This window comes from Gossypium raimondii, chromosome 7 (assembly GCF_025698545.1).
Source record: "Gossypium raimondii isolate GPD5lz chromosome 7, ASM2569854v1, whole genome shotgun sequence".
In the NCBI taxonomy this organism is placed as follows: Eukaryota; Viridiplantae; Streptophyta; class Magnoliopsida; order Malvales; family Malvaceae; genus Gossypium; species Gossypium raimondii.
Window position 1 is genome coordinate 36,435,425 of NC_068571.1, and position 72,089 is coordinate 36,507,513.

At 34.1% G+C, this 72,089-nt stretch overlaps 5 protein-coding genes across 13 annotated transcripts in view; 1 reads left to right on the forward strand and 4 right to left on the reverse strand.

Annotated features, from left to right (window-relative positions):
• Window positions 1-7,176: 7,176 nt before the first annotated feature.
• Window positions 7,177-14,738, forward strand: LOC105793708 (CBL-interacting serine/threonine-protein kinase 3). Its single transcript, XM_012622555.2, has 15 exons — window positions 7,177-7,481; window positions 8,179-8,380; window positions 8,551-8,613; window positions 9,067-9,138; window positions 9,228-9,335; window positions 9,455-9,535; window positions 10,538-10,591; window positions 10,685-10,810; window positions 10,894-10,983; window positions 12,149-12,271; window positions 12,371-12,481; window positions 13,271-13,384; window positions 13,471-13,527; window positions 13,601-13,675; window positions 14,315-14,738. The coding sequence occupies exons 2-15, from the start codon at window positions 8,210-8,212 to the stop codon at window positions 14,387-14,389; spliced, it is 1,320 nt and encodes a 439-aa protein (XP_012478009.1). The 5' UTR covers window positions 7,177-7,481; window positions 8,179-8,209; the 3' UTR covers window positions 14,390-14,738.
• Window positions 14,739-15,924: 1,186 nt separating this feature from the next.
• On the reverse strand, window positions 15,925-21,258 carry LOC105793668 (vacuolar protein sorting-associated protein 26B). Of its 5 annotated transcripts, none has more exons than XM_012622524.2 (14): window positions 20,975-21,256; window positions 20,785-20,835; window positions 20,609-20,683; window positions 20,054-20,128; window positions 19,849-19,921; window positions 19,488-19,532; window positions 19,154-19,265; window positions 18,723-18,789; window positions 18,193-18,237; window positions 17,969-18,082; window positions 17,696-17,751; window positions 17,410-17,585; window positions 16,954-17,001; window positions 15,925-16,415 (listed from the first exon to the last, which is right to left on the reverse strand). In XM_012622524.2, the coding sequence occupies exons 2-14, from the start codon at window positions 20,785-20,787 to the stop codon at window positions 16,237-16,239; spliced, it is 1,068 nt and encodes a 355-aa protein (XP_012477978.1). In that variant the 5' UTR covers window positions 20,788-20,835; window positions 20,975-21,256; the 3' UTR covers window positions 15,925-16,236. The 5 variants fall into 5 exon arrangements, with proteins under 5 accessions (XP_012477978.1, XP_012477987.1, XP_012477981.1 ...); XM_012622546.2 differs by having other exon boundaries at window positions 16,265-16,415; window positions 16,924-17,001; window positions 20,975-21,258; XM_012622533.2 differs by lacking the exon at window positions 17,969-18,082 and having other exon boundaries at window positions 20,975-21,248.
• A 13,482-nt stretch (window positions 21,259-34,740) lies between these two features.
• LOC105793648 (serine/threonine-protein kinase GRIK1) lies at window positions 34,741-38,943 on the reverse strand. The gene is made up of 11 exons (XM_012622513.2): window positions 38,638-38,943; window positions 38,396-38,470; window positions 38,267-38,311; window positions 37,975-38,049; window positions 37,131-37,218; window positions 36,899-37,023; window positions 36,316-36,411; window positions 35,619-35,685; window positions 35,402-35,517; window positions 35,226-35,304; window positions 34,741-35,119 (listed from the first exon to the last, which is right to left on the reverse strand). The coding sequence occupies exons 1-11, from the start codon at window positions 38,941-38,943 to the stop codon at window positions 34,959-34,961; spliced, it is 1,233 nt and encodes a 410-aa protein (XP_012477967.1). The 3' UTR covers window positions 34,741-34,958.
• Window positions 38,944-41,173: 2,230 nt separating this feature from the next.
• LOC128042544 (uncharacterized mitochondrial protein AtMg00810-like) lies at window positions 41,174-41,614 on the reverse strand. The gene has a single exon (XM_052633919.1). It carries the CDS (start codon window positions 41,612-41,614, stop codon window positions 41,174-41,176), a length of 441 nt encoding a protein of 146 aa, XP_052489879.1.
• Window positions 41,615-69,416: 27,802 nt separating this feature from the next.
• Window positions 69,417-72,089, reverse strand: part of LOC105793620 (probable LRR receptor-like serine/threonine-protein kinase At1g56140) — a 14,434-nt gene continuing 11,761 nt past the window's right edge. For all 5 annotated transcript variants that reach the window (XM_012622490.2, XM_052633178.1, XM_052633177.1 and 2 more), the window contains 8 exons: window positions 71,944-72,089; window positions 71,610-71,805; window positions 71,346-71,507; window positions 71,014-71,132; window positions 70,705-70,915; window positions 70,392-70,623; window positions 70,108-70,258; window positions 69,417-69,998 (listed from right to left, as the gene is read on the reverse strand). The exon at window positions 71,944-72,089 is cut by the window's right edge and continues 234 nt beyond it. In XM_012622490.2, the coding sequence (XP_012477944.2) occupies window positions 69,600-69,998; window positions 70,108-70,258; window positions 70,392-70,623; window positions 70,705-70,915; window positions 71,014-71,132; window positions 71,346-71,507; window positions 71,610-71,805; window positions 71,944-72,089 (1,616 nt within the window). In that variant the 3' untranslated portion in view covers window positions 69,417-69,599. The remainder of the gene's footprint in view (window positions 69,999-70,107; window positions 70,259-70,391; window positions 70,624-70,704; window positions 70,916-71,013; window positions 71,133-71,345; window positions 71,508-71,609; window positions 71,806-71,943) is intronic.

The window sequence follows — 72,089 nt, forward strand, 5'->3', positions numbered from 1 at the left end:
ATCAAATGCCCAGAAGAAGGGATGACGTACTACCTACGACATCAACCGGTGAGGGGACATCGTATGCTGCAGATGATTGTGGGTTAGAAGATGAGTCCGATGTGGATCCACCTCGAGAGCCCGGGCCGGATGGTGCAGAGGTGGGATTAGTTTCTGAACCGGAGCCTATTCCAACAGAAGGTGAAGATGGTGATAGGAGTGCAGATGATGAAGAAAATCCACGATTCAGAGCATACTCACCTCCAGCCCACATGCATAATGTCAATCTGTCCGCAGATGATGCGTTAGAGTTTCCAGATCTACCACACCAGTTGCGCGATCGTACAAGTCCGGGGGTAGATCTCGGTGAACTTGAAATTGGTAATCAGTTTACCAATAAGGATAGTTTTATTTGTGCTTTGAAACAGTATAACATCAAAAACGGCGTTAATTACCACGTCGTTAAATCAAAATCTGATAAGTTTGAGGTGAAGTGTGCGGTGCAAGACGGCACATGTTAATGGAAAATCGTCGCCTCGTTAAGGAAGAGGACAGGGTTGTGGGAGATCAAAAAGTACAAAGGTCCATATACATGTGTTGCAGGTTCAGTATTGAATGTGTCTAAATAATATTTTTATTTTCTAATGTTGCATTATTTAATGTACTCCCTCCCTCTGTAGGTGTTTCAGAAGATCATCCGAAATTCAACTATGTTGGCTAGCTTGATACTGCCCACGATAAAAGCAGATCCTAGGACTTCAGTGCTGGTGATAATTGCCAATATCCGTAGCCAAATGGGGTACACGCCCTCTTACCGTAAGGCTTGGATAGCTAAGCAAAAGGCATTGAAGAAGATGCATAGTGGGTGGGACGCCTCATATAATGAAATATGGCAATGGTGTCAGGTGCTAGAGAGATACGTCCCAAGTGCCATCACAGCCCTTGAAACGGAACATGCGTACTACAACGGCCGATTGCTACGTGGATGCCAAGTGTTCAAACGCCTATTTTGGACCTTTAAACAATGCCAAGACGCATTTCCATACTCCAAGCTGTTGGTACAAATTGACGGTACATTCATGTTCGGTAGGTACAGTCATCAGCTATTGCTTGTAGTGGCACAGGACGGCGGTGGGAGAATTCTTCCAATTACATTTGCAATAACACCGGGGGAGTCGTCTGATGACTGGGATTCCTTTCTCTCTAGGTTAAGGAGGCATGTGTGCCCCCAACCTGATATCTGCGTTATTTCAGATCGGGGCGTCGGTATACTAGCTGCATTTGATCAAGAGGGAAGCCTGTGGCAGCGTGCACATCATAGATATTGCCTGAGACACGTTGCTTCGAACTACTACAGGCAATATCCATCTAAGATCGAACGACGACAAGTGACCAACATGGGTATTTACTATATAACTGTATTATTTCGTTTGTCATTTTGAATTAGTTTTATTGGTAGAAGTGGTATAAAATATTCGCTATGTTCTTATATTGGTAGGGTATGAAATGAATAAAGATCGTTTTCACGAGATGTTGGCAATCTTACGATCCCAAAACGAAGAAGGGGCGGACTACCTTTGCAACATACGTTTCGAACAGTGGGCACAAGCATACGACGGAGGCCTACGATATGGCCATATGACGTCGAACCTGGCAGAATGCATAAATTTTGTTCTTAAAGGAACGCGCCATCTACCGATAACAGCGGTTGTGCGAGAGACATATTTCCGTTTGGCGGCGCTATTTCCAAAGCGAGCGGCAACTTATGTAGGCCAGATGCAGGATGGGTATGTATGGTGCAGTATGGTAGTTCAAGAAATTAACAAGGCGAACGCGAGGGCAAACACCATGCACGCAGTGTGTCACGATCGAGACAATTTATGGTTTCGCGTGACGGAGTTTGACAGACCGCACCAAGGTGTTGTTGGCGGGCAATATCGTGTACACTTACGAAACAGAACTTGTGACTGTGGGAAGTTCGACGCACTTCGTTATCCATGCGCTCATGTTATTGCAGCCTGTCAGAAACTCCGTCTGGATCCGCTGAGTTATGTGGACGAAGTGTACAAATTAGAAAACATGTACCACATATGGAGACACGCTTTCCCACCGGTCCCAGATGAACGTAAGTGGTCGCCCGTATCTCTTGCTCCTTTTAAGTCGCACGGATAGAGAATTGCGTGCATAAGTCGAAGGGTCGACCTTGCTCCACTAGAATACGGAACAATATGGATATCCGAGAAACATCCAGTCAACAGAAGTTGTGCGGATGGTGTAGGAACCCAGGCCATACAAGTCGATCATGCCCTAATCGCAATAGTTGAATGTAATAAGTGATGCAATTACATTTTATTCAATTATTAATTGATAATTGTATTAATTGTTAGTTAAATTATCAAATTACGAAATATTTCTTAAATGTTAGTACAAGTCAAAACATTTTACGAAATCCAACATTATGTAAAACTGTGTAAAATTATTATGCCCAAAAACTTTTGTTAATGGTTAGTCAAATTATCAATTTATGTAAAATTATTAAGCCGGAAATAGTGTGGTACAAATTAGTAAGATTATCAATTTTTGTTAGGGTTTTAATTAAATTAGGTTATGGTTAGGGTTGTTAATTAAATTAGGTTAGGGTTTAGGGTTTTTAATTTAATTAAATTAGCCGGGGGTTTTTAATTTAATTAGGTTAGGGTTAGGGTTTTTAATTAAATTAGGTTAGGGTTTAGGGTTGTTAATTAAATTAGGTTAGGGTTAGGGTTGTTAATTAAATTAGGTTAGGGTTTAGGGTTTTTAATTTAATTAAATTAGCCGGGGGTTTTTAATTTAATTAGGTTAGGGTTAGGGTTTTTAATTAAATTAGGTTAGAGTTTAGGGTTTTTAATTAAATTAGGTTAGAGTTTAGGGTTGTTAATTAAATTAGGTTAGGGTTTAGGGTTTTTAATTTAATTAAATTAGCCGGGGGTTTTTAATTTAATTAGGTTAGGGTTTTTAATTAAATTAGGTTAGGGTTTTTAATTAAATCAAATAATATCAAAATAACTTGGAAAAATTTCTATGTGTATTACATCGTCATAAACTTCTATTTCATTACATCAAAAGATAAATTTTAATACGGTAATCAATGTCTATGACCGGGGGATTCGGTTTCACATGGCGGCCGTCGACGGTTACGCTCTGGATTCCTCCTTCCTCTAGCTTCCGGCGGCGGTTGTTCTTCCTCTGGTGGTGATTGTTGTTCTTCCGGTTCGGCATCTGGTTGTCGGACTTGGGACGATGATCCACATTCAAAGAATAGTGTATGTGGAGGTGTTTGCATCATGAACGGCGACGGAGTTTGAAAGTCATGCGTTGCTGGCGATTGGTAAAAAGGAGAGCTCCCCGACGGCCCCCCCTTGCGACCCCTCCTGCGCCGTTGGCCTAGTAATCGGTGGTCCGCTCGGCATTACAGGAAATTGAGCTGATCCGGGCATTTGGCTCCAACCTGCCATAGGATTCGAAAAAGGATACATGTACGGGTTAGGGTACATATAAGGGCTAGGAAACATACCTGGCATCATAGGGAAAGGCGATTGCGTGGGTATCATTTGTTGAATTGTTGCGTCAGGTGACTGCGTCGGTGCTCTCGTTGGGGACGGTGATTGCATGGCCGCTGATGATGAACCGGGTGAATGTCTGGGCCTCGTTGAGGGACTGCCCTCGTAATCTTGTCCCCTTGGATTTAGGAGGCGCCTTTCCTTCCAAACACGTATTTGCATTTGCCTCTCCTCCGGCGTAAGTAAATATGGCTTCCCATGGACCCTAAACCATGGCATGTATTCTGGAACACACGCTAACTCAGGAACGATGATTTGTTCCCGAGTAGGTAGATATTCATTCCGATTTTCCCACATTTCTATGTACTCTGACCAGTATCTAGTCCAATCCGTACCTAATAGCTGAAGGTCGATTTTGTGGTGCTCGTCAAACACCTCAGGGTCCGCAGGGATCGGTTGTCTACATCCAAACTGTCGTAGGACTCTGTCTGTCTGGTGGGGCTCCACGGTTGCATAGTTGATCAACACCACTTTCACGTGCCAAGCGTTCGGATTTTGTAAAAACTCTTCCGGGATTACTGCCCGGACTGCCGGATCCTCGTATGGTGTCCATTGAAACTACATGAACATGATATAAATATTACATATATACATAATACTAAATACTAAATATTAATCCACTAGCGAATGTATGGAAATATCTATTTGCAATAATACTTATACGCTTCTTAATCGTTGCTCCAATAGAAGCCGTATATCTTCAAGTTCGAGACGGTAATCCACGATAACTTGCGGATGGTTCCACCTAATTAAATAAATTTTAGCATAATTTTATTCTTACAAAATCTACATAACAATTTCAAAATGTAATATAAAATTTACCTCATTACGAGTGGGAATGTATATGGGTGGTTCACTCGAGGACATAGAAATGGAAAGCGAAACCGTGCCCATGATTGCAGTAGTGATAGGCAACCTTCGATTTTTGCTCTCCTCGGTTTGGTCGCCCCACATCTCCCGATATAATGTTGCCAAGACGGCGGACCCCAACTAAATTCATTGGTGCTCTAAAATCAACGAGTTTTAGCGACCACCTTAGATGTACTGCGGCTCCGTGACGTGTCGACCATCGATAGCCTCCAATTATTTGAAGAATGTATGATCGGGCATATCAATTCTTTCAATTTCGGTTGAATTTGCATTGATTGGGGAAGGTGGCACGTAATCACCCATCTCCACCTTACCTCCATCCATTTTATCTCGAGCAATACCAAAAGCTCGTAGCACACCGCCTCCCAATTGCTAGATTAGGCGGACCCGTGTTGGGTGCCCGCCCACCAGCAATCCCAAATGCAGATGGACATCTTCTAGAGTGATAGTGCACTCTCCACATGGAAGATGAAATGTGTGCGTCTCGGGTCTCCACCTCTCGATGAGCCTTGATCGGTTCGGCCCAACTTGCATCCCGTCCTACTGTACGCCACGTGCCAAAATCCCGCTTCCCGCAGGTAGTTCTCTACTAACGGTGATGGAGGACCATGCATATTCCGAATATTGCATTCCAATACCCGATCTTCAGACTTTTATAACAAAAAATAAATTAATATTTATCTAAAAATACATAAATAAAAATATCTTAAATAAAATTTAAAATTTAAATTTAATACTTACCATTTTCATTTGCTCCACCGATATGTGATTCCTATCAAGACGAATCAATGATTCGGCCATTGTTGAAAATATTAAAATTTTAAAATTATTTTAAAAATAAAAATATTTAAAATTTTCTTAAAAAATGAAATTGAATGGAAAAGAAATTTAATATGGAGTTGAGAGATTTTTGAAGGAAATTGTGAGAATTTTGGAAGGAAATTGAGAGAATTTTGAAGGAATTTGAGAGAATTTTTAGTGAAATTGAGATGGGATTTGTTTGTGAAAAAATAAGGGTGGGGGTTTTATAGTAAAAAATCGACCGTTGGGGGGCAGCGGTCAAAATTTGACCGTTAGAGGCCTTTGTTCACGCTGTGTGAGTCGGTAGCGTCCACGTCGTATTGACACATCACGTACCCTGACATCGCGCTTATGTGGCCGCGATTTCGGGGAAAATGGCCCATTCCGGTAAATAATTAAAAAACCGGCCTATTTCGGAAAATTAAAAAAAAAAGGTTTTTTTTAGTGTTTTGCCCTTAAAAATACAACTTTATGCTTAAAATTTTAATTATTATGTTTTATTAAAATTTTTGTAAATTTGAAAAAAAAAATCACGATTACAATGACCATAATAACTTCCGTTATACCTACAATTGCGATGAACACGATATAATTGAAAACATGATCGTGAACTTAATTTAAATATCTGAACACAACTTTCTAACTTTTCATCTACTCCAACTACATAAAACATTACACAAACACAAATTATTACTATTTTTGTAATATTTTGTATGATTGTGTGATTACACATAATACAGTTTATTATAGCATTCATAATGTTTAATTTAATTATGCAAAACAATATTATAACATTCGAAATGTTGTGTGTAATAACTTTAAAATTTTCCCCAAAACCTTTGCCGTATCAACAATTTCAATCTTTTAGGTTGAAGTTGGGAGTTCACCAAGTTCCTCTCCCCAGCATGAGGGGGAATGATAAAAGCTGATTTGAAATTTTTTTTTTTTTTGAAATTTAGCAGCAAAAAGTTAGACTTCCTAATTGACAAAATATGAACCCCTGGATTATGATTCATTGTTTACTAGATAAGCTGAAATCCTTTGCCCATTTACAGTTTTTACATAAAAACATTAAAACAAATATTGATGATGTATCAAATATGGGGCCCTTGGGACATAAATGCAATGCAAGTGAAGAATGGGTTGTTGGGCAATGCATGGACCATAATTATTCTCCTTTCTCTAACGTTCATTTATGTTTTTTGCAATTCTCATTCAACACCCACACCCACACTCACATTCTCCGTATTTTATTTTTCCGTTTTGAATTTGACAATTATTCTCGTATTAAAGTTTAAGTTAGATTCTAAACTTGATAATTATTTTCAAATTGGAATTTAAACTTTTTTTTGTCCAAGTTAAGCCTTAGACATAACAATTATTCTCATATGGGACTTGAACTTTTTCTTAATTTAAGTTACGCCCTGAATTTGACAATTATTCCACACTAGGGCTTAAATTTTTTTTTGTCTAAGTTAGTCCTTAATATTTCCTTGAATACTCTAAAGTTCAGACCCCAATATGTAAATAATTGTCAAGTTCAAATCATAATATGAGAATAATTGTCAAATTTAAGGATTAACTTGGATAATAAAATTTCAAACTTTAATATGAGAACAATTACCTAGTTCAAACTCCAATATAAAAATAATTATCAAATTCACAACCTAATTTAGGCAAAAAAATCAAGCTAAATATGAAAATAATTACCAAATTTATACCTTAAATAATAAATTAACTCTTCCCCTTATTTTAAATGAATATTATTATTAACCCAATTTGCCAGTTTTAAAAGTGAATGAAAAATCATTTTGTCTCCTTGCAGCAGCAGCTCACATGATGATAATGATGATGTGATCATCAAAGTCTTTTAATTCGACTTTTTCATCATAATTCCTTCCTACTTCATTTTCTTTTCTTTCTTATCCAATCATCTAATAAGCATATTCCTTATTCTTTTCTCTCTTTCTCAGTTTTTTTGGTAATCATTCTTTTCTCTCTTTCGATAGTTCTTTGAATTATACATTTTCTTATATAATTCTGTTTCCTTATTTAATCAATACGAGTTAATGGTGTACGACAAAGTTATAATATTTGTTTGAAGCTTGTACTTTTACTCAAGTTTTAAACATTAAATTTTTTACTGTTGGTGGTGATATTTCTCGACTCTTTAAGCCTCTACTCAGCATTAGTGAAATCAAATCAAGCTCCAAATTTAATTTGTTATTCTGGGTAATTCTTGAATTCCCTGAATCAGCTAAGTTTATGGACTTGGATTATTTTCCTTGATTTTGTCTCTACTGTGGGTCATTAGTTTAAAACTTCAGTTCTCAGTTAATGATATTTTGAGGTCCATATATATTTTTTATTTTAATCCCAGCAGAAATTTGTGGTTTTAAGCAGCTGGAGAAGATTCTCTTGGGCAATATTTTATATAGTAATTCATTTGTTTATTCCAATTAACTAATCATTAGTATTACTATACATATCATTGGTAGAAATGACTGATTTAGTTTTAGCTGAATTGCCTTGATTCCTGCTGCTATGAAATCCATCATTTGAAGAGAAAAAAAATAAAAGCCTCTGCAATTTTTCAGGTTGATAGCAAATCAATTGAGTTCTCTAAGTTGGTATAGTGTATTTGACTGTTTTACTTACTTGGGATGCACCCTTTTTCTGGTTCTTCATCATATGTTTGTTTTGACGTTTGAGGATGTTAAATCATAGTTCAATGGCGAATATTTTTCATCTTCCCTCCATGTTTTCTTGCTCCTAAATTGACTTTCCTCAAAGAGTCTGATTGAACTGATGAGCACATACATAATGTTAAAGTATGTTCTTCTGCTACAGGTTTTGGTGTTTCTATGTCATTCTTTTGTGTTTGATGGTTTTCTATGTTAAATGAACAATTTTTTGATACTTGTCTTAGTAGCAGAAGAAGATTATATAGTTAAAGAGGAATGAGTCAACCTAAAATCAAGCGTCGTGTGGGTAAATATGAGGTGGGAAGGACAATTGGGGAGGGGACATTTGCTAAAGTGAAGTTTGCAAGAAATTCTGAGACAGGGGAAGCTGTGGCACTTAAGATCCTTGATAAAGAGAAGGTTCTCAAGCACAAGATGGCTGAACAGGTTTCTCTTCACCCTTTATTTTCCTCTCTATTTAGTAATTCTCAAACCTCATTCATGCTTCTATTTTCATAGTTTATCAAAGCTATTGTAGTGACATTTTATGAAAGGACTTCCTTAAGTTCAGATATTGTATCGGATTCCTTAGATTTTTTTTCTGCTTGTATTTGCAGATCAAGCGGGAAATAGCAACAATGAAGTTGATACAGCATCCAAATGTTGTTCGTTTATACGAGGTTTCTCTTCCTTTCTGTGTGTTCTCATTTGGGTTGGGAGGGCGATATGGGGGGATTTGATGTATGTACCACGTACTCGCATCCATTTCTCCTTGTTTTATTAGAGCATGTGGATAATTCATACTGTAAAAATCTATAGTTGGCATCTGAAAGATATATTTTTGTTCGTAGTTCGTACCTTGCATATGTATGTCTGTGAACTGTGTGCTCAAGTATGCACCCTCTCTACATATGCTTGATATATGGTAAAGAAGAAAAAGACAAACTATTTCTGATAACCAATCCTGTGCAAAACTTTTTTCTCTCTGTTTACATGGTTTTATCTTGCCTTCTGCTCTTTATACTTTAAAACAGCTTTTGAGTGATGCCTCATGATGTCACTTATTTAAGAAAACCAGACAAGCAACATGCTTTAAATTATTTTTCAGATTGTTTTGAATGTTTCCTGTTCAGGTGATGGGAAGCAAGACAAAGATATTTATTGTTTTGGAGTTTGTTACCGGGGGAGAGCTCTTTGACAAAATTGTGAGTTGGTGATTTCTTGGAACTATAGCTAACTATTAGCTTATGAAAACTTCTTTCCATTCACATGAATTTGCATTTTAATTCTGAAGGTAAACAATGGACGGATGAGAGAAGATGAGGCACGGAGATACTTCCAGCAGCTCATTAATGCTGTTGATTATTGCCATAGCAGGGGTGTATACCATAGAGACCTGAAGGTATACTAATTTGGCGCCCTTTAGGACAAAAATGTTTATAGTTGCTATTTGTGTCCAGCATGTATGTTATGTTGTAAGGAAATGAAGCTCATTTATACTTCCCTTGATCTTTTTTGCAGCCAGAAAATTTGCTCTTAGATGCTTACGGTAACCTCAAAGTTTCTGACTTTGGATTGAGTGCACTATCTAAGCAAGTCAGGGTAATTATGATATCCTCTTTTTTCCCTTCTACATGGTGGGCAATTACAAAACTCTGACACCTAAAAGCTCAAGCTTTCTTGAGTCTTCAACCTTTTCCTTTGACCTACAAAGTCATCCAAATTTGTTCTATCCCAAGCTTATAGATGGTGAAGGCCTTACAAAGTAAAATTGTTGTAGGGTGGAAAGGCAACTTAATATTGGTGATAATGAATAAGAGTGCAAGCATCATTTTGAACATGTCTCTAAACAAAAAGAAAGAACCAATTAAAGATGAAGGATTATGAAATTATTCGTGTCTTGTTTAGTGTCAAGCTTGAAAAGTTCGAGATAAAAGCTACTTTCTCCATCAATCGATTGGAAGTAATAACATAACTTTAGGGCCTTCAGAGTTATTGAAAGGATAAGTTCCATATGAGCATGTTAAATTATCACATAACATAATGATATAAGTTTAAACGTCTTTGGAGAAAGAAAAAGATCAATTTGTTTCTGTATCAATCACCTTCTTTTCTGCTATAGAAAATGGTGATTTTTAGACATCACCATATAAAGTTACTTGCCACCTTTCAGTATCTGAATATTAAAAGAAGCTCTCTAATTTAGAAAGTCTATATCAAGAAAAAAAAGAGTGAATCAGGTACTATTAGTGAGATAATTTTGTTAAGGTCGAAATATTAGTGCATGTGACAGATCAATCTCCCTTCAGAACCGTATTTAATTGTAAACCAGCAATGTTGATTTAAAAGTAATGAACTGAACTAATTGGAGCTTGGTGACCTTAAAGCTTGTGATTAAGAAAATGGATTCTAACATGCTTAGTTTAGAACTATATATATTCTGTTGTCCATGTTATTTATCTACTTCTTGTTTAAGTCTTGTTTGAGCTCCCGAATCTTGATGTAACTGATTCAGTAAATGTGTAAGACTTGTTCCTTCTCGATTTGGCTTTGATGACCTTTAGGACATTGCAAAGTATTTCTAATCTGACGTTGAACTTGTAGGATGATGGTCTCCTTCACACTACCTGTGGAACACCAAATTACGTTGCTCCTGAGGTGTGACTAATTATTTAATCACACTAATTTTCTTCCAGTATTCGCAGCCCCTTAGAAACCCAATTATTAACAATCTTTTGTCTTCCTATATAGGTCCTTAATGATAGAGGTTATGACGGGGCAACTGCGGACCTCTGGTCGTGTGGCGTGATACTCTTTGTGTTGCTTGCAGGTTACTTGCCTTTTGATGATTCTAATATTATGAATCTCTATAAAAAGGTTAGCATTTCCTAAGTTGCATGTCACAGTTATCCATTGTTTCCCATTGCCTGTTTTTCACTCTTGTTTTCCAAAATCTGCAGATTTCAGCAGCTGAATTCACTTGCCCCCCTTGGCTATCTTTTAGTGCGATGAAATTGATAACTCGAATCTTGGATCCGAACCCAATTACCGTAAGTTGTTATACTTAACCCTCTAACATCAATGTGTTTCTGACTTCAATACTAAATTCTATGTGCACTGAGTAGGAAGAGGGTAAAAAGATTCCTATACTTTGTATTATGAAGATCTCATTTTTGCCCTTTTTGTGGCAAGAAATAAAAGATTGTTTATTACTATGCTAAGTAAAAGCTTCTAAAACTAAATGAAAATGAAGCTCTATTAATGAAAAAAATCAATAAAAAAGTCATTCTTGCTAAACTAACATTTACCTATGTCTATGTGCAATAATTCTGTGAAGTAATACATGTTATCCCAAAACATGATTCCATGGTGCTGTAACTGTAACTCTGTGAAGTTTGTAATCTGTGTTTTTACTCTATTGTGTTTTGCCCTTCCATCTGCAATGTAGTTTTAACTCATTTTTATAGTTAGCAGACCCAAGAGTGGGAGATGGAATCTGAGAAAACTGCAAAATAGATATTAAGAATGTATAATTGTATTTGCTCCATCACTTTTTCCTCTTCCCCACTATGAAAGATATATAATTTGGCAGTCTGAAACTCTAAATATAATTCCTTAGAACATATTACTTACACCAGATGTAAGGTTTTCATATTCCACACTATGCCTCAGTTCCTGACAAATTCACCTATGAGTTTGGCTTTATATTTGTATATGATCATGAATTCCAAATTTGAAGTTGATTGCCTCTAACTATATTATCATTTATAAAAAATTCAACTACAGATATATAATAATACACTAGTTTTTTTAATTAAATCTGCAAACAAATAACAAAGGCATTCCTCACCAGGTAATGGGTTAAGTTGCAAGGTTCATATTATGCTGTTACTTTTTATGGATACAGAGAAGATTAAAAATGTTAGGACTTTTAGTAGTCTTGATCGAGAAAAAACATTTTCTCAAAGATCAAACACTTATCTGTAGCTCTGCATCTGGATACTGTAAGTTCATTTTGCCAAGGGCAGACCCATGCTTCAACTACATATACTATTAAATCTTTGGCTAGCATGGACCTGCACGCATGTAGCATGCATATTTATGTTGGCCTTTATTGCTAGGAAATGATAACCTTACGCAAACTTTTGTCTTTCTTTTCTGTAATTATTGACTTGCATGATATTAATGTGTACATATCTCTTTCTTGCATTTCAGCGCATTACCATTCCCGAAATTTTGCAAGATGAATGGTTTAAGAAAGATTACAAACCTCCCATGTTTGAGGAGAAAGACGATACGAACTTAGATGATGTAGAAGCTGTATTTAGGGATTCTGAAGTAAGTGGATGAAACATAAGCATACAAATGCTGTTATATTTTAATGCTTCTTAACAAATTTTTTTTCTTAATAAGTCTGGCATTGTTGGTTTGTAACAGGAGCACCATGTTACGGAAAAGCGAGAAGAACAACCAACGCCTATGAATGCATTCGAGTTAATTTCTATGTCAAACGGGTTAAACCTCGGGAACCTGTTTGATGCGGAACAGGTTTGCTTTTGATGTGTTTTTAGAAGTTTAAAAGGTTGGGTTATGGAAGTATCAATTTCTTTTAATATTGAATCTAACGGTCTTCCGGATTTTGGAGCATGAGCTGAAACTGGAGTAGCTGTCACCTATGTTACTCGGACTTAAATGTGATTGTTAGATATTGTTATGGTTCGATATGGGTTTTCAACTTTTTTCCAAATTTTTTTTATGTACTTGGAGGGTCCTTAAAAGGGTCATATTCCTATACACCCATGTCTGAATATATGGTAGACACAGGTGTTTCAAGCAAAATTGAAAAGTCAGTGCAGCATAGGTTGTAACAAAATCTTTTCATTGATTTAAAAGACATACAGACTTTGCTTGGTAGAGTCAAAAGAAAATTGGATAGATGAAAAATTGAAGGGGTAGAAAACTAGAAAGATGGAAAACTTAATTTTTCTTTCCATAAGTGTGTTTGGTAGGAGAGATGGAAAAATGGTAATTTTCTTTCCATCCATAACTTGGTAAAGTTGAAAAATGGAAAGAAAGAAAATAAAACATTTGAAAGGATTGGTTTTTATGCATTAGGGTGAAAAATGTTCATCCCTCTTATTTTCTTTCCTCTCACTTTTCTTCCCAACCAAGCAAACTCAAAATTTACTTTCCTTCCATTTTTCCACTCCCTTCTCCCATCCTTCCACTTTTCTACCCAACCAAGCACACCCATAGTGCCTCTTTGCTTGAGAAAGATAACTACTAAGATATATATTTCATATTAAAACCAACTATTAGTTGTTCCATTTTCTGCAGGGATTTAAGAGAGAAACAAGGTTTACATCTACACGTCCTGCTAATGAGATTATCCACAAGATTGAGGAAGCCGCAAAGCCTCTCGGGTTTGATGTGCACAAGAAGAACTACAAGGTGAGTGTATCCTGAGCATGATATAAAGGTAATTATTGGAATCTATATATTTATCAAATTTACTTATTTCTTGTTATCTTATGCAGATGAGACTTGAGAATATGAAAGCTGGGAGGAAAGGGAACCTTAACGTGGCCACGGAGGTAATTTATGGCTACATTTTATTTATTTCTCATCTTACATTTTGTGCTTATCTAATTTTTCTATGTGAATTAGATATTTCAAGTGGCACCTTCTTTGCATATGGTCGAGGTGCGAAAAGCTAAGGGTGATACACTGGAATTCCACAAGGTACCACTTAATTCCTTAATTAAAATCTCATTATGTATTCTAAATATATTGTGTTTTTCCAATTTGCACAAACTACCGATGAGAGTTATGTAATAGTGCATCACCCATTATAGAAGTAGATGTCATTTCCCCCCCAATGATTAATTGCTTGTAGCCTATGAAATTGGAGTGGTCTTCTTTGCCAGCAAACGAAGTTTGGCGCCAAATTACTAGTATTTCTTGCATGATTTTTGGATTTGAAGTTGTTTACTCCATAATCTGATTTCAATTATAGATGTTAATTATGCATATCGAAATCGATTCTGCAATTCCTCAGTTATCTCCAAGACTTTATATTGGTTAGAGCATGCTTGAGAATCAGTAGCATCTTGCATGTCAATAATATCACCACGAAAGTTGTTTTTCATATCAAAACTCTTAAAAATCTGATACGGGTAAGGATGTCTGTTCTTAGCTAGAATCTATGGTACTTTGACTTAGATGTAATGGTCGGGTACGGCATGCTCGGTTTTTGCTATGTTTAGTCATGTATTTGGAGGATCCTGGGAGGACCATATCCTCATACTCTGATACAACAAATATGGAAATTATAAAAGATTATGGTGGCCATTAAAAGTTCGTTTTGTTTTTGGTCTGCAGTTCTATAAAAACCTTTCAAGCTCTCTCGATGATGTAGTTTGGAAAACTGAGGAGGACATGAAAGAGGTGAAGTAAAGGAATGTCGGGTGGCAGCCCATATTTTGGAGGGTAATGCCTCTGATCTTTTGCCCATGGAGTGGTTAAATGTTGTTCCATTTCTCCCTATTGTTCATTCTTTTGGCTTCCCATGTCGTTTTCTTAATTTTCTTATCTTTATAGCCTGTAAGATTAAACAGCCATGGTTCTTCCAATTTGTTTTCCAGTGTTATTAGTGTTGGGAAATATGGATGATTTCCATGGAAAGAAGTGGTTTTTAAACTGTAATGATATTTGAAACATGGATGATTTCCATGGACCGGGTGCTTCTTCTATATATACACATTTATATATGAATTAGTAGTTCTTTTTTCTTCTTTGGAAAGAATATGAGCAAATTTATTGAACTTGTATTTCTGTAAGCATATTCTGCGTTATATCCTATCCCATCTTAGGAATTGTTAGTTGTATTATGTCATGGTGATCTATCTGTTCAACCCTTTTGGTACTTTTCTATGGAGTAAAAAGAAAATTTGAAGGGTAGAAAAATTATTTATTTTTTCATCCACTTGATAGAATTTAAAATGAGAAGAAAAAAGGTTTCTTTTTAAAAAAATACATAATTTTGAACTAACATACTCTAATTTTCATTTTATCTCGAATTGTCATTTCAATTTAGAAGAATTGATTTTTATACACCGAGCACACTCATTTTTGTCCCTCTTTTTCACCCCCTCCTTTATTCTTACACTTTTCCATCCAACCAAACGCATCTTTAAAATATTCACGTTTCAAATTCTGAAGGGGTGAAATATTTTATACTTGATGTAACTCTAGAGGTGCTCATGGGCCGGGCTGGGCTCAAAAAAAATTTCAGCCTGGCCTGGCCCGAAATATGGGCCTGAGATTTTGTCCAGGCCCGGCCCGGGAAAAAATTCTTAAGCCCGAGCTCGACCCGGAAAAAAATTTCTAAGCCCGAGCTCGGCTTGACCCGGCCCATTTTTTAATAAAACACTAAAAATTTATTTTAAAAATAAAAAAAATTTTAAAAAAATTTTAAAAAAATTTTAAAATTAAAAAAATAAAAATATATTTATTATATTCGGGCCGGACCGGGTCAAAAAAGTGGTACCCGAGGCTCGGCCCGTTTTCTAAACGAGCCTCTTTTTTTTGCCCAAGCCCATATTTCGGGCCTATATTTTTACCCAAACCCTCCCATATTTCGGGCGGACCGTCGGGCCAAATTATAATTCTAATCAAAATCAAAATCACTTCTATGTAACTCTAATTCTAATCATTTCTAGATTTAGATAATAGATTTCCCACTTGTACTAGTAGGCTTATAGATGATTTTGATTTTGGTTCAAATGTTATTGAGTTTGGAATCCATTATTCGATTTCTTTTACTGTTTCATTTATGTATTTAATTCTTATTTGTCCTCTTAGAAAAGGCTTAATGCTCAAATTTGGTTGCCCAACTATATTTATTTTTTTATTTTGGTATTTAATTTTTTTATTTTGCTTTAATTTGGTACTTAAATTATCATCAGTTACTCAAATTGTCCATTAACCTTAAAAATCAAGGCTATCAACTTTTTTTTAAAAAAATATTATGTATATTACACTGATTAAAAAAGTAAAAAATATATAAATAATTCAAAAAAGTTTAAAAATAAAAAATTTAGACTTCTAATAGAGGGAGAGACCTCAATATGCAAAGCTAAATTTCTGAGCAACTGAATAAGGAAGTCATAGGCAACGATGGAACCTGGATTCCTAATCATTTGTCATTCCATAGGTTTTTTGATGAATAAATGAACTCCAAAGTATCAGCTGGCCGACATATTGGACATCCAGAAAGGAACTCATCCAGCTTGGGAGCAAAACTATGAAGTTTCAAGAAGCCGGTACATGGTGATTTCTTGCTGTTTGAAGTACCGGCGATCTTCTTCGTCCACTAGAACAAGATTCAAATAGTATTTCACACTGAATTTATTGTTGATGTTCTGATATGTCGGTGTCAGTTCATATGGACTTAAAAAGAGTCTGATAGGAATGGATTCGCCTGTAAGAAGCATTGGTAATAGCTTGAGTTAGACATTTTCCTCAATATGCTCCATAACTCTATTAAGAAAACAAAATTATGTTACTCAGACTCAAATGTGAATGCATGTTCAATTTGTTTTAAGTACTTTTATATATTTAGAGAATCATTGGAAGATCTACACGAATATTTCAAGAAAAATAAGGAGTCAGAGCAACATAGATAATAAGCATCCAATCAAGCCAAGTACAGCATATTATGTTATTTCATAAATAATAAAGAACAGCAAAATTAATAGTGATATTTCGAACGCCAAGGTGCATAAGTAGAATAATTCCAGATAGAACTCATAATTAGGCAGAACCTTTTCTTTTCTCTCATTTCAAATACACATCAGAATGTTCATTTCAGTCTTTAACATTTTCATGGTAGTTTTGCAGCACCAGGCATCAGTATATTTGTTAATATCAATACCTTGAACGTTAATCTAAAATGATAATATTGCAACAGCAGTAGCAGTCTTGCCTACCAACTTATTAGACGAGTAGTCAATAATTACCACTATCACCATGAGCCGGACCAGGATTACAAGAATCTTTAAACCACCCTAGCAATGAAATATTATTTTTATATCAATATTTATGTATTTTTAAAAATTAAATTTAAATAAAAACAATTTTTATCAAAATGAAAAGTAATCCAAGAGAGCCAGGATTACAAGAATCTTTGTCTAGGCCCGACCAAATTCAGGCCAAGCTCACAAGGCTAGACAGGTAATCCGCTAGCTGACAGGTCTTTAAACCACCCTAGCATGGAGATGGTTTTAGAAAGTAAATTGTTACAACCAATCGATCATTGAGGCAAACAAACAGAAGGCACTCTTTAAAAGTATGGTTTTATAAGTGTTCTGTGTGGCACGGAATATCTCAGGTGTTTGCATAGAATTCTAAAATTGTGACATTAAAAATATAAAAGGTGAAATTATGGTGAGAAATAGAGAAGTTTCCAAGGGTACCTCTTACAGGAGCACCATCCATCAACTCAAATTTTGCAAGGGTCTCTGTCTCAACATATGTATTAGGCCCTGATCCAGTGGACTCTCGACGCCTGATCTCAAGGTCCATATTTTTTAACTTAATTCTAACAAGAAGAAAATAAATTTTGCCGATAATGACATCCTTCAAATGATGCCTGGTTTAGAAATCCAATATAAACACATCAGTATCCTTCCAACATGGTGTGAAATAAGTTGAACGGATTTCATGCTGACTCCTGTAAGAAATGCTCTTTAACTGACTTACTTGCTTTTACTGTACTCAAATTCAATATGTAGACAATCCTCAATCCCGACTTCCATCTAGATGAACCATAAAAACAAACAAATCATGTCACTATGAAATTCCAAAACATCAAAATTGATATGAAGTAGCTACATAAATCATATCAACCATCAATACCAAGTTAAAGGTAAAAGTTCTAAATTTGTTCCCAAACTTTCACAAAAACGAAAGTTGGGGAATACCAGGAAGACAGAAATGGGAGAAAAGCATAATATAATTTGTAAAGGAACTAACTGGATCATCTGCTTGAGAAGGACTGTATAAGAATGACCCAAGTTCCGCTTGAGACACGTGTTCAAAAAGAGAATACATGTAATTGTATTGGAGCACTAAGAGAAGCAAAAGCCACTTTTGATATCAAGCATGCGAATGTTTCAAAGGAAAGAAATCTTTTAATATACATCTCATCAGTTAGATGAAACAAATAAGCAACAGAACATATAATGAAATTTCCATACCTTGATACTGTTATTGATTGATGGAGGGGGAGTATAGTTGCGAACCTGATGCAGAGAATTTTCACAAATAAATAAATAAATAATGGAAGCACTTGTATGATAGTATGAAGTGTACAAAGTGTAAATCACAATGAAGCACCATCTGTCAAGACATATTACTTCTAACAGAACATAATGGTAATTGCATTTCCATAAACATGGTAAGATACCTTCCCATCAGCCTGTTTACTATTTGAAAACTGTATGTATAGCTCATCTATAACAGCCTATCAAACCAATACAATCAGTTTCCTTGTTCTATCCGTAGATATAGAATGCTAGGCACTGAAAGTTCATAAACTTCTAGGGCAGTTGAATTAAAAAAGTAAACCACATCACTCTCACATAATCTGAGTCAAATCTGATGTTAATACTCAAAATTTAAAAGGAGGCGGACAGACAATGCTGTTATGAAAATAATGTAATGCCAATTATATTTTCAACTAAAAAAGCATAATTGATCCATATAGTGCTTATACAAAACACATTACCACAAATTCTTGGTACTCCACAATGTTGCCGACATAGTTTCTACTGATTGTCACTTTCAGTATATACCTACAAGTTTGCAATTAGATAGATCAGTTTCATTCATATCCTAATTTAATGAATCCTTCATCCCCGTATCATTGTGCATATCCTGTCACTGAATGGAGATAATCTTTCAACTAAATCAGTATCGTGATTTATGAGCAATGAATTGAATCAACAAAGAACTAAGCACTATTGGAACCACAAACAACCATCAACAGAAGCTAAAACAACTGAATGTATAATTCCGTGCTTCACACTCCAGCATGATAGGGGTAATAAAACAAGCACAGTAACATTTAAAAGAGGGTATTGCTCACAAAGAGAATAATTTCTTGATGCATAAAAAAATTATAATAAACATCAACTAAGAAAAGAAATTATAGCCTACCTAAGCCTAACATTGACTCCATTATAAGACTCATATGGCATCTCCACCGTAGAAAATTCAAATGGATATGTTTTTCTTTCGTACAATTCACCAGGAATATCTAGTTCGCGCACTGCAGAGAAAAGAGTGAAAATTAGGGGAAACTTAGAGGCAACTTACCACAATAATCGACTTCCATGCAATGTGACCCCAAACCAGACAAGGAAGAGGGAGAGAGGGAAGAAGGGGAAAAGGATCACATGGAAAATGAATATAAAACTTTTAAGGATGCATAAGACTGCTGATTACATTGAAGACTTTTTAAGCCTTTTCTTTAATGGTCAAATACACTCACCAAGGGAGGTAAAATCATAGAAGTTGCCTCTATCAAAATATAATTCTGCAAATAAGAAAAAAAAGAATGTCATGGACCAAGTATAGTGACATCATACTACATTCGTAGATCATCCTTTCCAACATTACTGACAAGCTCTAGCAAATCAAAAGCCAACAGAACAATTTAAAGTTAAGAACAGACTCAACCATGACAAAGAGAATAACTTAGCTACAAGCAGGTATAGATTGAATCAGGCTAAATTGCATGCAACTTTTAAAGATTAAAAAAGTCATGTAATAATAGCTAGATACATATACTTAGTGAATAGTCAAATGCAGACCTAAGATGAAAATGAAAGACAAGAGGAAATAGAGCAAACCTATTTGACCAAGGAGCTCAATTTTTACTCCATTATGTTCGACCTTCTTCCTATGTACTGGTTCTATAACAACCTGAGGTATCAGTATTAAGAAGTCAAATAGCTCATACAGTTTTTGCATGCAAATAATATAAAAGGGAAAAAAAGGTTTGGATAGAATAAGCAGATAATCATAACTAACAAAATGGCAACGTTAAAACACTACCTCTCCTACAATACTTTCTTGGCTCTGGAAGAGAGCAACCATAACTGTTTTCCCATTTTCCTTCTTTAGTGGAACCTAAATAGTAATATTGATGTGAGAAGAGTATACTTGATTATAAAATGCCAAACAAACAGCAATAGATAAAAGTAAAACATCTCAGACAAAACTCAAGATCCCAATTGTTGACCAAAGTTCACTGCAACCGCATTAGGAAAAAGAAAAACATGATGGAAGAGACCTAAATGAGCCCAAAAGCAACAAAAAACATACTATATATTTAAAATTTTTGCATGCTAAACAAACAATAAAACAAATTTATAACCAACAATTACTCAAATTTCAACTTCATAAATTAGCTGCTTCGAATAGTATAAATCGAAACCATAGCTGACTAAAATGACAAGTCGAGCAGAACAAAGCATTGATTCTAATTTAATTGTTGAACACAAAAGTATAATCATACGATTCACTTAGTACCTAAATGCATATTAACCTAAAATGTTCAGAGTTTTCCATTACATAGCCAAAAAGTAGCAATTAGAAGCAATATATAACCTGCTTACGGCTTCTTCCATCTGCAAATGAAATGAAAATATTACACGGCGGCTTGAAAGCTCCAACTAGGTAATTCTGCAAGAAAAATATATATATAAACAAGTTCTTCATAAATAAAGATTCTTCAGAGAAAGTAAAGGTGAAGACAAAGAAGCAATTTCCTGGGAAATTAATACCATGATGCTTTGGTGAAATCCCAAATCAAGACTTTGTGGAGCATGAAGAACCTAAAAGAAGTGACGAAGCTAATGTTAGAAACTAGTAGGAAAATGGAGTAAAATCAAATTGAAATGTTCTTACTTTTGCTGGGAAAGCGTTAGTAAGGGAATCAGATCAAAGAAGCAACGAGGAAAGAGGAAAAGTTACCTTTGATTAGCGTTCTGAGAGGAAGAGTTGACTGTTGAGTTGAGAGCAGATTAGCGGGTAATAAAATTCAACCAGCCAGTCTCCTTCAGATCTTGGTTTATTTCACCATTAAAAGCTTGAGAGAACTAAAAAATGGGGGAGATCTAAGTGTCTACCATAAATTTGATACTTTATTGATATACAGACGAGGGAAAAGTTTCTTTTTTTCTTTTTTGGAAGACAAATTCAACTCTCGGTGTCGAGTTTGTATTTATTTAGCTGTTGGTTCAGCCCATCCAATTTAATATACCGGAACTCGACTTCACTTTGGGTTTATAAATTCTCATTTTTTCATCTTTTCTTCCCGCTCAAAATTTTCTTAAATTCTCAATATCTTCAACATAATTTACACTTCCTAAAAACATAATTTATGGTAGAGACTATAGGATAAATTCGTATGGTAGAATACAAACATTTGCATAAAAAAATGTTATAAAATCGGAGCGACAAGACAAACCTTCTGTTGTATTGATGGAATTGTTATTGTCATAACAAGAGAAACTATTAGCTAAGTTGCTTGGGCTCGAGTAGAGACAATTTTAATCAACTTATAGCTTGAGTTGCTTCCTCAGGAATCGAAAATGCAACAAACCTCGATCTTTTACTTATTCTACTAAGGTCTCACATTACCCATTACATTCATACACTTTAGCCAAATGATTACGGGAACCGATCGAACTTAACCATTGTAGAAAGTACGATAAACAATCTTGCACGACATTATGGTGCCATATTGAGAATAACTCCTTAAGCTTTCCATCGGATATGCTATCATCCAATTTCTTAACATACAAATTTGCTTTTGGATTTTCCATCGAATCCCCTCATCACCACAATACTAGTTATCATATAGAAATCGCCAAGATTATTCTTCAAACCTTCGCCACTCATCGATGCTAAGAGATTCTTTACGTAGACATTGTTGAATTTCGTCTTCCTAAGAAAAAAGTCTCTTTCCTGTTTGCAAATAAAAGGGTTGATTTAGACTTGCTTATCGTTTAATGGCATACTGTCGTCAAATTTTTATCACCTTCATAAATATATTCCAGTCTCTGATTTTTCGAACACTAGGGTCACGATCCGAATACATAATTTGGATAGGCTTTCCATCAAGAAAAGTGAAATTCAAATGCTCCAACGCCTTTATAGTTGCAAGTAACCAAAACAAGAGATCATTTAGAATTTGTAAGCTTTAATAATTCATGCATTTCACTCTCACAATGCATGGTAAAAGTATCATGGATCTCATGTACTAATAGTTGGATTGCATTTTGTCCTCTCTGTTAAAGAATTTGGCAAATTAGGTATGTATGTTAGATCAAAAAATAAATCGATCCTTCTATTAAAAATTCTATCCATTTTTACTATTTGGTTGCTCCATTAGCCACATCAACACTTAACAATAGAAATGAATGAAATTTTTAACAAAATGACCAATTTATTTTTTGATATAATTTAGAGGGACTAAATTGTCCATTTTTTAATAGAGACAGTAAAATGCAGTTCAACTCCTAATATAGGTGTCACGGTTCGCCCATGAACAAAGTTACCTAAAGCATTAAATCAAATTTGAAACAATGCGAGTACAAGAAAACCAAGTCAAAATGTTATCGAAATGCCTTGGAAGACTATAGAAGTCCAAAGAAAGAACCGAATCCTTGTAGAACTGAGTAGAATATTTCGCAAGCTTTAGAAATCTCTACTCTTGTATAGAATAGAGTAGTTGGGAAAGTCCTAGAGAATAAATCTAGGTCCTCCACTGAGATTATGAATTGTTATTAACTAAACCAATATAACTTTCTTCATTTTATTGTAAATGCCAATATTTAGATATTTAAAAATATAGAAAAAAATCTAATTGATAATTGTTCAAAAGATTCGAAGCTTGGTGTTTTCGTTAGAAAACCTGTATAATTTGAGAAACCTATACCAATTTTTTTTTGTAAGGATATGTTCTTAGATGAGGATGGGCCATACAACAACGATTTTAATAATCTATTTACTTAAATGAAAACTTTTGAAAATTTTAACAACCATTTTGTAACTTTTTGAAATTTAGATGGCAAGGGTTTCTCTTACCTCAACCAGTGGTCGAGAGGTTCGATCCTTGTCTTGGTTATGGAATAGCTTTAAAACTCGTGGTCAGTGTGTACCCCTCTTAACGAGCTTGCAAAACGCGAATGATTTGTGGATTCGCTCTAGTGGATACCTTAAGAAACAAAAAACAAAAAGATATTAAAAAATATCTAATTATTGAATTTTTTTTAAAATATTCAAAGTTTGGTGGTTTCATTAGAAAATCCATATAACTTGAAAAACCCTATACCAATATTTTTAAGGATATGCTCTTAAAAATTGCACTCATTAGAAATTGTGGTATAAATCAAAATATCTAAGGATGTGTTATTAGTAATATTGGTTTTTTTTTTTTGTGTTAGAAATCTTGGTAAAAGCTTGTAAATCCAAATTTTGGTGTACAAAACTTTCTAATGAATATTAATATTTCCTTAGTAATTGCGGTATATGTCAAAATATCTAAGGTTCACTTATCTGTCAACCTGATAGATCTAAACCGGGCTAGATTGAATCGATTCTAAGTAGAATACTTTTTCGGTCTTATCTACTTACACTACTTTCTAGACTCGTCAATTTTAAGGTTTAAGCACATTCAACTTAATCCAATTAATTGGTTTCTAACCTTAAGTTCAGACTAACCACATCCACTTTGATAACCATTTAATTGCAAGCCATTATAGATGCACTTAACCTAACCCAATTATCAAACATCAAAACAATGTGAAATAATAAAGAGAATGGTAAGAAATTCTCAAAAATTCTAGTGCATCCACAACTTATGATTGATTGAACGACCATGTTAATCTACAAAATATGTTGATTATTGCTTTGGAATAAAGCACAGACAAAAATAAAGTACAAGAGGAATATTGAAGGAAAATTGCAAATAGATTAAACTGAAAGTTGAAAAATAACAAAACAATGTTAAAGAAAATTTGAAATCTTACTAAACTATAAATTTAAAACCCTAAAAGAGCTCGGTTTAATGTAATATTTATAGTCTAATTTTATATTGACCAATTTAGTTCGACCAACTCTAAAATTACAAGCTAATATCAATTTTACGGATGGAAACACCCTTTTAAAATTTTGTTTCGTCAAGCTTCAATGTCATGACTTTGCAAGCATTTTGCTCGATCTTTTGAGACTTGTTGAATGTCGCGACTTTGCTGCTGTTTGGGATCAACTTCCATCTTCAGGCTACTGGCTTGAATGTTGTGATTTTGTTATGTTTGGGATCAACTTCCATCTTCAAGCTATTGGCTTGAATGTTGTGACTTTGGTGAGTGGATGTCGCGACTTTGTAGGCTAATGTTGCGACTTTGATCGTCCAATGTTGCGACTTTGGGTCCAATAAGCTTGCCTTGTGGTTGTTGGTTGAAAATTTATCTAAGTGTTGAAGCAGCTTCCAATGTCACAGCTTTCTTGCTGAATGTTGCGACATTCAATCCAGGCCATTAACTTCTTAGCTTTGATTGTTTCCTGCACACTTGATTAACTTGTTAGGTTTACTCTAGGCCCAAATTGGCTTAACAAATCATAAAACATAGCAAGAAGCTCCTTTTATTCAATTTCAACTAAAAACTAAATACTTCTTAAAAGTAACTAAAATAACACAAAAGTACTTGAATACAACATTCTTTAAGTAGTGAAAAAAAACTTAATTTTCCATAATGAATTATGGAAGATTAGTTGCTTGTATGCTTCAAGGTATGCCTTTTGCTTTAAGTTTTCACTATTTTTGAATTGTTTAGATAAGGGAACTTTTGTGCAGACGGAGGGTGCAAATCCATATTTACTTATCTATGACACATGTTGGAGTTTTTGTAAGAGTAGAGAAAGAAAAACATAAAGAAAAACATAACACAAGACAAGGTAGCAAGATACAAGAAAAAAATTTACTTGCTCAGAAATGTGCAGCAAGGGAGCTTATGGCTGATAGCTCATTTTTGCTCACTCATTCAATAAGAAAACAATACATTTATTGTAATACCCCGAAAATTTTTACAGTAAGATATTATTTTTGATATAGTAAGGAAATAAAGTGACAAAAAGGAGAATTTTGAGTTATGACAACATTGGGAAGTATATTATGACATATTACTTCAAGAAATGATTAAATTGTAAAAGTGAGAAAAATTTTGTTACCCAATAGTAAATACTCAAAATTTGAGGGGTTAAAATGTAAATATGAAAAAGTTGAAGGATCAATAGTGTAAATATTTTAAGGGTGGAATAATCTAGAACCTAAGGAAAATGGATGAATTGGGACCAAATTGAATAGATGAAGAATTATGAGGGACCAAATTGTAATTTTACCAAATTAAGTGATGACTCAAGGATGGAATTTTAGAAGATCTAAAGGGAAAAATGGTCAAATAAGAAGATAGAGAAATATAGAAAATAATGATGATGTTAGAGATATTTTAGATTAAATAAATAAATATTAGTTTATTATATTTTGATTTGATTTTTTTTCTTAATGATATTTTATTATTTTATTTAGTGTGTATATATATGTGGAAAGAAACATGGAAGCCATCATCCCACCATTTTTCCATGCATCAACGCGAGAAGAAGAGAGAAAGAAAGAAAGTTTTGCTTTCTTTACAATTTGGTCCTCACACAAAAAATTCACCATTTTCACTTAGAATTCAAAGAAATTTCCATAGCCACCAAGAGAGAAAATTGATAAGGAGACTATGGGAGCTAGAATATCAAGTTGGATTCAAGAAATAGAGGCTGGAGGAGAGAGAAAATCAAGTTAAAGATTGAAATCAATAGAGCAAGGTAAGAACATCATGATTTCAATATATTTTTGAGTTTGATATTATTGAAAAAGTATGAAATTGATGTTAACGTAGGGTTTTATTATATAAGGTTCTATGTTCTTGATATGTTAGTGATGAAAAATAAGAGAAAGTGATGGGAAATACTATAGAGAAAGGGAATAAGGGTGTTATAAATTTAGTAATCAACATTTTGCACTAAAACAGTTTTGGATGAAACAGTAGGTTAACTTTGAAAAATCATCATAAATCATGAAAATTGAATTAGAGGATGAAAAAATATGAAATTAAATCTTATTGAGTCTAGTTTCTCATAAAAGAAACGATGTAATCAATGGAATTTTAAATTATGAGATATAATAAATTTTGTGAGACAGGTCGAGAATGAATTTGGTTCCCTATTCGACTTTGGAAAGTCATTAAAAATTGTAAAAAAAATTATTATGAGTTATAATTTATATTATTATAATCCTTAATAAGTAATTTTAAAAAGGAACAAACGAGAACATCATCCGAATCATGTACAAGGAGATAATTAATTTTTAGTGAAGAAGGGTCAAAACTGCCAGACAGCAGAACAGGGATGACTTTAAAGTATAAAATGTACTTATTGGATAAAAAAATTATTAAAATTTATGGTAATAATATATGTGAGTCTAGTTTCAGAGAAAATTTATAGATCTCAATTCGGAGTTCTGTAGCTTAAGATATAATTAATTTAGTGACTATAACTCAAGTGAACAGCTTGTTATGAGTAAACAAGTAAATAATGGTAATATATATATCAAGGATGTGGACTGGAGTGGAGGAGGAGGAAAAATAATATATGTGAATATTCAGCTAATACGAGTTTATTTTAAAATAGATAATTTACATGTTTTAGGTTCAGGACTAAATTGAATAAAAGTAAAATTTTAAGGGTAATTTTGTAAAATGTAAAAAATGACCAAATTGCATGAAATGAATTGTTTTATCATTTAAATTAATAAATTGAATGAAATATTAATTTAGATCAAGATTTGGGTGGAAATTCGAGAAAAATGGAAAATTACCAAAATGTCCCTAATTTTGATATTTCTGCAATTTAGCCCGATAAGTTCGTGTAACTTGAATTATATTCTTAGATGCTTGAAATGTATGTTATTGATGAAACTTTGATATATTTGATAAAAATAAAAAAATCCCGGTTGAATGGAAGGAAAATTTGTTGGATCTTTGAAAAGGAATTGATGGTAAAAAGGATCTAGCCCGGACGGGTGATCCTATCTTGATATAGCCCTCCCAAAGAATATGTGTGAAAAAGATCTAGCCCGGACGGGTGATCTTGATATAGTCCTCTCGAAGAATATGTGGAAAATGGATTTAGTCCGGACGGGTAATCCGAATTAGGGTCTGAATTTAGCTTGGACTGGTAATTCAGATCCAAGGTCATTAGAGTAATTGTCGTTGCAGGGGATTCAGCCTGGACTGGTAATCCCGACAATACTCTATGAGTTTATATTACAGGGGATTTAGCCTGGACTGGTAATCCCGCTGTAAGAAATGAGGTTCGCGGGAGTGTGCTCTCTGAATTGAAAAATATGCGCACATGAATATGAATTGATGGACCTGAATTTGTACACTAAAGTGTACCTTTGAAAATCCATCGAAATTCCGAGAAATTCAACGGGATAAAAATAGAAAATGATAAGTACATAAAATCATGAAATTAAACTTGAAATATATAGAAATGATAATTATTTGATATACTAAAATATGACATGGAAAATACATGTATGTGAAACTTGCACGATAATTATGCATATTCAAGATTATGAACGCTCATGGAATAAATATACATTGAACTTATAAAAAATTATGGTACATGAAATATTGTCATAATGAATTGAATAATTTATATTTAAGAAGAAACAACAAGAAAATGATATGTATCATGACATGTAAATATGAGACTATCTTTGATACGTTGATACAAGGAAAATTATGTGTATTAAGACGAGTAATAAATTTAAGTGAGACATGGCGAGAAAATAAGTTTGTCAATATTAAAGTACGCTAACCAATGTTGTTGCTTGAAGTTTAGGCAAGTGCCAAATTACTGTTGAATTGTAATATGTTTAATTATAGGGTGCATTGGAATGGTAAGTGCTTAGATAAAAATATAATTGAGCTTATGAAAGAGTGAAAAGGTTTCAGTTATGCAATTTCTTATGAAAATATTTGTTATGTGATACGCCCGTATGAACCCTGCACCTAATTCGGAAATTAAAAAAAAATTTAAAATCTATATATATATTTAGGATTCTGCGAAAAATTCCCTATGATTCTAATTTAATCCCAGTAGGTTCCTAATAAATGTTTTGGGCTTCGAGAGCCCAATAGAGGGACATTATGATTATTTTCAGAATATGAATAATAAATGATTCAAAATTATTGAAAATGTTCAGTAAACTCCGGTAATGCCTCGTGCCCTATTCCGACAACGGATACGGGTAGTGGGTGTTACATTTATAGTCAAATACATCACCAAATACTACCTATTACCACTAAGTAGCCTAGTAACTTGATAAACATTGCTTGTACACATAAACAAGCCACCTAAACTAGTAATTCAACACCTAATGTATCAAGTTGTCATCAACTTGTTCATTTTCAACTAGTTCGATTACAATGAAACTAAAGAGAAAACCTTGCTATTACAGCAAGCATACGTCCTACAGCATGTTTACAAGCTGCATGCACTTCAACCAAAAATATCACAGTAGCATGGTTGGCCAATTTTCAACACTCCTTCTTAGATTCCATGCTGCGAATACCAATCACTCAACAATTTTTAAGCTTGGCAGTCCCAAAATGCTTTGTTTTAAGCTGAAATTGCTCAAGCAATACATTTTCAACCTTGGCCTTATTTTCAACCAAACCTAACTCACACAATTGACCATATCAGTTTTTTGTGCCAAAGGTTTGTTCATCAAATGGAATATTCTCCTCTTTCATAGCCTTAGTTGACAACACATCTTGCCTTGTTCCTTTGTTCATTACAATCATGTTTCTTCTTGTATATACAGTTTGTGAGTATAGTTTTCTTGCCTTCAGTATGCCATTTTGGCTTACTCCCACTCGAGCTTGTATTTAGACTGTTTGCCACTTTGGCATGCACTCATTCAGGTTTGGATTTAGACTATTCACCACTTTGGCTTGCAATTCGACAGGCTCACACTTTGACAGGCTTGCTCTTTGCTTACTGTCTTTAACAGGCTAGCAACTTTACAACTCGCATTGAGCTTCCACATGCTGCTGAGCTCGCACATTTGACAGACTCACATATTTGCATACTGCCTTCAGCTGGTGTCTTCAACAGGCTCGCAACTATACAGGGCTCGCACCTTTTGATGAGTTTGCACCACTTGCTGAGCTCATAGCTCACACTTCTCGCTAAGCTCGCAATTTTGACATCTTGCTGAGCTTGTAACTTACACATTTTTGCTGAGCTTACAGCTTGCACATTGGAAAGCTCACATACTTTCCTTGAAATTCCTCATTCAGCTTATTCAAGCTTGTTTGGGAGTCTCACAGGGTTAAGCTGTTACTGTCATCTCTACAAGCAGTCTTAAATGACATGCTTTGGTAATTTCTTTCTTTTTAACAAGCAGCGGAAGAAAAATCAATGGCCCTCAAAGACTTAGGCTCATGATACCAATTGTTGGAGTTTTTAAACAAAGACTTGGTTGGTAGCCTATTTTGAAGGTAAACTGCAGTGTTAACTACCTCAGCCCAAAAATTCTTAGGTAAATTCCTTTCAAACATTAAGCATCAAGCCATATCCATCAATGTTCTATTCTTCCTCTCACTGACACCATTCTGTTAAGGTGTATAGGTGTTGGTGAGTTGGTGTTTGATGCCTGCTTCATCACAAAATCCCTGAGACATTGCTGAAGTGTACTCTGTGCCATTATCTGACCTTAATGTCTTCAGCTTGTGCCCTGATTCTATTTCTGCCGCAACCTTGAATTTCCAAAATACTAAGGCCACTTCTGACTTGTGCTTTAGAAAGTAAACCCACAAAACCTCGAATAATCATCAATGAAGAGGATGAAATACCTGCTACCATTCAAAGACTATGTCTTCATAGGGCCACACACATTAGTGTGGACTAACTGCACTTTTCTAAGGCTCTCCAAGCCTTGTTCAAAGGAAATTGCTGTCTAGTTTTCTTTCCTAGTTGACACACTTCACAACCATTCTCTTTCTCAACTGATTTTGTAAAGTTTTCAACCAAGTCCCTTTTGGTCAGCTAAACCAGTGACTTGTAGTTGGCATGGCCAAATCTCTTGTGCCACAATTTAGACTCATCTAAGACAGTTGTGTAGGCACTCTCTAAAATTTTGTTCCAATCCACAACAAAACTCCTGTTAGTCATGATCACTGACATGAGTTTGGATCCACTTGGATCACTGATTAGGCATTCTTTGTCTTTAAACACCACTGAGTAACCTTTTTCAAGCAGTTGAGCTATACTAAGCAGATTTCTATCAATTTCAGGCACAAACAGAACATTAGTAACTAGTTTGGTACCTATAGGAGTATCAATCAGTATATCTCCCTTGCTTTCTGCCTTGATGTAGTGTCCATTGCCAACTTTTACTCTTGTGTTAAAGCTTTTGTCTAAGTTCTTGAAAATAGCTGCATCAGGAGTCATGTGGTTTGTGCAACCACTGTCAATCAGCCACCCTTTCTTGGCTTTTCTTTTGGCAGCTGAGCAAGAGACTGGAAAGACTTGCTCTTCTTAATTACAACCTTCTTCTGCCACTTGAGCTTCAGCTTTAGGCTACTGAGGCTGGTTTTGCTTCTGTTTAGCATTGTTTTTGCACACTTTCTCAACATAGACCATCTGCTTGTAGATCTTGCACTGCACATCAGGTTTAAACTAGCAGTTTGCTTCTGGATGACTGAGCCTTCTGTAGTGTGGGTAAGATGGATATTTTCTTCTTGCTCCATTTCTTCTAGGCTTATCTGACAAAGTCTTCTTCCCTTTATAGCCAAAGGAGCTCGAGGCTGGTTTGCTCTTGGCTTGGAAGACACCTCTTTCTGCCTTCTAGCTGTTCTTTTCTCTTGAGCATAAAGAACATTGATCAGCTCAATCAAAATGATGCTTGACAGATCTCTTGAGTCTTCAAGGGAAGAGATTTTGGCTTCATATCTCTCAGGTAAGGTTGTAATAACCTTTTCAACTATTCTTGCTTTACTGAACTGGTCCCTAAGCAATCTGATGCTGTTCACAACAGACATGATCCTGTCTGAGTATTGCTTCACTATTTCTTCTTCTTTCATCTTCAAATTTTCAAAGTCCCTTATCAAATTCAAGAGTTGTTGTTGTCTCGTTCTTTCAGTTCCTTGAAACTTTTCCTTGAGCTTATCCTAGGCTTGTTTTGGAGACTCACAAGCCATGATCCTTGTGAAGATCAAGTCTGACACACTGTTTTGGATGCATGACATTGCTTTGTATCTCTTGGCTCTATCATCAGAATGCTGCTTGATCTGAACCACTGTGGGGTTGGCTCTCAAAGGTGGTGGTTTAACATCCGAGTTGACAACCTCCCACAAGTCAAATGCCTACAGGTAGGTCTTCATTTTCACTACTCAAATGTGGTAGCCTCCACCATTGAACACTGGTGGTGGAGCTGGAGAGAAACCGAATGAAGACATGGTTTTGAGGATCGAAAAAAAACTCTTGATACCAATTGTTAGAACTAAGAAAATATAATGAAAATTTTGGCAGAAACTTGAGCTAGAAGGCTCGAAGTCTTGCTAAGGAAAACATTAAAAATCAGCTTAAGAACTTGAGTAAAAAACTAGAGAATGAAGAATAATTTCTGAAAGATTTCATTACTTATGAATTGAGGCATAAATCAATTACATATACCAGTCAATAAGCTGGTCAAAATAAGTAAAATGTCACCTAAACATTTACCTAACACCTAATGTATCAAGTTGTCATCAAATTGTTCATTTTCAACTAGTTTGATTACAATGAAACTAAAGAGAAAACCTTGTGTTATCATGAAGCATACGTCTTGCAAACATGTTTACAAGCTGCATGCACTTCAACCAAAAATATCACAGCAGCATGGTTGGCTAATTTTCAACAACACATCTTGGATTGGGTTTAAAATAACCGTTTACAGTGGGATATGGGCATCAATATTACTGTTAGGTTGCCTCTCACCTTTTTTACCCCTAGGAGAGCCATTTTTCACAGTGCCTTTGCTTTATTTGCCAGGTTTCAGTCTCATTTTGCTCTTAGTTTTGGGCGGGTGTCTAGTGAACCGTTTGAGACATCCTCACTTGATAGTTTCTTCAGTGTCGTCTTTAAAATAGAGACAATCTTCTATTATATGCTTGACATCTTCATGAAATTGGCATTTTGTAAAAAATTGGTTGTTTTAGAGGTTCAATTAGTGGCCCATGGATTTTCTCATTTCTTACATTACTTAAAATGTATACCTATGATGAATTGAGCAAGGTAGGATTTTCAAATTCAGAGTAAGGGGCCCTCTCATGTAATCTAACCCTTAAGAGGCTTTGGCAATGTTATCTAGTTTTGCTTCTTTGTGGTTAAGGCAATTGTTAATATTGTGGCCCTTCCAATCGAAGTTGCCTTAGTGCATTTGGTGTTGTTTTTCCCTTAAAATTTCTAGTTGGCCTTCTAAAGTAGCGTCTTGCTGTTAGGGATATGTCATCTGAGGCCAGTATCATATATGATAAAGGTAAATTTATTTGCATAATTGGATTTGGAAAATCACTTTTTGAGCTTGTAACTCCGTGTATTACTTGAGGGTTGGTGGGGGATAAATTTTTTGGTGTGAAGTTTCAGCAACAAGTCTTTGGTGAGTATGATAGTTGGTCTTGGTGAATGAATTTGGTCTGTAGGTGAGCTTTCATGTATTTTTGGTGCATGGTGGTAGGGAGGGTATGAATTGCTCACCACTAAGATTGACTAGAGTGATTGTGCGAAGGTCTAACTTGATAAACCTAGTTTGGTAGTTTATGTTGGTCGATTAGTGTTAGAGAGGGCTAAACATTGTTGTTGTTGAGCCACTTTTGTGTTTTTAGGGTTTTTAAAGTAAAGAGCTTTATCAGGTAGGCACATAGCTTTTTGTTTCTTATCATAAACTAGCCAATTGTTGATACAAAGTTTGTGTTTGATGGATAGAAGTGGTTTGCGCTGCTATGCCAACAGCTGCTAAAGGAGGCTTAGAGGTTTAGAAGAAATCTTTAAAGATGCCTTGATAGTTGAATTAGAAGGGAAAAAAATGCCCTCTTATGATGAGGAGGCCTTATATAGACAATGATCTTAGTGGTGAGCCAATTGTGAGCTCTAACAAATAGTTGTCCTACTAAATAAGGCTAGTAGTAAACTTATAAGATGTTCTGCCAAAATGTAATTAAATGTAATATAATTTATCTAAGATGGGATCATCAATGTTGTATGTAACAAATAGAAATACCTTTGAAACACGTGTTGAGATATAATAAATAAGATTAAAATTCCCTAGACTAGAGACATTTACATCTTGTTTTAGCTCGGCGGAAACAGAATGCTTTTCCTAAGGATTTTCTCGAATAGAAATAGAAAACGAAGTAACTAGAAAAATTGTTCTATTCTAATCCCACTCTTCTAAAAGGATCATCTAGAAAGCGAATTGTTTTGAAAACATTTGTCTGAATAAACTTTTTGTCAAAGTTAGGGTGATTATGTTGACAGGATTTCTAATTATGTATACCAAATAATATGGTTATATTTAATATTAACAATTCACTTTATAAGAAAAATAACATATATGTACAAATATATAAAAGTATTAATATATTCATACAATCAAATAATGAAAAAGCAGCAGTCAATTAATGTTGATTTGATCATGGGTTGAGTCAGGTCAATGCAAAGTTTTAAGCTAATTTTCTAAGTCTAGGCTCGGTCTGACTCGAAAAATAGGTTTAAATTGTCTAAACTTGACCCAAATAAAAAAAGCTAAATTCGAGCCCAACTTGCCAGTACTAAAATTAAATTTAAAAAATATAATACATCAAATACACTAAAAATATTAAAATAAATGTTTCCCAACAAATTGAAAATATATTAAAAAAAAGTCTTCATACTTAAATGGTACTAAGATAGTTATAACTTAGCAAGTAAATGCCTCTAAAATGGTAGTAAAATTAATAATAAAACAAGAGTTATACAATATTCAAACAATAACAATAAATTAGTTGTAATATAATAGTACAATGACAACAAATAGCAGCAAAACAATATCAAAATGGCAACAAACAACAACAAAACAATAGTAGACAACAGTGAAAAAAAGGCAAATTTGGGCTAAGCCCGAGCAAAAAATCTTACTCAAGGCTTAGCCTGTTTAGAAAACAAACCTTATTTTTTGCCCAAACCTATTTTTCAAGTCTATTTTTGCTCAGACCCTTCTATTTTTTAGGCAGACCTTCGGGTCTAAACGAGTGGCCCGACCCATGATTAAGACTAGTCAAATGTGAAAGAATTTACAATATTACAAATTTACAACAATCTCGTTAATAAACTAATCTGAAATTGCTAGAATCTATTTTCAATAATTAATTATTCTGTTCATGACTTGGGTCACCTAACTAACTCAATAAATCCAATTCAATTTGGGTCGGATATGAATTTTTTTGATACAATTTAATTAAACCCCGACTCAAATTATTTTCAATAGTAAAAAAATTTAAAAAAATAATGATTTTTTTAAATTACAAAACATGGATATTAATATGAAAAAAATTATATTTCCAAACTCGATCAGACCTAGGAATAAGCCGAGGTGATTGTTTTGTTGTTCCCAGTTAAGAATGTTGGGGCAGGCTTGTCTCATGTCCAAAGGAGGCTTGAAGAGTTAAAGACAAGTCTCACAAATTCACCCTCTTGCACAAAAGTGAACCTAGTAAATCTTAATAAACATGGTGCCTCTGGTGCAAAACGAATAGGGTCAAAAAAAAAAAAAAAAAGAAAGCCACTGTACAGCAAACCGAAACCGGTCCTTAATCTAGTTAGCTTCCGACTGGTGAGTACCATTTCTGCAATTAGATTCTTCCCTGTGGCAGCTATTACGCTTACACCAACACAAGTATTGGGGGATTGGTCCATCTTCTCCTATAACCCAGGGATTCTCTGCTACTGCATTTAAAGTCATCCTCTGTTTTGGGGCTGAAAAAAAATGGTTTGTTTTCGTGATCACCACGGCCAAAACTCCATCTGAGAATTAGTTCTTGGTATGAAAGACAAAGAAATCAGAAAAAAAGATTGCACTAACCTTTGCAAAGAAGTCCTTCTAGTAGATTCCTCAACTCTGGGTTCAAGTCATTTGGCAGAACCAAAGGGTTATTAACAATCTGCAACAGAAAATGAACATCATTGTTGTTGGCTATCGGAGAATGTTTGCCGGAATAGGAGCAAAAGAGGAGGAGAAATCGAGAGCAAATTGCTTACCTTTTCATACGTATCCTGTAGTGTTTCACCGAGAAACGGATATTTTCCCAGTACCATAAAGTACAACGTAACTCCTACAGCCCATGTATCTGCAGCTTTTCCTCGATACGTTAAGCCTGTTGATGGATTTCATGTTCAGTCAAAACAAGCATACTATTTCCTCAGACTATCAGTCCCACACTAAACCAGAGTTCCAGCTAACGGAGGGAATACCAACCTAGGCAGCACTCAGGTGCAGTGAAAACAGGAGTCCCAGGAGAACGACGAAGCTCATCATTATCATCCTGTAAAAATAAAATGATTTTGTTTGAAACAGCATAAACGTACTTCCACTGAGAACTAAAGTGATTTCAAAGTTAAATGGAACTTCTGAAAGCAATTAAAACACAATAAAAATGGGACAAATTAAATAACAAATAATAATGATAAAGTTCTGTTACAAAACTATAAACAAATTATTTTCTAATGTGCATCAGCCACACAAACTTTTGGTGCACTCACTTATTGAAACAAGTGCATGTAACCCATTTAGGTACATTACGCTTTTGTGCTAACTCACGTCTAAGAAAAACTTCCTATAGACAAAATTGTAGTTGGTATTATATTCGATTCGAATAAAACAACATATGATAGAAAAGAGAATGACAGAGGGATTAATCTATATTACTTGGATTCGGATGTAAATTTCAGATACGGGTGTGCTCGAAATAAGTTATTTCATGCATATTTGATAAATTTCTGGAAAGCCATATTCCCATCCTTACCTCCAAATATGTGTAAGACAAGAAAAATGAATGTAGGGACGGATAAATATGTTTGGTATGCATATTTCTTACACGATAAAAATTGATTACACTTTAATACTTTCATTCAAGTCATCATATGAGGAATTTAAAGGAAAGTAGTATCATTACCTCAAAGACCTGGCTGACACTGAAGTCTCCTATCTTCACCGTACCCGTTTTAGTAATCAATAAATTATCAGGCTTTATATCTCCATGCACAATATTCTGTATTTAAAAGAAAAGACATAAGCAAGAACAATAAAATAACAAGTAATAGATGATTTTGATGGCAACAACACGTAACAAGATACTCCACATAAAAAGTAAAATTCATGGAAGCATGAACACACGTTCCAACCTTACCATGGAAGGTAAAGACGTAATAGGAAAAGAAATTCTAGAACAAACAGAAAATTAGATGATTTATGGATTGAAAACCTTCATTATTCAAATACGAAAGGACATGCTGCACGTATATATATCTTAGAAATCATAACTCTGTTTGGAGCAAACAGGATAAATAGCCAGACAAAAGAAAAAAAAAATCTTCTCTACGCATGTTCAGAGAAAAACCTTTATCATATTTATCGAACCATGTAATTGGACTTACAAGAAATAAAACACACCCTCAAAGAGAATTGCAATACTTTTAAAAAAGAAAAATAATGGAGAAGAAACAAAACCAGGCAGAAAAGTTGGTATGAAAGCATACATGTGCATGGAGGTACATAAGCCCAGATACTATATCTCGCAAATACTTCCTAGCAGTATCTTCTCCAATGGCTCCAGGAGGACTAGAACCTTCCAAAACCCATTTTCCTTCCACATATTCAAGAACTAAACGAAAAGAAAATTAATGGCTGTCAATATAATAAAACTAACTCAATGACTCTTTTATACACATCACTTAGTAGAGAAATAAATTAAGAAAGAAATATAAATACCCATGTAAAATTGATCCGTGGTTGGGTCATCAATCACCTCAATGAGATTTACTATATTGGGATGCTCCAACATTTTCATAATTAGAACCTGTAAGGTAAATGGATAAGATAAATATGGCAATTCATCCAAAAATCAAAAGTATTTCACATGTCAAAAGAAGACAATCAAGGCAGCTCTATCTACATGACTACGCCAACATATTATCTCTTTTCAACAAGGAAATTAACCACACGGTGTTACATATTATCTCTTTTCATCATCTGTTTGTGGATGGCGAAATAACAATGCCCACATAACAAACCAACCGTCTAGTCAGTCTGTTGCTCAAGTAGAGATTGAGTTGCTTCCAATTTATTTAAAAGGAAAAAGGAATGCATAAGGATAACAGTCATTCAATATAAGAGAAAAAAAAATCGAATTAAATAAGAAAGAGTAAACCAAGAACACAATCAATGAGCTAACCATCATCAAAGAAAATGTCATTAAAATTCTATGTTGGTAGCATACAAGGAGAAATCTCCTAGAAGAAGACAAGAAAAAGAAAAAGGAGAGAAAAAAAAAACAGAATTGCAAAGAGAGGTCAAATTACATTTTCTTGACATAGAGAATAAATGGAGAGTTTGATGGGAGTGCTTGAATATGGAGAACCTAAAAGAGTAATTCATATATTGATGGAATATAAACCCAAGCACAGAATTGTAATTTTAAATGAAATTTAAGAATGAAAATTGCTATATTGGCACTTTGAACTTGACAACAACCACAAGGAACCAGATAAACTGATCTATATTAAACAGAAGATATATGGCAAAATATAAATAAAACAAAATATCAAGTCAATACCTCACAAAGAACATCAGTCATTGCAGTCTCTGATGGAGCAACCCGTAGCTTTAACAAATGAGACCTATGAAAAGCCTGAAATTCAAATATAAAAATAACTCATTATTGCATGGCAAAACCTTAATTTGGTATAAAGTTGCAAAATTTAGGCTATAGGAATATATATAACGAAAGACAAAATGTTTCTCTAGTTTTAAATGCTTCAACTTTTTGCTACTAAACAAAAATGAGTTGTTATTGCCATTTTTGCGTTCAAAGCACAATCACTTTTGTATCAAAACAAGCCACTAACCTTAATAGCATAGTGTTTCCCATCTACACTGTTTCGATATAGAACCTGCCACACAAGCAAACAAAATACGTAATAATTAATTATGTTCTGCAACTTATGTAACACAGTGTCTTTCAATGATCTCCTCACCACTTTTCCATAGCTGCCAGAACCAATCCTATATTCACGCACATATTCATTAACCATCTTATTCCCATCTTCATCCTGAAAATGAAGTCAAGATTCCAAAACTTTATAAGCATATGAGACAAATACAGAATGAAATGAAGATTACTGGTATGAATACATAATGGCACACAAGACAATAATATTATTAACATTTATGACGTAATTCAGTGGCAATGGAGGCATAACAACATTTCTGTGCCTACCTCTGAGCGAATAATCCTGTTGGTTTCCTTAACTATAAATTGCCTGCAAATCATTCCATTGTTGAGTTTGAACCTCAAAATCTCCTCAGAACGCTTGGCACGGCTTATAGGCTCAACCTCATCTACTTGAGAAGTGCTCGTAAAATCATCGTTATATAAACAACTATCCTCTTCTATTTCTTCACCTAAAAAAAGGTCCTGAGAGTTTGGCCTGCAATGGGACCTCGACCGTTTGGGCTTTGTTGTGTAGCCAAAGCAACCGCAAAAGCCAAAATCTCTAGCAAATGAAAAGCTCTTACCAAACATTATAACACTTGAGACCTTGAAAGTAGTAAATAATGGCTACAACAAATCTTAAACCTGCAAAGCCAGCATAAGCTTTCATATTAAGATTAAGAGTAACCCATACTATATAAGAACTTGAGCTCCGTTATTTGTTATTTTTTAACCTCATTGAATATTGCTAAATAATAGACAATAAATTTGATTAAAAATCAGCATATGACTGAATTGTAATGCATTCAAAGATTATTGATTGATTTAAAAGCAAAAATCATGCATTTTCTAATCAAATAGTTTATTTTAAATTATAAATCTTCAAAAGCATCGCATCACAATTTTTGCCTCTACAATTACATACATTTTCTTCACAAATATGTTACTTACAAAATCAAGTTTTCCAAAAAAAAAAAAAAAACAAAAAGCATCAAATGGAAACTAAAATAAAATTAAAAGAAAACCAAAATTCAAAATTACCTGATAAAAGAAAAGAATGCTTGAAACCCTAATCAGCTAGGTGATGGAAAAGGAAGAAATTCAAACTTTTGGACGTCAAACCAACAATGATCCCAAATAACTTGATAGCCTGATTTGAATTTGTTTCCTTTTATTAAAAAAAATAAAAAAATAAAAAAGAAACCACTACGAAGACGACGATTACGAAGTCTTGGTAGCGGTTACAAACGAAAAGAAAATCAAACTTGAAAAGCCCTTCGTAAAATTTGATGAATTTGTAATGTGAAATATTAGCGACTATTTCAAAAAATCAAACAAAAATAGCTATGCCACCTATAAAACAGTGTGTTGCTGTTAAATTACGAGTGTTGGACGTGTGTAGCAGTTTTCATTCGATAAAAATATGAAAAATGGAGGTTTTTTTCTAACTAAGATATTATAGTCTTATATTCTCAAAAACAAATTATAGTTTTATACACTATTTATTGAAATGGGTAAGGAGGAAAATTAATTTCCAATATACGTTTTTAGTAATACATTAAATAATGCTAATATCAATGCTTAGTTTTTGGTGATTCTTTCAAATCAAGGTAATGATTCAATATTGATGGTTGTGAACGTAATCTAGAACGAACACTCAACAGACTGCTCACCACCTCATTTTGGAATGGAAATAGATGGCAAATATGGTAGGTGCTGCTGCTGTTATTCTAAAATCCAATACCAATCAAACTTTGTGGCTGCAGGCTGTAAGTTTCTCGTCAGACGATCGTTTAACCAGCAAACTAATCATTGCAAGATTAGCATTTGCTATGAACATTACATCATACACTATATGCAGCAAAGACAGAACAATGAAGAAGTGACAACCCACCGGAAACTAATTGTCGGATCTTTGAAACAGAATAAGAAATTTCAGCTGAAACTTAAGCTTTAAGCTTCAATATCTTGCTAAACAAACAAAGAAATTCAGCTTAAGCTATAAGAACAGAATGCTTGACAGAAAACCAAAAGAAGAAGAAGAATTTGCTGAAAGATTCATCATGATTTCATTGAAAACATAAGGCATTACATATACCAAGCAATGAGCTTGTCAAAAAATGAAAAATGTCACTTAAACATACCTAACTCCACTAACTAAGTCTTGAAACTTATAAAACCTTATAAGTTGATTAAGCTGATTTATCAAATCTATCAGCACCAAATTACAACAAATGCATTGCAAACTTAGTTCAGTTGTAACTAAGTAACAAAATATTAACCAAAAAGTAACAAAACAGCAGCATATGCTTTAGCTGCAACTTACATTGCCCGAACTATCTTGATCTACATGTAAGCCATCTTCTAACACTCCTCCTTGGCTTGCATGCTGCAAACTCCCAACTTGGCTCTCAAATTCTTGAACCTTGACACACAAAGAGTTTGTCAAGATATCAACTAACTGATCTTCAGAACTGTAATGAATCAATTTGATTTCTTGAGATTGTTCCATTTCTCTAACAAAATGAAACTTGATCTTAAAATGCTTTGTTTTCCCATGAAACACTGGATTCTTTGCAATTGCAACAGCAGATTGGTTATCACATTTGATCTCTGTTGCTTCTCTTTGATGCAAGTTTATATCTGCCATGATCTTCGTTAACCAAATTGCTTGGTTAACAACTCCTACAACTGCTACATATTTTGCTTCAGCTGTTGAATGAGCAACAATAGTTTGCTTCTTAGAATTCCAGAAAAAGATAGCTGAACCAAGGGTAAACAGATACCCTGAGATGCTTTTCATGTCATCTATCGATCCTGCCTAGTCACTGTCAGCAAAACCAATGAGCTTCATGCTGTCAACCTTGGTAAACATCATCCCAAAGCTCAGAGTGCCTTTAATGTACCTGAGGACTCTCTTTGCAGCTTGAAAATGGTTCACATTGCAGCAGTGCATGAACCTGGATAAGAGGCTGACTACAAACATTATGTCTGGTCTTGTGGCCGTCAAGTAGAGGAGACATCCAACTAGGCTCCTATAGGTTGACTCATTTACTTTCTCGAAATCACCCTGGCTTGTTAGCTTTTCTCCAATAGCAATTAGAGTGCTAGTTGCTTTACAATTCTGTATGGAGAATCTGTTTAGAATTTTCAAGGAAAATGCCTTTTGGCTTAAGAAAATTCCTTGCTGAGTCTGAAACATTTCTATGCCAAGGAAATATGACATTTCACCCAAAACTGACATTTCAATTATGCTCTGCATCTTGCCTTTAAAATCAGTCAGCATAACATTGTTTCATCCTGTCACCAGCAAGTCATCCACATACAAGGAGAATATGAGCAGTGTTTCATCACCTTCTTTCTTCACATACAGTGTTGGCTCACTAATGCTTCTCTCGAACCCCAAGCTTACTAGGTAGGTGTCGGTTCTGTCATACCAGGCCATTGGTGCCTGTTTTAAGCTATACAAGGTTTTTCTTAGCTTGAACACTTTATCTTCTTCACCAGTAACCTTAAAACCCTCTAGCTGTTCAACAAATATCTCCTCATCAAGAAAGCCATTGAGGAAAGCAGATTTTACTTCAAGTTGATGTATTTTCCACTGCTTTTGAGCAGCCAATGCAACTAGTAGTCTGATTATATCAAGCCTAGCTACTGGTGCAAATGTTTCAAAGTAGTCAATCCCATATTTCTAACTGAATCCCTTCATTACTAACCTTGCCTTTAGCTTGTTCAAAGTTCCACCAGCATTGTGCTTAGCTCGAAACACCCATTTTACTCCTATGACCTTCCTATGAGCTGACTTTGCAACTAACTTCTTGGTCTGATTTTTGTGAATCATGCTTATTTTATCAAGCATGGCTTGCCTCCATCCTTCTTGAGCTTGAGCTTCCTCAAAACATGTTGGTTCAACAATAGCCATATCAGCCCTCTCATATAATTCGCTTAGTGGTCTGGTTCCCCTAACTGGCTCATGATCAATGTCTATTTCAGGATTATTTTGATCAACCTCAGTTTGCTTTGTCACCAAGACTTCAGTAGTACATTCTGGTTCACTTTTATCCTAATTCCAGCTTGACCTCTCATCAAATACAACATCTCTGCTCACAAAGACTTTGTAGGTTGAAGGATCCAGAATCTTGTAGCCCTTCTTGACACTATTATAGCCCACTAGAATGCTAAGCTGAGCCTTCTTTGCCAATTTGTCCCTTTTTACTACCGGTATATGTGCATAACATATGTAGCCAAAGATCTTTAGATGAACAACTGATGATTTAAACCCAACACAGGCCTTAAATGGCGTTTTTTGAAATAGTGCATTGGTTGGTAGCCTATTTTGAAGGTAAACTGTAGTGTTCACTGCTTCAACCCAAAAACTATTAAGCAAATTTCTCTCAAACATCAAGCATCTGGCCATATCCATCAAAGTTTGATTCTTCCTCTCACTGACAACATTTTGCTGAGGTGTATAGATGTTTGTGAGCTATGTTTGATGTCTGATTCTTCACAAAAAAATTTGAAACATTGTTGAAGTGTACTCTGTGCCATTGTCTGACCTTAGTGTTCTGAGCTTGCAATTTGATTAAGTTTCTGCTGCAACCTTAAATTTCCAAAACACTGAGGTTACTTCTGACTTGTGCTTTAGGAAGTAAACCCAGCAGAACCTTCAATAATCATCAATGAAAAGAATGAAGTACCTGCTACCATTCAAGGATTGTGTCTTCATAGAGCCAGACACATCAGCGTGGATTAACTACAGCTTTTCAGAGGCTTTCCAGGCCTTGTTCAAAGGAAATGGTAGTCTAGCTTGCTTTCCTAGCTGACACATTTCACAAACATCCTCTTTTTCAACTGTTTTTGTGAAATTTTCAACCAAGTTTTCTTTAGACAAATGAAATAGAGATTATAATTGACATGGCTTAATCTTTTATGCCACAGTTTAGACTCATCTAAGACAGTTGTGTAGGCACTGTCTGAACTTTTGTTCCAATCCATAATAAAAATTTTGTCAGTCATGGTCAATAACATGAGTTTGGATCTACTTAGATCACTAATTAGACATTTTTTTGCCTTTGAATACAACTGTGTATCCTTTTTGAACAAGTTAAGCAATACTTAGCAGATTTCTGTCTATTTTATGTACAAACAAAACATTGGAAATGAGTTTGATACCTGAAGGAGTGTTAATCAACACATCTCCTTTGCCTTCTAGTTTAATGTAGTGTCCATTGCCCACTTTTACTTTTGTGTTAAAAATTCTATCAATGCTGTTGAAGATAGCAATATCAGGTGTCATGTGGTTTGTGTAACCACTGTTAATCAACCACCCTTTTGTAGTTTTTCTTCTAGCAGTCGAGCAGGAGACACCAAATACTTGTTCTTTCTAATCACGACCTTGTTCTTCCTCTTGAGCTTTCGTTCTAGGATGTTGAGGTTGGTTTTTCTTTTACTTGCCTTTGTTTCTGCAAACCTTTTCAACATGGCCCATCTATTTATAAACCTTGTACTGTACATCAGGTCTATACCAATAGTTAGCTTCAGGATGGCTAACTCTTTTACAATGTAAGCAAGGTGGATACCTTCTTCTTGCTCCATCTCTTCTTGATTTGTCTGGCCAGTTTTCTTCCCTTTAAAGCCAGAGGAGCTCAAGTTTGGTCTGCTCTTAGCTTGAAAGGTACCTTCTTGATGCTCCTCTTGTCTACTAGCTCTTCTTTGTTCCTGAGCATAGAGGGCATTGATTAGTTCAGTCAAAGAGATGCTTGACAAATCTCTTGAATCTTTCAGGGAAGAGATTTCGGCTTCATATCTCTCAGGTAAGTTTGAAATAACCTTTTCCACTATTCTGGCTTCACTAAATTGGTCTCTAAGTAATCTGATGCTGTTCATAACAGCCATAATCCTGTCTAAATATTGATTAACTGTTTTAGATTCCTTTATATTCAAATTTTCAAAGTCCTTTCTTACACTCTTGGTTAAGCTAATTTATCAAATCTATCAGCACCAAATTACAACAAATTTATTACAAACTTAGTTCAATTGTAACTAAGTAACAAAAATTTAACCAAAAAGTAACAAAACAACAACATATGCTTCAGCTGCAATTTGCATGGCCTGAACTGTCTTGGTTTGTATGTAAGCCATCTTATAACATTAAAGCCCCTCCTAATGCATGATATCGATGCCATGAAGACCCAATTTCAGCATATACAACAGCATGAAGGGAGTAAATTAGCTAAATCTATGGCAAGAAAAGTTGTAACTTATGCTTAGAATAATAATACTTTGAGATAACTTTTATTTATGTATGGTTTTGTCCTTGTTGCTCGGTAACGAAGAAATTTACTTTTAAAATTTTAATTCTAAATTATTATTTAATTAAAGTAAAAGAAATATGTATGATTTTGAAATATTTTAAAATGACTTAAATGAAAATTAATTTAATGATAAAAATAAAATAAAATTTTAAATAATTGAAATTTTTAATATTTTATTGAATTATTTAAAGTTTTAATGTTATAACATGACCTTGGCTCTTATCTGGGGGTTTCACTATTCCATAAAAGAGTTTCTAATAGTACCTTACAATTCGTGGTGGACAAGGTACGTAGTAAATTTCTTAGTTGGGATGCTAGACAACTATCACTTACTGGGAGAGCTACTCTAGCACAATCTGTGCTATTATCCAAACCTAACTATTTTATGCAGTCAATGATGATTCCGAAAGGGATTTGCGAGGAGGTCGAGTGCTTGGCCAAACAGTTCATTTGGGGTTCCTTGAATGGAAAGAAGAAGATGGCACTAGTAAGTTGAGACTCAGTCTGTTAACCACACTTTTATAGGGGTCTTGGTTTGTAAAGGTTCGAGGATCAAAATGTTTCTTTTTTGATGAAATTGGGATTCAATCTGGTTGCAAATGTCAATACCTTATGGGTGATGGTTCTTTAGTTAAAGTATGGTATGAAAGATAGTTTGCCGGAAAGTATTTTGAGAAGCAACAACTCTTTTCTTTGGAGAGGCTTTTCAAAGGTATGACTACTACTTAGAGATAATTTAGGGTGGTCGATGGGGGATGGGAGGTTTGTCTGGTGTTGACAAGACTGTTGGGTGCCACAGATTGGTCTTTTGATAAAATGGATACCTTCGCACGGGAATCTAGAAGCGGATTGTCTTGTAACACCCAAACTCGGCCTAGACGTTATGGTCGAATCTGGAATGTGACATTGAAGTGTCTTTTGAAAATTGGACTTATTGGTAAAAAATACGTTTCTAAGTTTAAAAACACATTTACTATTATTTAACAAATCATCTAGTCAAAATGTTTGTCTTATTATCTGCTATTGTTTAATAGGTTGATCTAAAATCGCGGAGCTTTTGAAAACTCTAATGTTTAAATTTTGTGTATTTAAAAACAATAATTATTTTTAAAATTTTTCTTCTACTAAATTAGCAGTTTAAAATAAGTAAGCAAAAGCCCCAAAAAAAATTTAAACAAACATAAATGGCCTTATTACATAAACAAAAACCAACACAAACTTTAAATTTAAATAAAAGCAAGTGTATAACAGCTGCAGTTGTGTGGCCACCTCCGAGTCCCTCACAGCACTGACCTGCTTACAACTGGGGATTACCTGTACAGTTAAACAGAGGGGCGAGTTTACGAAAATTCAGTATGTAATCCCTTAATAAGAAAATAGTCAATTAAACAGTAGATAAATGCAGTTTAGGCCTGAGCTCGTTACAGTAACAGTCCAGTTCAGTGTGGGCTTAAGCCCTTTCCCGTAACAATAAACGATTGGGATTGAGCCCATCAGAATGCCAGTAATCAGTAGGGCCTTTGCCCAATTTCAGTAATATTATCAGTGGGGCCTTGACCCATAATAGTAACAGATATCAGTCATGAAGTGAACAATATGTAATATCATTAATCGATGCAGTAACAGTACAAAATCATTAATCAGTGCAGATATGAAGTTAAAAATCCTACCCAATCCAGCCTTTACACACCATTCCGTCTCGCCAAACACACTATGTGGGGATAAAATCGACCCACCCAGCCAGACACACCAAGATTAGCACCGATTGCGGCACTAAATAGTATTGTAGCAAAGTTTCCAGTAAAATAAATGGCATATAGTCATCAATAGATCCACAGTCGTCTTAGGCGACCCGTGCAACCTTATCAGTACGGTACACTTCCTCCAAATATAACAACACATCCCCATGTAATATATCGTGACATAATATCATACGTGTATGCAAAATGTCATGCTCAATCATAGACATACATATCATAGAGCAAATCAGTCATACATAATATAAGGCCATAACAGTCATTTCATCTCTTAGGGATATAACAGTTATTTTACCCTATGAGGGTATTTCAGTCATTTTAACCTATAAGTATTTCAGTCATTTTACCTTTTAGGGGTATTTCGATCATTTTACCCTGTGGGGGTATTTCGGTCATTTTACCTTGTGAGGGTATTTTGACGATTTTACCCGTATTTCGGTTATTTTACCCTATAAGGGTATTTCGATCATTCTACCCTATGAGGGTATTTAGGTCATAACAGTGTAAATAGGCCCAAGGCCCATACTCAGCCCAAGTGGGCCCAGATGCTTGTGTGGTCTCAACGTCGTATTCTGGCTTTTCAGCTTTTGCCATTTTACAGTTACAGTGGGGTGGTTACACACTTGATGAGATTTGCAGATTCCCTTCATTCCGAACACCTCCCACCACCAGTTAGAAATGGAAGCAATGCAGGTTAGAGAAAGCGATGAAAACCTTGAAAACCTCGCCGATATCCCATCGAGAACAACCTCTCCAAATCCCAATATTCTCTCTTCAAATCTCTCCAAATATCCCTCCTCAAATCTCTCTATGACCAATTCAAACTCCATTTAGCAGTATTTCAATCCAACTCTACCACCCACATGAATTAGGCAGCAAAATAAATACTCCATTTTTAATACACCACCACTCGAACCTTAGACCCCATGTACACCCAACACGCCTCTTACCACTAGACCAACAACTCTTTTGTATCATATTTTAACAAAAATAATTTAAGAACCTACTATCTAGATCTAAGAATTTTATTCACTTAAAATAAAAATTTTGCATAAGCCAAGGCTTGAACCCCTAACTTCTCAGACACTTCCAAACACTCCCAAATCACTTAACCACTGAAGCAGACATTTATTTATGTTAATTCCTTGCACAACTAAATATTTATGTGTAGTCTCCTAACTGTTTCCTTTTTCAAAACCTATTTCTTTTAGGCCCAAAATTCGGGGTGTTACATTGTCTACTCAAAGAAATGGTTATAGAGGAAGGCAATTAAAACCTTGATTTTTTTTTTGTGTATGGGTTTTGGAAACATTATTAGGCGCATAGTGAGTATCCCTCCCTCACATCCCGAAGCGGGGTCGGATAGGATTTCTTGGTTGCCAAATTCGTCAGGGGCTTTCTCAATTAAGAGTGGTAATCGTTTGCTTAGGGAAGACCATTGGAACTTTAAGGAATCAATTTCAAAAACTCTATGGAAATTTAAGGGTCCTTAAATAGTTCTATTTTTTCTATAGCCCACTTTCAAACAACGTCTTTTCACTAACATGGAGTGAATAAGGTATGGCATTGGACAGAATGGGTTTTGTTCTATTTATGGAAATGTTACAGAGGATATTCTTCATGTGCTTAGAGACTGTTCTGTAACAAAAGAGGTGTGGGGACAGGTGGTGTATTCGAGCCAAGATAGCAAGTCTTTCACTGCCAGCCTCTCTAATTGGTTAGCTTCAATTTTACAGTCGTATGAGTTGATAGGTTATGTGGAAGTTAGTTGGGCAAGCTTATTTGGTCTCATCATGTGGCGCATTTAGAAGAATGGGAACTTATTCGTCTTTCAAGGCTTAACATGGAAAGTTTGTGAGATTGTTAAAGCTTCTATTAGTCGGGTGTGAAAACTTTGGTCCACACACAAGGAAGGCTTGACTCAAAGGTGAATTCCTATTTAGAGGGTCCTTTATCAGATAATTGGGTTCACTTGTATACTAATGGTACAGTCAATTTGAGTATAGGGTTTGCGTTTGTAGGGGGAGTGTTGCGAAATCATCTAGGGGAATGGATTTTGGGTTTTAACTAGTCATTTCGAGGAGGGGGTGGTCAGTCTTTGACGCCGAGCTATAGGGTATTTTGGATGGACTAACCTTATTACAAGGATGGGGTTTGGATAAGGTTTTGATCTAGACTGATACCTTGGAGGTAGTCCAAGCAATCTAAGGGAATACTTCGACAAACCCGCACTTATCTCTGGTCAAGTGAATTCAGCAGATGCTACAAAATAAGGAGCTTTGGATGATAAGACATGTCTTACTGATCGGGTTACCAAGATGTCTTCTACTGATATGAAGGGGGTACATGTGTTGGCAGACGCCCGTATAGAATTACTAAAAGTCCTTGACAGTGATAAAGCTAGTGGTGCTTTTGATATTGTTAATTTAGTTTATATCTCTATGGCATTTGTTTATCACCGATAAATAAATAAATAAATAAATGCTAAAAGGTTCAGAAAGTCTTTGAATTTTTCCAAAAAGGTCAATTAAGCATTTAAAAAAAGACACACTCAAATAATTGAGCATTAAAATTTCAATCAAATAAGTTCTTTGACTGTAACGTTAATGGTTAATTGTTAAAAAGTAACAACTAATGTTTCCTTTCACTTTTCGGGTTATTTTTGCCACGTGGCATTACACCAAGATTATGCCATGTGGCAAAACTAGTATTTTCTATTTAAAATCATTAAAAATTATAAAGTTATGAAAAATTATAAAAATATTACGAAAAATTAAAAAACGTATAATAAAAATATAAATCATATGTCACTTGACCTCTCAACCTATTTCCCTATATTAGTTTGCATATTAAAACTTTCCTTTGTCATCAACGATGAATAAAGATGTGTAGGTTTTGGGAGATTCGTGATGAATAAGAATAATAAATAGCTTTAGAGATCAAATAATTTGTTTTGGTATCATTTTTATATGTGTTGTATTATTAATGATAGTTAGTGTGCAAATGAAAAAAATGATTTTGTAATTTTTTCTTACATGGCACATGACAAAATAACACCCTCAAAATAGAAGAAAGTGGTAGTCGTTACTCTTTAACTATTGATTGGTAACCCTAATGGTCAAACAACACGAAAATATTATGTTTTGAAAAGTTAAGTCATAAAGGTATAATATACCTTATTTTAGCTTTAAATTAGTTTGTATTCTATTATTACAGATAAGATTGCGATTTTTAAATATTGCAATTCCATTATTAAAAGTAATGGTCAAGCTGTCTTTATATAAACATGCAATAGAAATTAAATTTCTTTTGAAACTTGGTACATAGAAAACGTCTTTTAAAATAATCTTCCTAAAATTATCAAAATAAAGATGTACAACTCCCACTACTTCAGCTGCCACACTTGTCCCGTTCTCGGTTCTTAACGATAAGCTTTTATCTCTAAGATCTTTCACCTTCTCGAACCCATGGAGAGAAATACAAACATTATTAGTGACTCCCAAATCAATGGCCTAATGGTTTAGTGAATCTTTCACTAAACAAACTTCTATCATTAAGAGTTTTATACATTTTCCTTTGGTAGCTACGTATTCTTTCCATTCTTTACAGTTTTCCTTGATGTGTCATTTCTTACTACAGAAAAAAAATTTAGACTTAGATAAGTCTTTAGGCTTTCTGGTTCTCTTCTTTTCTACTTGTTGTGGCCCAAAGACCTTAGCCTTTCCTTTCTTAGCGCACTTTCCCTTCCCTTTTGAGGAAGAAGCGATGGCTATATTTGTTTCTGCTCTTCGAAATGGCTGACCACCATTCAACATCAACTCATAGGATTGTAACTCCTTATGAGTTGTGTAAACATCAGGTTTTTTGTTGCCAGGGTTATATGCGGCTTGAAAACCAACAAAATCCTTGGACAAGCTTTTGAGCACCATATCAATTTGAGTGTTCTGGTCCAAATTGACCTCATTGTCCTCGGTCTTTGCAAAGTAGCCCATAAGAGTGATCATATGGTCTTTGATCAAGTGCTAGGCTTTTGCTTGGTATTCATCAAGCTAGTTATGACATACTGTCGAGCAAAGGCAACTTGGCCTCTGATCATGTCTTCTAACTTATCTAGAATCGGTTTAGTAGGCTTACAGCTCTCTAGTTGCTTATACAGAGTACTGCTCACGTTTTCCAACATATAGAAATGAGCTATCTCACCAGACTCTTCCTAGCGTTTTCTAGCCTCAGCTTGAGTGGCTTGTGGGAATATATTATCAAGAACTGTTTTAAGTTTTTCAAAGCTCAGGACAATTAGAAATTTCATTTTCCATTCATTATAGCTATTTTTGTTTAGTCTGTTTTCAGTAATTATGTTCAATAAGGCTATTTGTGACATTTCGAACTGAAAATAAAACATTCATATATTAATATCTTTGTATTAAGCAAATATTTGAAAACATTTTGTAACATTACGATATGCATTAAGATAATGCATGTGTCTTACATTAAACCTTAAAAACATTTGTAAGTCGTTGCAATGATAATTCCTACACCTATTGAATGAAGCTACCTTGGGGTGATCATGATCAACTAGTAAGAACATGGATTTCCATCCAATTAGTACATGAACCTAATTCTTTAGGCATTCACATGTACTAATAATAGTGTAATGTTTGACCATCATTCTAACTTAAACATAGCTCCTTGGGGAGTTTCTTAACTAAATGATCTTGAGTGTATAACCATCAACTCAACACCTATCGCATCATGTACCACAAATGAGTTATCTTTGGACAATCTCACTGAGTAGCATGTTGTGACTAGTTGTCCTCTTTGAAGAAAAAATTTCTTAATGTGTCGCATGATAATACTTACCATAGGGGCTATTCAAATTATCATATGATCAGAAGAAAATTCTACTTACTTTCAGGAAGTCTCTTCAATGAAATCCACAAGACAACATTTACTGTGAGGTGGATCCATTTTATGCCATCACAAGTGACCGTTGACAGAGACTGTAGGTCTTCTTTAAGGACCTTTTCTCATTCAACATTTTAGAAAAATGCAAGGTTTTTAATTTTTGGTTTCAATAATGTATGATCAATATGCATGACAAGTACATGTGACATTCTTTCCTAAACTATATGACATGCTTATCAAATGTATGCATGACATGCTATAGCAATTTTACAATATTCACATTTAATTATTCACAAGAGTCAATCAAATAATTTTGATTCTCCACAATTTTTCTTTTAGAGAAAAATTGAAGAAGTGAATGTGACCCATGCATTAGGTAGGATCCTAGGAAAGGGAGGTGAGTCATATTTGACCATTTAAAAACCAAGTCTTTCCTAGCCAGATCCAATCCTAGAGAAGCACCTTCTCATTACCACACTTCTTATCTTTGATCGAATAATTATGGATAATCTCATACATATATATCACAATTATACCATAAATAATTATTAAACAGATATAAAAAGAGATGGTTAATAAAATAAAATTGCTAGCCAAGGTTTCCAAGGTTTTATTTTTAAAAAAATAAATGAAAAACCAAAAATTAAATAAAATTTCACCACAAGGCCTTGCTTGTGTCTTTTGATTGCCATCGCTTCATATTCTCCTCTACATGAACTCCTTTAGGGAAAAATTACATTTATGTCCTATTTTTTTTCTAGCTCATAAGAAATCTATAAATAAAAAATAATCCTATGTGGAGATGATAATTCATGGTTTATTTCCTAAGAGCCACAACCTTGAAAAAATAATTATATAAAAATATATGTAATATTAGATTCATTCACATACATTCCCTTAAACATGTGAATAAGTACAAGAATGTCACATATTATCAAATATTAATCAAACAAGATAAATGTAACATCTCATTTTTGGTGAAATCGAAATAGTGGTTTCAGGACCACAAATTCGAAGTCAAAAAATTTAGTTTAATATTATTTTATGGTCTACCAGTATGATAGAGATATCGTATAAAAAGTTCGTTAAGAAATTTTACCGTTTACATGCCTAATTTGATGAAAAAGGCTAAATTGCATAAAGTGCGAAGGTTGTGTTCTAATAGCTAAAGGTATTAAATAGTTATAGAATTTTAAATTGGAGGTCCTTGTATAGTAATTAGCCATTAAGGTTAATTAGTGGTTAAGCATGTGTAGTCATCATTGGAAATTGAATAAATTATTAAGGTTAATTTTGATAATTAATGATTAAAGTTATAATAAATAAAATAAAATAAACTATTATCATCATCATCCACCAAAAAAGAAGAAGAAGAAAACCTAGCCATGGAAGCTTGAATTTGGGCAAGCTTATGTTGCTCAATTAGGTATGTATTTTTGTCCCATTTTTGACGATTTCTATATTTTCGAGATCGTAATAGCTTAATCTAGCTAGCTGAAGGATTAATTTGCAAAAATTTTAAAGTATTAGGGTTTTTCCATTGATGAATATGCTTGAATTTTGAAGTTTGATGATAGAAAATGAATGGTTGTTGCTACATAAACAACCTTTTTAAAAAGAATTTTGATTAAATTATAAGTTAGGTGTTAAATTGAAAAAGGTGATAAATTTATGGTAAAACTTGTGAATTTTGTGGAATATATGGGCTGCTATTAATATGTATAAAATTGGCCAAGCTTGAGGAAGGATTAAATTGTATGAATTTCATTTTTCGAGCCTAGAGACTAAATTAAAAAGGAATTAAAAGTGCAGGAAAAATGGTAATTTTGCCAAAATTCCATGTTGGATTAAATTGAATGAGAATTATATTGAAATGAGTTAAATTTATTCGTATAGTTCCTATCAGACCTCATGTAGAGTTAGATTGAGATAAAGAGAAAATATCGGTTCTGTTTGTTAAGAAAAAGGACGGATCAATGAGATTATACATTGACTACTGTCAGCTTAACAAAGTTACAATCAAGAATAAATATCCACTGCCTCGCATTGATGATTTGTTTGATCAGTTGAAATGTGCCACAATGTTATTAAAGATTGATATTTGCTCTGGCTATTATCAGTTACGAGTGAAAGATTGATATATGCTAGGTACGAACATTATGAATTTCTTGTGATGTCGTTTGGTTTAACTAATGCACTTGTAATATTTATGGATTTTATTAATAGAATTTTTAGACCGTATTTAGATAGATTTATTGTGATATTTATTGGTGATATTTTGATATATTCCCAAAATGAGACTAAACATGCTGAGCATCTGAGAATTGTTTTGCAAACTTTGCGAGATAAACAATTGTTTGCTAAATTTAGCAAATGTGAGTTTTAGCTTCGGGAAGCTGGTTTCTTGGGACACATAGAATCGGCTAAAGGCATCAGAGTTGATCCAAATAAAATTTCAACGATTAGTAACTAAAAACCACCGAGAAATGTATCTGAAGTCAAAAGTTTTCTAGGATTAGCTGGTTATTATCAAATATTTGTAAAAGGGTTTTCGATGATAGCTGCACCGATGACACGACTATTACAGAAAGATGTGAAGTTTGAATGGTCTGATAAATGTCTGGCACCTACATAACATCTAACAGCGTTCAAATAATTTCGTCGTGCATCCTAACTTGTACTGTTCCTATTCTGATTATCTTATATGAAGAATTATTCCCATCAGTACAGCTCCACCTTCAACTGAATTGCACATGGAGAACCTATCCCTATTTGGACATATGTGATAGGAGCACTCTAAATCTAGATCCATTCAGAAGTAAGCTTAGAGCTTTCGCTCGTTGGCACCAACAAGAAATCCTCATCTCTATTGTCGGCTACACTAGCATCAGTAACTTATGCTTTCTGTTTACCATTCTTATCATTTTCGGATCCCTTTTATTCTTATTCTGAAGTTTATAGCATTTTGCCTTAATGTGACCTATCTTCTTGTAATAGCCAAATTGTTTGTCTTGGTTCCTAAATTTAGATCTTGCCCTAGATCTACTTCAATCTGGCTTTCTAACTTCTTATTTTGGCCTAACTCACTGTCGAGTTTATCATTGCTCAATAGATTCCCTTTCACGTCCTCGAATAAGAGATTATCTCTCCCATAAATTAGGGTTTCCCTGAAAGTTTTATAAGAAAAGGGCAAAGGACACAACAACATAGCCTGATCCTCGTTGCTAATATCTGCTTCGAGATTCTTTAGATCATTAATAAAGGTAACAAATTCACTAATATGGGATCTAATGGACTCACCTTTGGCCATTCTGAACGTTTAGAGATGTTTTTTTAACACTAACCTGTTGGCCAGATATTTATTCATATATAAGGCTTCCGGTTTCCTCCATAATGCAGGCACTGTTTTCTCCACCAGAACCTCCTATAACACATTATTCGTGAGGCATTGTTGAATTGCAGATAGAGCTTTTTCATCAAGCTCTTCCCATTCTGACTAATCCATATCTGCAGGCTTCTTCCCTGTAACGACTTTTTTTAAATCATTTTGAACTAGTATTTTTGTCATACAAACTTGTCATAGACTGAAATTTGTGATTTCGTCGAAATTCTCAATATTAAACCTTATCGCTGCCATCTTTGAATGGGTTGCATACGAAGATCGAACTAGCTCTGATGCCAGTTTGTTGAGAATTAACCCGTGTATGAAACTAACAAGTAAACAAAGTAGAAAATTGAAAAGATCGAACATACAAATTTACGTGGAAAAACTTCTTCAAATAGGATAAAAAACTACGGGTAAAGAGAGATTTCACTAAATAAGAAAATAGTACAAAGGATGGAAAGAATTGAAAGAAAACCTAAAATCCTAAAAGAAAAAACCCTTCAAACTCAAATAACATAATTCTCCCAATCTTAATATTTTCTGTTGTTGTATCTAAAACCTAGAGTAACTAAGTCCTATTTATAGGCTGAAATTCGTAGCATTTATGACTAGAATCACCTTAGGTTAATCAGAGTTTAAGTGGAAAACATAAAACAAAATTTAACTAAGAGAAAAATATCGAGAAACTTGAAGAGCACGTCACCATGTTGTGACGTGGCGTTCAGTCGTCAGAACGAAGAAAGATTGTGTCGTCGAGACGAGGGCTTCTTTCTCGTCGTGATGTCAGCTGCTCGTCGGGACGGAAAACTTCTTCTCGTTACGGTATCATACACTGTTTTGATCGAAAAACGAAACATACTTCCACATACACTACACCAAAACAGGTTTTTAGTGGCGTTTTTTTAGGCCTTTAGCGGCGCTTTTTAACGCCACTAAATCCATTTCCGGCGCTTGAAGAAGCGCCACAAAAAATGCCGCTAACGACAACGTCGCTAACTTTTGTGGCGCTTACAGAAAAAAACGCCGCAAAAGATCATGTTCTTTAATGGCGCTTAGGAAAAAACGCCACTAAAGATCATGTTCTTTAGCGGCGCTTAGAAAAAAGCGCCGCTAAAGATCATGTTCTTTAGCGGCGCTTTGGAAGAAAACGCCTCTAAAAGTAATGTTCTATAGCGGCGCTTGTTCAAAAATGTCGCTAAAAGTAGTGTTCTTTAGCGGCGCTTGTTTCACAAACGCCACTGTTTTGATATGACTTTTAGCGGCGCTTTTTTAAAAAACGCCACTAATTTTGGGATTTTTTTAAAATAAAATTTTCTGTTTTTTTTCAGCCCTCCTGCAACAACAAATGAAAAGCAACCAGATCTAAACTAACCAAAAACAATAAATTTATATAATATTTCAAATTAAATGATTAAAATAATATTAATTGATATAAGTAAAAGTGAATTTCAGACTTTTCTTTACAAAAACGTTAAAAGTATTTATGCAACATACACTATGATGGCGGAAGTTGCGACTGCTGAAACATCTTCATCATAATCTGAAGCTGTTGTTGAAGTTCGTCGTACTTTTTTCTCTGCTCTGCTTCTCTCGATGCCGCATATTTTTGAAGTCGTAGCTGTAGTTCTTCACATTTCTTTTGAACCTCTCGCTTCTATCGCCGCTTTCTCATTGCTTTCTCTCTCTGACATCTGCTTCGCCTCATTGCCGCCTCGATTTAAGTTGTTGTGAAGTTCTTCATATTTCCTTTGAACCTCAAATGTGGTCGCTTGCATCCGAGCCATCCGGTCTTTTAACCTCGAACTTGACTTGAGATTGACTCCCAAGCCATGTATTGGTGCGAGTGGATCCAAAATATTGGGTTAATGATAAAAGATCCTTGAACTCGAACCCGACCATACTTTTCAGACCCAAAACTTCAAGAATAATCCGGTTATCAATGTCTTCAAGATGAACAGAACTATCACTAGAAGCAATCACTTCAGACTCTCTTTTTTTTTCCTTTAGTTTTCCTAATAAATAAATCACATAGTTAGGAACGCAATATATAGTAAAAAAACAAATGCAATATAACAATAGTCACATTACAAGCAATGAATTAAACCATTAGAAAATAAACACTATAAATAACTAAAACAAGTGAAATCAGATTAAGTAAATGTACCATAATTTCACCACTTGAGAGTCATAACAGATCCATCTTTCTTCTTATGTGTAATTTCAAAAGTTGAAGGCGTCCAACTTTTGACCGGACGAATCGTTCCTACAATATAGTAGTAAAAATATTATTTAATAGAAAGTTATACATATTTGAGAATTAAAAAATTAAAAATACCTCCGCCTCAGCTACACATGCAAAACTTCTCGACCCGGCTGTGTGAGTGAATTTTTGTTGCTGCCGGTTGCTTTTTCCAACTCGTTCACGATCCTACGTTATAAAAATTTTAGTACGTAAATAGTAAATACTATAAACCAAAATAATTACAATAGTTTGGAAGTACGTCGTACCTCGCCTTTCTGAGAATGCCAAAATCTAACTGCATCTTCCCATTGGTACCTCAACATACCCGGCGGGACATTTTGCAATTTCTCATCGAGGGTTGTTTTTGTCTTATAATAATTTTTCTTCAAAGTACTTTTATTGTCTCTCCATCTTTTTCCCAATGCCTTCTTTACATAAGCATCCGAGACCTCTAAAGCAAACCTCGCCTACAAAAAACACAAGTTAATAAAGTAAATACACGTGAAACATCGGCCCAAGCATTACAGATGACTTTAACATTTTGTTACCTTAATATTATCGAGGGCTTGGTTTTTGTTGCTATCGGGCATTTGATGCCATGACTCGTAGTTGATAGGCAACATATTTGCATTTCGTGCTAAAATGCCTATGTATCCTGCTAAAAGTCGAGCTTCTGATCCAACAGGCTGACCAAAACTGTTTCTGCATACCTTGACACGCTCGACTGGATCTAACTCGTATAACTCTCTAAGCATCGTACGTCTTCAACCTCTACGCGTCCCACCATTTTCAGCTACAAGACGTATATTATAATATAAGAATTTGAAAAAATAAATCAATTATAAGTCAACACGCATGTAATTAATGTAAGTTACTTTGAACTTCCATAGGATCCTCGTGTGTAATTGGAACATTCGAAGATCCAATTGCTGTCTGTTGTTCAGTACTATTTGTTTCTGTCGAGTTTGGATTATTTTGAACAATGCTTTCCCTTATAATTTTTCTTCTAGGCATTTTATCTGCAATACACATAAAATATAATTAAACTTAATAACTAATTACAACAATAACAGCACATATAAAATAGTATGATGTATATAATAAGACCAAGATTTAATACTAATGTAAGTTACATATAATTAAACAATCGTAAAATCTTACTACATCATTATTCGTAAATATCTTCATCCGTATCGTGACGAACCCATTGAAATTGTGCACTAGTACTAGGGATATTATCATTTAAGTTTTGTTCTGGAAATGGCAAAGTTTCTGATCTGTCGTCGATGTTATCTCTACTTCCACTGCCCATGTCAAACAAGCCTCTAGGGATGTTACGGAGTACAACGTACCAACCCTCATCGCTTGGATCTTTTGAGTAAAAACTTGTTTGACTTGACTTGAGAATACATGCGGCTCATCTATCGCTTGTTGTCTGTGTGAATCAATCGGTCAAAGTTCACCATTGTAAAACCAAATTGATCTTGCTTGATTCCACGAGCTGTATTAACATCGCCCAATTACCTCGAAATAAGACAACTTTCCATTTTCGTAGTAATCCAACTCAATTATGTCGAGAAGTCGTCCAAATATTCCACATTTCCTCGACAGATTATTGTCCCTAGCGCTAGCATAACTTGTAATTGCGAATTAACAACTATTCCACAATTTTGCGTTCTCCTCAACCTCTCGCGATATTTTGTATGAAATCAATCCGTTGATGAGGAACGCAGATATCTTTTAACCACTCGATTTGGACCTTGGGAGAGCCATTTAACTTCGTTGCTTACGCTCTTCCCATTCCAAACCTATTGAATGGAAAGTAAACTAAGTAATTAAAATGTTATGAGAAAGCATTATAATTTGTGTTTAAAGCTCCAACTACATACCGCTTGGCTTAACCATTCATAAAAGATTTTGTAAACAACTTATTGATATCTCGATGTTGTGTTCTTGGTTCTTGTGAACGAGATCTCAATATTTGTTTGTACTCACTATGTTAAAAAATGTGATCTTTGTTAGAAGATAAACAATTTTAGTTTGATAAATATTTATAAAATTTGTAGAACTTACTTCCGTAAAGGTTCCAATGATTCGTGGTGAAACAAAACATATCGATGTGCTTGTACCCACGATAAATTATCTAATTCTGCAATTTTAACTTTGCCGATTGGTTGTCCAAAACTTTGGAACAAATAAGTATCGGCTAAGTTATAGTCCGTGAGTCCAGCATTCCTATTTGGTCTGTTAAACCTTGTTTCGACATCTTCCAAATATCTTGAGCAGAAGGTCATACATTCCTCTGCCAAGTAGCCTTCAGCAATTGATCCTTCTGGATATCGCTTGTTGCGGCAGTAAGACTTTAATTTGGATAGGAACCTAAACATAATATACAACATTATCAAGAGTTGTAACTAAAGGCATAGAGGTGAATGAAGGAAAATTTTAAAAATACTCTTTAACACCTTTCTATGGGATACATCCATCGATAGAAAATGGGTCCGCCAAGAATTGCTTCGTACGGGAGATGAATTATCAAGTGAACCATAATGGTGAAAAAGGAAGGTGGGAAGATTTTCTCCATGTTGCATAAAGTCAAAGCGACTCGATCCTGTACCTTCTGAAGTTCTTGAACATCCAAAACTTTGCCACAAATGGCTTTCATTATGTTGGATAGTTCAATGATACAAGACGTCACCTTCTTGGACATACAACATCGTAGAGCAACTGGCATTAAATCTTGCATTAAGATGTGATAGTCATGTGATTTTAGCGAATATAATCGGCGATCTTTAACACTAACACATCGAGATATATTTGATGCATACGCATCCGGAACCTTTATATCCTTCAACACCATGCAAAACAGTTCTTTCTCCGTCTTGGACATTGAGAAAATAGAATGCGGCAACCGATATTTCCCATTCGGAAGTGGATTGGGATGAAGATCAGGCCGAATTCCCATTTGGACTAAATCAAGTCGACTCTGAAGATTGTCTTTTGATTTTCCGTCGACGTTCAAAATTGTACCCACAATGTTCTCGCAGACATTTTTCTCAATGTGCATAACATCAAGATTGTGTCGTAAAAGGTGATGCTCCCAATAAGGCAACTAAAAAAAATACTTCTTTTTTTCCACAAGTCCGCCTCATTAGGATCGTCCTCTTCGTTGGAGCTTTCCTCAGCTTCATCATTTGATCTTCTGTTTTTCTGCGTGTTTGGCAGTTGGTTCATCTTCCCATAAATGAAATTCATATCTTCCAACATGAACAAGATTTCAGAGCCACTGGTCTAGAAAGGAGCTTCTCTGAACTCTTCAAAGGTCAGTCAAATCTGAAACTCAAATCTAAATCTATGGTTTCCGGTAACCACCGACGATGCCCCATGTAAGAGAACTTCTTCCCATTGTACGACCATTGCGAGCATGTTTGTGCAAAGACAATAAGGACACGATAACGACCCTTGGTACTCCAACCGGATAAATTGGCATAAGCGGGAAAGTCATTAATGGTCCACATCAAAGCTGCACGTAAATTAAAGTTCTCTTTTCTCAGCACATCGTATGTCTCGACACCAGCCCACAATTGTTTTAACTCTTCAATAAGTGGCTGTAAGTAAATGTCGATATCATTCCCGGGCCCTTTCTCTCCAGGGATAATCATAGATAAGATAAGGGAAGATTGCTTCATGCAAATCCACGGAGGCGGATTGTATGGAACAAGCATTACTGGCCAAGTACTGTACGCAGTTCTCATGATCTTGTACGGATTAAATCCATCAGATGCTAAGCCAAGCCTTACACTCCTAGGATCGCTTGCAAAGCTTGGAAATTTATTGTCAAATGATTTCCAAGCTAAAGAATCTGCCGGATGCCTCATCTTCCCATCATCGGTTCGTCCATCATGGTGCCACATCATGAACTCCGCTGTCTTCGACAACATGAAAAGTCTTTGAAGCCTTGGTATCAGCAGAAAATACCGTAAAATCTTGACCGGCTTCTTTCTTGCCTGTGCATCATTTTCATCGTCGTTCCCATCTTCTGTGTTTCTATTTATCCAACGTGATTGGCCGCATACGTGACAGCACTGTTGGTTTCTCCGATCGCCCCAATACAACATGCAGTCATTCGGGCAACTATGGATTTTGGTGTACCCAAGACCTAAATCTTTTATCATTTTTTTCATATCTTTGCATGATTGAGGGATTTTTGCAAATGGAAACATCTCTCTCAAAAACTCTAACAGCATGGTCAAAGAGTTCCCGGTCCACCCTCCCAAACATTTTAAGCGAAAAAGACGAATACGAAAGATAATTTTGAGAATTTTGATCCTCATACGATCTTCGTTCTTGTCGATAAGTAGCGCAGAAACGTCGCCGCTTCTCCATTCGGCTCTTCATGATGTACACTTCTTTCAGGTTCGGTAAAAGCATTTCCACCGAGATTACAATCATCAGATGCCACAAAGTCGGTTAGGAACGACTCCAAACCATGATTGTGAATATTAAATGCTTCCCGCAACATCCCTTCCATGTCATCCCCTCTAATGGACCGATGGTAAGCAGTACTATCATAAGATACATCCATCCTCGAAGAGGAGGTACTAGGCGGGCATTCTCCATGAAATAACCATTGTTTATAACCCCCGAACAAACCCATCAACAATTAGATGCTCGTATACAACTTCACGATAATGTCAGTTTATGTTGACACACTTCTTACACGGGCAAAGAATCATGTTCTCTTGGCTTGCATATTGAAATGCAAAATTTAGAAAAGTCTGTACTCCATTTCGATAACCGTCGCTTACCCTTGACAAATTCATCCAAGACCGGTCCATTTCTTATTTCTTGAAGTCTAATTGTCACCAGAAATTACAAGGGTAAGTTGTTCAGTGGTAAGTATATCATATAATATATATTTATGTATTAAGTAAATTATGTAAGTTATGTACATGTGTAAGTTATTTAAGTTTTGTATTAAGTAAACTATGTAAGTTGTGTATTATGTAACTTATGTAAGTTATCAAAGTAATGTATGTTATGTAAGTTGTAAGTTATTATGTATTATATAACTTCGTAAGTTATTTCGATTATGTAAGTTGTGTAAGCTATTTCAGTTATGTAAGCTTTGTATTATGTAAGTTATGTAGGTTATGTAAGTTGTGTAAATTATGTAAGTTCTTGTACATACAAATTTTGGTTATGTAAGATTTGTATGATGTAAGTATATCAAGATTATGTATCCGATTTATAACCGATTTAAAACTATAATATATTTTAACAAGTTCGTAAGTAATGTAATATATACTTAAATTTATAGCGGGTAATGTATTTAAGTAACATACTTAAGTAAAAATTTAACCAAATTTTAGTAATTAATGTATCGAGTAACATATTTAAGTAAAAATTTAACTAAATTTTAGTAAGTAATGTATTTAAGTAACTTATTTAAGTAATATATTCAAGTAATATATTAAGAGTAAAATTTAGTAAAAATATGTTTTATTTATTAATATTGTAAGACATCTAAAATATACTTAAACATATTTATTTAAGTAATGTAATATATACTTAAATTTATAGCGGTAATGTATTTAAGTAACATATTTAACTAAAAATTTAACCAAAATTTAGTAATTAATGTATCTGAGTAACATATTTAAGTAAAAATTTAACGAAATTTTAGTAAGTAATGTATTTAAGTAACTTATTTAAGTAATATATTCAAGTAATATATTAAGAGTAAAATTTAGTAAAAATATGTTTTATTTATTAATATTGTAAGACATCTAAAATATACTTAAAATATTTATTTAAGTAATGTAATATATACTTAAATTTATAGCGGTAATGTATTTAAGTAACATATTTAAGTAAAAATTTAACCAAATTTTAGTAATTAATGTATCTGAGTAACATATTTAAGTAAAAATTTAATGAAATTTAAGTAATGTAATATATAAATTTTAAAAATTATATTCGAACAATATATGTATTAGTAATAAGTTAAATTAAATTGTAAAAATATTAACATATATATATTTTTTTAATATTAATAAGTTATAATAAAATATATGAATATATACTTTTTAATATTAATAAGTTAAATAAAAACTAAAATGTGTCAAAATCATTGTTGCCTATGTATTATGTTTGCTATTTCCGTTACAGCACACAGTACTATACAAGTTGAGATTCATAATGTTGTTACTTGATCGATAGAATCATCAAATTGAACCAATCCTCTCTAACATCCTTTTGTCATCACAAAACTCAGAACCACATCAAAAGAAAAACTTTAATTGATGATTTTGACAAATAATATTTTTCTCAATGTTTAGCAAACTGCTGATACAAATTAATCTAAACTGGACAACCTCCTCAAGATGGAGCAGTGGGGGAACCACTCGGTTTTTGTTTCCACTTGATAAACACTTCATTCAACAGAAAATAGCAAAACAGAAAACAAAAAATAGAAAACAGAAAACAGAAAATAGAAAACAGAAAATAGAAAAATATAAAACAGAAAATAAAGAAACATAAAAATGGTACAAAAACATAACATGCTAGAGAAACAGAAATTTTTGTGTCCATATTCCTTTCAAAGCTGCAAGATTTGTTACCAAGTAAAAGAATTGATTTTCATGAAAGAAATCCGAACAAATAAATACATTTGATGATTTAAGCAAAGTCTAAATTTGATTATGAAACAGTTTATAGTTTCATTCCTAAATAAAGAAAAAGAAAACTATATATAATAAAGAGATTGAATCAAAAAATGTATATAAATTTATATCCATTTTAAACTAGATATCCTCATACTATATATATATTATATATTAGAAATGTATATAAATTTTAAGTATATTATAAATGAATCTCCCATTTCGATAACCAAAAATATTATTTTGCTCTTTAGAAGTTTGAACTTACAAGTTTTGAGCAGTCTTTGTAGTGTTCGGTTCCTTGCCACTATTGGATTTTTCTAATAGTACTATAGTAGCCGCCATAGCAAATATTAATAGATATCATTCAATAGGTTTTGAACAGTTTTGCAATTTTTAATGAACAAAGATGCGATAAATGATTCAACATGGTAGCAATTAAAACTATATATATTATATATTAAAATGTATATAAATTTTAAATATATTATAAAAGAAAGAAATAAAAAAGATTGAATCTCAACTTTCAAGCGAAATATTACTTTGCTCGGAAAGACAATTTGAACTTACAAGTTTTGAGCAGTCTTTGTAGTGTTCGGTTCCTTGCCACTATTGGATTTTTCTAATAGTAGTATAGTAGCTCGCCATAGCAAATATGTATAGATATCATTCAATAGGTTTTGAACAATTTTGCAATTTTAAATGAGCAAGATAAATGATTCAACATGGTAGCAATGGAAACTAATTTTCGACAGAACAGCAGTAAATGATTCAATTTGAAATGAGAAAATCCAAATGCTCAAAAGCCCCAAATTCCAGATATATTCGAAAGACCCATTTTACTGTACGCACCAACTCAATATTTGTTCAAATGCCGTTTTATTCCAGAAACATTCGCGCATGAAGAAGATGAAGGAAGTAGTTGAACTTACCGAATGGTTGCGGCACCAGACACGGATGGAGGCGTTGATGCAGTGAAGCAGACGGTTTGGGAGAATGAGAGGTTGTGATGCAGTAAGGGATTAGGGAAATTTTAGGCGTTTGGGAGAATGAGAGGTTGGGGATGGAGAATCGGGTTTTAGCTTCAGTCAAAACGATGGGAAAAAAACGACGTCGTTTTCATCAAAATAATTAACCCATTTGCGGCGTTTATATACAAGGTCACTAGTAATATGATCAAACGCTGTCGTTTCCCGATCAGTTAACTCAAAGTCATTGCGTTTTAGAGAAAACGGCATCGTCTCCATAAAAATTAAAACATTTTTGCGGCGTTTACTAAAAGCGCCACTAAAAGTAAATAAGAAAACGAAGCCGTTTTCCTAAACAATTTCTGTAAATTGCGGCATTTATACATAAGCGCCACTAAATATTAGGCCAAATTAACTCGAACTCCTGGCGTTTTAGCCCAATCGCCACTAATAATATAGATAAAACGGCAGCGTTTGCGTAAATCTTAAAACATAGTTACATTAATTTGCGGCATTTTTTTAAAACGCCACTAAAAGCAAATAATAAAACAGTAGCTTTTTTATCAAATGTTATGAATCTCACCAAAAAGCGGCTGCTTTTATCTCCAATATTAAGAATATTTTGCGGCGTTTGTTATAAAACGCCACTAATGTCTAGTTTATAGCGGCGTTTTTAATAAAAACGCCACTAATACATTAATTTTTCTATTGAAACGGCGTCGTTTTGCCAAATTTTAATGAATAGTTTTGTTAATTTCGGTAATATTTAAAAAATTAGATAAAATTATCAATCTCAGTTTTTAAGTAATATTTATAAAAATTAGGTAAAAATAAAATTTTAGTTTTTATTTCTTTTTATTTTTATTTTCATTTTTTGTAATTTTGACAATTTTTTACAATTTTACAATTTTAAATTATTATATTCAAATTATTATATATTGCATATCAATTTTAAATTAATAATCTTTATAATATATTATTATCTCCTTTACAATTATATAAAGAACTTATTTAATATGTTAATTAAAAGTACTAATTAATCCAAATCTTAATCCCTAACCCGACTCCAAATCCATAACCCCTAACCCCTAAACTTTATTTAATATATAAAATAAAAAACACTAATTAATCTAAACCTTAAACCATAACCCAATCCCTAACCCCTAACCGCTAACCCCTAAACCTTATTTAATATATACTTAAAACACACTAATTAATCTAAACCCGAAACTCTAACCTAACGCCGATTTTATAAACCCTAAATCCCTAACTCTTAACATCTAACCCCTAACCTAACCCCCAACCCCTAACCCATAACCCCTAACCCCTAACCCATAAACCTTAAATCACATTAACCCTTAAACAAAAATCCCTAATCCATAATCTCTAATTCCATAATCTATAAAACTTAAAATTGTAACTCCTAAACCGGTCTTAAATCCTAAATTAACCATATATATACCCTAACCATATTTATTAAACCCTAAATTATAATGATAATTAAATTAAATATTTTAAAATAATACTATCTTATCTCTTACAATTATATTTGAAATAATTTAGTACATAAATTAAAAATCAATAGTATTTTAATTTATCCATTTTTAACAAATATTTTAAATTATTTTAAATACCTGAGTATTAGTGGCGCTTCATAAAAACGCCACTAAATCCCCAAAAGCTAAAAAACGGCGTCGTTGGGATGAAGTAGTTTTGCGGCGCTTTCCCAAAAACGCCGCTAATACTATTCTTTAGCGGCGTTTTACCATAAACGCCACTAATTCTAATATACCTCAAAACCAAGCGCTGCGTTTTGGTTAAGGTATTTTGCGGCGCTTACAAATAAACGCCACTAATTATGTTCTTTTACGGCATTTTTTTAATAACGCCACTAAAACTAATCTACCTCAAGACCAAACGGTGCGTTTTTGTTAAGATATTTGCGGCGTTTTATCGTAAACGCCACTAATTCTAATATACCTCAAAACCAAACGCTGCGTTTTGGTTAAGGTATTTTGCGGCGCTTACAAATAAACGCCACTAATGATATTCTTTTACGGCGTTTGTTTAAAAACGCCACTAATACTAATCTACCTCTGGTTAAGATATTTGCAGGGCTTATAGTGATACGCCGCTAATACTATTCTTTAGCGGCGTTTTATAGAAAACGCCACTAATTCTAATATACAATTGATCCAAACGCTGCGTTTTGGTTAAGGTATTTTGCGGCGCTTGAAAGTAAACGCCACTAATTATGTTCTTTTACGGCGTTTTTTTAAAAATGCCACTAACACTAATCTACCTCAAGACCAAACGGTGCGTTTTCGTTAAGATATTTGCGGCGTTTTATCGTAAACGCCACTAATTCTAATATACCTCAAAACCAAGCGCTGCGTTTTGGTTAAGGTATTTTGCGGCGCTTACAAATAAACGCCACTAATGATGTTCTTTTACGGCGTTTGTTTAAAAACGCCACTAATACTAATCTACCTCGAGACCAAACGCTGCGTTTTCGTTAAGATATTTGCGGCGCTTTTTGTAAAACGCCGCTAATACTATTCTTTAGCGGCATTTTATCGAAAACGCCACTAATTCTAATATACAATTGAACCAAACGCTGCGTTTTGGTTAAGGTATTTTGCGGCGCTTACAATAAATGCCACTAATTATGTTCTTTTACGGCGTTTTTTTAGAAACGCCACTAGTTGTTCAGGTTTTTACGGCGTTTTAGGGTTAGCGCCGCTAATGCTCAATTTTTAGCAGCGTTTGTTTATCAAATGCCACAAAAAATGCCGCTAAAAGCCTGTTTTGGTGTAGTGATATGATAAATAATATAATAATAAATATTTTATAAATAGTAGTAATATTAACCATAGCTAATAAAATTGTAGAAAGATGCTATCATAATACATGATTGGTAGCTATGATAGCATAGGAATAAATTATTAATTATGTACCATCATTTATGAAATTTCAAAGTGAAATTATACTTTAATATAATATTTACTACGGTAATTGATTAAGTAATTTTCGAATTATATATAAAATATTAGTAAATAATAATATAAATGTAAATGTAGTAATAAATAATTTATAATACAGGTGAAAAACATTATGCATAAAATAATAAATGATATATAACATACATAAAAATAATTGATAATAAAATACAATTTTGAATTTTATAATTACAATTTTAAAAACTATATATTTATATAAATATTATAAGCTTTATGATACTTGATTGAAAATATATATTCCCATTGAAAATTTAATTTTTTTAAAAATAACTTATAATTAAATTAGCAATTATCTGTTTTAAAATTATTACACTAAATTAATTAACATAACTTCATTAAAATATTATAATATTCATATTTAAAATAATTCACATTTAAATGCATATAGTAGAATTAAAATAGAGAAAAATTGAATATTTATTTCTATTAATATTATGATTTAAATTTCGAGTATATTTATTTAAAATTTGAAATTAAATTAAAATTTTATATTACTTATATTTTATAAAAATTAGTAAGTAAAATCAGTATATATAAATTTTAGGGTAAACTACACCCATGGTCACTTTTGCTTACCTTAGGTTACGTTTTAGTCACTTATGTTTGAAATGTTACGTTTTAGTCATTTACGTTATCATGTTGTAACATTTTAGTCCTTGAGCTATTAATAAATCGTTAATGGTGTAACGGTAGTGATGTGTACGTTAAATCATCATTTCAAACAAAATTTTAGGTTAAATTATACAATTGATCTCCATATTTTTTCGTTTTAAGTAATTTAAATTTTTTCTTTTATGTTCTTTAAACTTTCCTCTCTTTTTCATTCTCTTTGTTTCTCCTCTATTTTCATACCTTTCCCATTTCTTTTAACATATTAGGAAGTCGAATTGGCAATGAAAAAAGAAGTAGGAAGTCGACTGTCATCATTGTCTATAACCAAAACCCATAAACCCATACCATGCTTCTTTTTTCACTACCAATTCGACTTCTTGGTATGTTAAAAGAAATAAAGAAGATAGAAAAACAGAGGGAGAAGTAGAAGAGAATGGAAAAAAAAAAGAAAAAAAAGAAAGTTAAAAGAACATAAAAAAAATTAAATTGCTCAAAACGAAAAATTATGGGGACCAATTGTATAATTTAACCTAAAGTTTTTGTTTGAAATGATGATTTAACGTGTCACGTCAGCTTACTATTACACCATTAACGACAATTAATAGCTCAGTGACTAAAATGTTACAACACGATAACGTAAGTGACTAAAATGTAACATTTTAAACATAAGTGACTGAAATGTAACCTAAGGTAGACAAAAGTGACCATGGGTGTAGTTTACCCTAAATTTTATAATATTACTTGCATAGCACCTGTCATAAAAACTAGTATGTGTGTGTTCTGTTCGATGAAATGTTTCCATGGATGGGATAGAGTGAATGTTATCAACCCAATTGTAACACGTAATTTAGCATGTCAAATTACCAATTACTGAACAAATTACCATTAATGAATAAAATATTTGTTATCTTTGTCAAATTTGAAATGCTACCTTACAAACTAGAGCTAAAAATAAAAATTTAAATTTTATATACATTTTCACATTTCAATTTTCTTTCATTTTTAGCTTTATTTTACAGTTTATATTTAAAGTTTATGATTATTTTCTTAATAATATCATTTCTAATGTTTAAATCTCGTTCTTTCTTTGAAAGCGTAATATACACATCACAATTTTAGTGTATTATGTCGATAATTATTACATGATATCCTAAATTTAAGTTGAAACTTTAAAAGCATTCATATTGAACAAAAGAAAAGAATTCCAAACACCATAAGTCTTTGTTTGTCTGAATTTTCTAATATTGTTATATGTTTATTACAATACAACTCACTATATATAGAAATGATAGTTTCTAAAACTACAAAGTAGACATAGTTGAAGAAACAACATAAATTCTATGTTTTTTAACACAGTATAGCAGGCATAGAACAAACATCTCTCACCTTCCTTCTCGAATACTCTCCTTAAATTCAGTAATATTTACTTGAGAGAGTATTGGTTGATCATCTGCCTCTAAAACACTCATGTTCTTACTCTTGATGTCGCTGCTGTTAAGATCAAATGCAATGGATATTTGTGCTTCTTCATCCACAAAGGTGCTTGTTATATCCTTAAAATCCCAGTCAGTTATATAACTTGGTTTTGTTGTAACATTGCTCACTTCAATATCTCCCGCAAGCATCCCAACAACACGGGACATGGGTGGCCGCATAGATGGTGATGTTTGGGTGCATAAAAGTGCCACCCTTATCACTCGGAGAGCTTCATTTTCATCGAACTCTACTAATGTTGGATCAAGCAGACTCAAGAGTTGGTTGTTTTCATGCAGGGTCCACACCTAGACACATTGTAGGAACAAATTAGTAATCATGAGTAAGTCATTCAAAATTTAACAAGGTTTTTGAACAAATAGTACTGCAAAAGTGAAAGGTTTACTTCTGGATTACCCATTCAAGAAGATAAGTTCTGTCATTTTCTAAGGCATTATATGAGTTTGGTCTACCACTTATAATCTCCAAAGCAACAACACCGAAGCCAAAAACATCTACTTTCTCTGTAAGATGCCCGCGCATTGCATACTCGGGTGCCAGGTAGCCACTTCAAGATAATTACATTGCATTGATGAATAATGATTATTGATTAAAATACTAAATCTAGCAACATGGGAACAAAAATAACATGCTACTAATTAATGCATGACTCATGAACAAAAAAGGTTAAAAGGTCTTACATTGTTCCAGCAGCACGAGTGGTGATGTGTGTTTTCTTGTCATCATAAAGCTTCGCCAATCCAAAATCAGATATCTTCGGGCAGAGCTCTGCATCAAGCAAAATATTGCTTGCCTTGACATCCCTATGAACAATCCTTGGCCTAGACTCTTCGTGAAGATAAGCTATCCCTCTTGCAGTTGATAAACAGACATTGAAGCGTGTTGGCCAATCAAGATGCAAATCATTTTGTCCTGCATTTGTAGTGTAACAAATCTCCTACAGTTTTTCATTAATCAACAAAGAGTGGAAAGCATAAAATTATTATATCATACCCCAAAGTGCCTGATCAAGGCTCTTGTTCACAAGATACTCATAAACAAGGAGGCGCCTATTTCCTCCAATGCAGCACCCGTATAGTTTGACAAGATTACGATGTTGTACTGCTGATATGGTAGCTATCTCGGCAGCAAATTGATCTTTTCCCTGGTTTGATGCTACTAGAAGTTGTTTCACAGCTACAACTCTCCCATCAGAAAGTGTACCCTAAAAACATACTAGGATTTAGTAAACGCTCCTCTCTTGGTAATTTTATCATTGTACGATAAGCAAATTAACACGGTAAAAATGTTAGACATGTTTACCTTGTACACAGCTCCGAACCCCCCTTCTCCTAACTTCTTTGAAGGATTGAAGTCTTCAGTGGCAGCCTTTAACTCAGAATAACTAAATGTGTTTGGTCTAGGGCTGATGCCAAGAAGCACTGTAGAGTTAAGTAACACAATTAGTAACATGCTGAGCATCCCAGTTTTAAAGGCAGAAGACTTCCTTTCTTTTCAATTAATGGGTGTCTTTTCGTATAAACTAATCCATTGATATTGAAGATAGATGTAAAGATGCACCTTTTTCTGATATGAAATGAATAATCATATTATATAATAGAATGAATTATTTTATGATAAACTAATGCTCTTACCCTCCTCCTCCTCATCTTCTCTGGTTCTTTTCACATAAAGGATTACAAATACAAGTATCAAAGCCAATGCTACAATAGGAACTGAAACAACAACAATCAATGTTGTGTGGTTCTTCTCTTTAGGATTGCCCGGCGGTATCCCACTAACAGTTGGTATGAAATCTGGGGAACAAAACAGATGTATTAGAAATAAAGAACAAAAAAGATAAGCACATAAAGCATGCATATATTACATGAGGATTCAAAAGTGTTAAGGTGCCTTACTTGGAACAACACTAATAGCTGAAATAGATGGACCGTAATAACCTTCTTCTGGTGTACCGGTAGTCCCCTTACCAGCCCAAAACAGGTGAATTTCAAGATGGTTCTCAGTTACATTAGCAGTGAAATTCCTAGTTATTGCTCTCTGAACACCACCTGCCTCCTTTGATATATCAAAATCCTTTAATCCTTGGGTTCCCTAGTGAAGCATTAATGAGATATTATAGCAGGAAGTATTTCTAAGTGTAAAACTAAATGAACATAATTGTGATAATAGAAACACTGCAAATATAGGGGAATAGAATGATATGAATTTCTACTTCAAATGAAATAATACCTGAATATATATATCGAAAACACGCCTTGCTAGACTAGTCCAAGTACCTGAGCTTCGATCATGGAAACCTGTCTCTGCAAAGAACAGTCTTACAGTATAGGGTCCATTCTCGAGGCCTAGGCCATAATATCTGAGTGATCCAGGGG

What these genes read in the sequence shown, in the direction of transcription:
- LOC128042544 (XM_052633919.1), bottom strand. Translation starts at nt 41,614, where the DNA reads ATGCAGAGCATAATTGAAATGTCAGTTTTGGGTGAAATGTCATATTTC.
- LOC105793668 (XM_012622524.2), bottom strand. An exon ending in CTATGATTTTACCTCCCTTG is followed by an intron (nt 19,266 to 19,487) that starts GTGAGTGTATTT and finishes TTTTCTCTGCAG; the next exon opens with TGCGCGAACTAGATATTCCT. An exon ending in GGAGTCAATGTTAGGCTTAG is followed by an intron (nt 18,790 to 19,153) that starts GTAGGCTATAAT and finishes GCAAACTTGTAG; the next exon opens with GTATATACTGAAAGTGACAA.
- LOC105793648 (XM_012622513.2), bottom strand. Translation starts at nt 38,943, where the DNA reads ATGTTTGGTAAGAGCTTTTCATTTGCTAGAGATTTTGGCTTTTGCGGT. An exon ending in CACGGATCAATTTTACATGG is followed by an intron (nt 37,024 to 37,130) that starts GTATTTATATTT and finishes CTTTTCGTTTAG; the next exon opens with TTCTTGAATATGTGGAAGGA. An exon ending in TGCACCTGAGTGCTGCCTAG is followed by an intron (nt 35,518 to 35,618) that starts GTTGGTATTCCC and finishes ATCCATCAACAG; the next exon opens with GCTTAACGTATCGAGGAAAA.
- LOC105793708 (XM_012622555.2), top strand. Translation starts at nt 8,210, where the DNA reads ATGAGTCAACCTAAAATCAAGCGTCGTGTGGGTAAATATGAGGTGGGA. An exon ending in TATACCATAGAGACCTGAAG is followed by an intron (nt 9,336 to 9,454) that starts GTATACTAATTT and finishes TCTTTTTTGCAG; the next exon opens with CCAGAAAATTTGCTCTTAGA. An exon ending in CTGTATTTAGGGATTCTGAA is followed by an intron (nt 12,272 to 12,370) that starts GTAAGTGGATGA and finishes GGTTTGTAACAG; the next exon opens with GAGCACCATGTTACGGAAAA.